Here is a 72089-nt window from a genome sequence, read left to right as displayed (position 1 = left end):
TGTATATTTTCATTGGATTATTAAACTTTCTTGGACAGGAATTGTCCCTTAATATGTATGATTTTAGGGCTTACAGCATTATCTAGAGACTTCTCATAATCCTTTAAAATGTGTTCCTTACACACACACCTAATTGTTAAGTACCTGAATAACACTAATAAAACAGGGATTATAGAAATAAAATGTTTAATAGTTCTGTTAAATTATTTTCTACCAGTAAATTCCAAAGTCAGAATTAAACAGATTTTTTTTATTATGTTTCATGTTGTGATTATGACATTCTGGACATTTAAGAGTTTAATTCTGCTTTTAGTTGCTATAGAATACAGCTTGTCTATTTAAATAAAATCATTAGACCTAGTTTTCAATCAGATTTTAATTAGTTATATCACCGCAGCAGGTCAATAAGTATGTATGTCACATTGACCAACTGGGACATTAAACCAGAACTGCATGGAACTAACACATATGGAATTGAGACAAAATACTAATTAAGATGCAAGTGTTCAGCTCCTGAAGAAACCTATGAAAAGCCTACATGCAGAAAATTTGTATGGATTTGGCATTTTGTGTTTATTAAACAAACAGGGCATAAACAGAAAAACAACCCCACAAAACTAAACCAAAAAAACCCCACAAACTCCAAACCAAAATAAACCCCCAAATCCTGAAATAGCATATAGCCTATGTGATGTGAGTGTGTGTGAGAGAACAAAAAACTTTACTGTATATTATATTATTACCTTTCTTAGAAGGACACAGGATGATTGAGTGAGGCATTACCTACCCATCCTCCTAAGTGCTCATTGATATGACCTAGTTTTTATCATTGTCTTTTGTATCTAGTTTGACTTGCACAAAATGTCTTGCCTGTATATTAATCTGTAGATTTTTCAAAAGCATTTTTATTCTATTCCAGTTAAAGAGGGAGAAGAAATTGCAAGCAATTTGTCCTTTTTTCTTTTGAGTGGAAAATTTACTGAAAGGGAAAGAAAATTACTAAAACTTGAAAATGTGAAGAAGTTGAAAACAATTTGTCACTTTACACTGAAAATTTTCTTAAAAGAAAAAGCGTGTACATTCAAAGTATAAAACTTTAATGAACAGTTTACACCTCTGTGCCACCTGAAATAAAGATGGCTTATGATATAATGAGTGCAACACTTAGATATGATACTATGTATTACTTCAATTCTGTCCATTTTCATATCTGCTCTTTTTAAAGAAATTAAATAAAGAAATTGGTTCTCAATTTTCTTTTTCCTTCTAAACGTGAAAAATGAGCTAATAATGCATTCTATGAAGTTATCTTCAATATAAAGTACAGGGGTTTGGGGTATTTATTTTACAGATATATAAAGTATAGGCGTTTTGTGCTTTGTTTTCTATTTTTTTAAATGCAGATAATATTTTCATAAGATTGGCTCTACTTCTGTGTAGAACTCTTCTCTAAATAAGTTCCACACAGTAGAATCACAGAATCATGGAATAGTTTGGGTTGGAAGGGACCTTTAAATTAAAGATCATCTGGACCAATCCACCTGCCATGGGCAGGGTTGTCTTTCACTAGATCAGGTTGTTCAAAGCCCTATCCAGCCTGACCCTGAACACCTCCAGGTACAGGGCATTCACAACTTCCCTGGGCAACCCGTTCCTGTGTCTCACCACCCTCATCATAAGAAATTTCTTCCTATGTCTAACCTGAACCTACACTCCTTCAGTTTAAAACCAGTGCCCTATGTCCTGTCTTGTTAAAAAGTCTCTTTCCATCTTGCTTATAAGCCTCCTTTGTATATTGAAAGGCTGCAATAAGGTCTCCTCAGAGCCTTCTCTTCTCCAGGCTGAACACGCCCAAGTCTCTCAACCTGTCCTCAGAGGAGAGGTGTGTAATGAACTAATCTCTCAGATGAAAGACTGGTCATGCCTCAAACATTCTTCTCGAGAGCTATGTGACCGCAGAGAGTGCACAGGTGTTGTGACACCAGCTATCCGAGGGATGGAGGTAGCACAGGTCCTGTGTAGGCTGGTTGGTGTGCTTCTCCCAACAACCTCAAAAGCAACTGGTTCATCAAAAGGTCAATCATTGGTTACCTCCTGAATAGGAGCAGCTCAACCACCAGAGACCCTCTACACACACCCCCCCCCCCCCTTAAATGAAGGTTCTAGAAGGTTAGACTGTTCATGAACTAAGGGGCATTACCTGACAGAAACAGACTATATAAAGCCACAGCTTTGCCTCAGGTGGTAGCACGCACACACTCCACCACTCTGGCACTAAGACTACAACTACACTGGATCACGGAGTGGTGATATCTTCTCTCTCTCTCCTCCTCCCCCTTCTCTCCCCTTTTTTCTTGTTAAGTTTAGGAACCTTTGGTCAGTCGCTGCATTGTCTGTTACCTACTAGTTAATAAAACATAAATAATTGCCTCAAAAGAGTAATGATCATCAAAATTACTTACGCCAGGCCCCGCTGAGAGTGACAGGACATTTAATTGATGTCACGTACAGGATCCTCTGAGACAAGTGAATTGAGGTTGGTTTGAAAAAGGAAATAGGGAATATCAACCAGAGTGCTGAAAAGGGAGAATTAAATTTCAGCTGAGTCCAAAATCTCCAGCAAGTTTGACAAAGAGAATAGGGGATATCAGAGTGCTGAAAAGGGAGAATTAATTTTCGGCTGAGTTGAAATCTCCAGCAGTAAGGCCATGGCAACCCGGGAAAGACCTGACCTTGACTGCTCCTCCTTCTTCGATCTTTTAGAGGAATACAAGGCATGCCCGACTCCGAAGGGGCAGAGCGGGGTGGAGGAAAACTGGCAACTCCCGGTTATGGTAGCAGAGAGAATACAGACACTGGACAAAGAGCAGAAAAGAACAACAGGAAAAGCTCTAGTTTGTGGCGTGTTAGGGGCAACTCTGTCAGTGGCACAGAGAGATAAGCACATAGTGAAACAGAAAGAGAAAGAGGCTAATGAATCCTTCAAGAACCGGTGAAAAACTTAGTCAGATTTAGAGTCTAATGGCAGAAACAGCACCAGGCTGAGGAGGCTCTGACAAAAGAAAAACAAGCCGTGGGAGAGGCGAAACAGGCAGTAGAAAAATTGCAACTTAGTTTAAGAGAAGCGTTTGAGCAAGAACAACAGCTAACAATAACTCTTGCCCACCATCATGGAGAGTTAGAAGGTGAACCTGACATGACAAGCTTGACCGACGGCGGTGTCCATTAGAACAAGATGTAGCCCCTTGTTATCCATGGAAGGAATTAACTAACACAGAGGCCAGGTATGATCCACCACAGCAACTTCATCCCCTCATTAAGACAGAGGTCATATATGAAGGAGACGAGAACGCAGAACCTGCAGTCACCACCAAGCAAATACCTCATAGTGCTTCTGAATTGGCCAAGTTACAGCAATAATATAGCAGGGAGAGAGAGAATATGTCTGGAGAGACATTCTGCAGAGAGACCGAGACAGAATACATCTGGAGGGTTTCTTTGACTGGAGGGGATAGAATTAGACTATCCCAAGAAGCAGTTCAGGGATATTTGGAACCAGGAGTATTTTTAACAGGTTGTGATGACAAGGAACTCTGGTCCATAACTCAGAGGGCTGCTTATTGTGCAGGTGGACTAGATCCTTTAGAGCGAGGAGATACCCTTGCCATCCCCATGTCAGGAATCGGCCAACTTACCGAAAATGTACAAAAGACTGCATGCCTCCAATTAATGCATGACCGATGGCTATGTCCCATCAGCCCACACCTACTCTGATGTTTGCCCACCTAGACTGTTTGACCCCCCTGATCCAGGGGTTACCAGATTATTTAAAGCTATATATTATACAACTTCAGGATCACCTCAGTGTGGTAGTAATCGGGGGTCCTCAGGCTGGCCCGGATCTCACATAGGGAGAAATTGCAAAAGAGATAATTAATTACAGTAGGAGCATGGGGTTGATAGGAAAAGAATTTAAATTCCAAGTAGCTTTACAGATGACAGAATACCATGCCCAATATTTTCACCCTCCTAGACCCCCAGATAAAATAGAGAAAATCTTGTGCAACCAAACATGGCATCTTAAGACTCTTAGAACCTAGATTAGAGATATGTGTATATGTTGGAGAAATCCCTGGTTAGGTTGGAACAATATGGGGCAAAGGGAATACAATATTCCCTACAGTATTGTGAGTAGCTGTTCCCGACAGAAACTCGCCCAGTGTGGAGTCACCCGAATGCATTTCCCGGTAAGAAGTGTAAGGTTCAGAACAAATCCACCCTTATAATTTCATGATTATACTAGTGACAAGTGGGACTGTAAAACCATAAAATATCCAGCTCCCCTAGGTCTGGCCTGGGGGTGCTCAGATCTCAAATTTTACTCCCTCTTAACTTTACAAAAACATGCAAAGCTAAAAAGTGGAATAGTATTACCTTCGCTTTGCCCAAATAGGATATTTGACTATTCGACCCTCATCCAACACAGAGGTGCCAAAAGGCCCAAAGGGAATGGCCGGAATGGGCAGTACAAGAGGAGCATGTACCAGACTACTATACAGTAGGGATGACTAATTCATTGATGTTCAAAAACGTCTTTTCTCCTTATGTAACCCTCAAAAGACATCAGTTCATGTTATAAAAGTTGACGTGGCCAGTGCATATATTGAGCAATTGGACACATTATGCCTTTGGGGAAATGAATGTCCAAATCCAGCAAGTGTCAAAAATGACCTTACAGAATAGATTAGCCCTAGATATGTTGTTATTAAAAGGACAAGGTGCATGTGGAATATCGAAACTTACCAACAGAGAATGCTGCATCACTATCCACAATACTACTTCATCCATTGAAGAGGCCCATGCCAAGATGAAGGAAGTAGCAGATCAAGCTTCAGAACTGTTTCAATCTCTTCAGACATGAGATTGGTTTGATGCAAATCCCTAGGACATTGGTTCACCTCCTTTCTAAGATCTCTGGGACTGACAGGGTGGGGAAAATGGTTGGTCCAAATAAGGCTTACGTTATTGACTGGTTTTATATTTTTGATGATTAGTATTGCTGTTGTTCGTTGTATAATTACCTGTCTTCTCTCCTCTGTTTCTTCTTTCTTTTCACCCTCTGTACGTTATGTTAGAATCACCACCCTGGACAAAGAGTTAGAAGCCACATCTGAAAACAATATTTGAGCCACAGGGTGCTGTGACTAACTAATCTCTCAGATGAAGGATTGGTCATATCTCAAACATTGCTCTCAAGAGATGGAGATAGTACAGGTCCTGTGTAGACAGGACAAGGTGTTGCATCCCTCTGATCATTTTTGGGGCCCTCCTCTGGACCTGCTCCAAATGGTTGACTCTTTGGATGTGGCCATCCAGTCAACTCCTTATCCATCTAATAATCCATCCATCAAATCCTTATCTCTCAAATTTAGAGGCAGAAGTCTGACTGTCTGAAAGAGCACAAGATAATGTGTAATATAAAAGGTGTGTTGAGAATTTTTTCTTAGAAATATAGCAACTCAAATAAAACAATTTTATACTTAGACATAATTTTTTGTCTGTTTCTCTTTCTTTCCAGGGTCCTGTTACCCCAGCACTCCAAATTACATTAATCCAGTTTCTGCTTTTTTTAAAATCTAGAATGGAACAAATATAGTGCCCTCTCGACAAAAAAAAAAAAAAAAAAATTGCATCCAGGAATCACTATCTATATTAGGCCCTGAGAAATTCAATCACTCCATCACAACCATCCCTCTGCAGCAGTCACACTATAACATCCAACCTGAACCAGCATTAAGCTCTCATGCCACAAGCTACTGCAAGAAACATGAATACTTTATATCATGTTATAAAAGATTTATGTGCCAAGCAATGTCTAAAAACTATATTAAATACTTGTTAAAGTATCTCACACCAAAATGGGGGCTTTATGGGCCAAAAAGAAATTAATTTTTTTGAGAAAAGTACATTTTGACCTATATCAGATTTGAGAAGTTGGAAAGGTATGGGAACAAGGAGCAGGAATGCAGAGCTGCAAAAGTGTCCTTGGTTCCTTAGCTATGAGGTAGGGAATCCCCCTGCTAAGAGATCTGAGTACAGTTCAAGCAATTTCATTAAAATACAGAAAAGATCTACACTGATGTCCATGCCATCTCTTGCTGTTTCTGTATTCCATTGAAGAAACGGTGGTGGGTGAGCAGACTCCTGTGGCAGATGCACAGACTTCTCCCAGTTCCCTGCAGAATGGGTGCAGCTACTACACTCTTAACCAAGTGTGCCATGGGCAGGGTGGGCACAAGACACTTTGAACAAGACAGTTTTGTTGCCCTTCTTTGGACACGCTCAAGCACCTTAATGTCCTTCTTGTAGTAAGGGACCCAAAACTGAACACAGGATTTGAGGTGCGGCCTCACCAGTGCCGAGTACAGGGGCACAACCACTTCCCTACTCTTGATGGCCACACTATTTCTGATACAGGCCAGGACGCTGTTGACCTTCTTGGCCACCTGGGCACACTGTCGGCTCATGTTCAGCTGGCTGTCAACCAGCACACCCAGGTCGTTTTCCACCAGGCAGCTCTCCAGCCACTCCTCCCCAAGCCTGTAGCATTGTATGGGGTTGTTGTGAACCAAGTGCAGGACCCTGCACTTGGCCTTGTTAAACCTCATACGGTTGATCTCAGCCCATCAATCCAGCCTGTCCAGATCCCTCTGCAGAGCCCTCCTACCCTCCAGCAGATCAACACTCCCACCCAACTTGGTGTCATCTGCAAACTTACTGAGGGAACACTCGATCCCCTCATCCAGATCATCTATAAAGATACTGAACAAGACCGGCCCCAGAACAGAGCCCTGGAGAACACCGCTTGTGACCGGCCACCAGCCGGATTTAACACTATTCACCACAACTCTCTGGGCTCAGTCGTCCAGCCAGTTCTGTACCCGGTGAGGAGTACAGCTGTCTAAACCACGAGCCACCAGTTTCTCCAGGAGAATGCTGTGGAAGACACTGTCAAAGGCTTTACTAAAGCCCAGGTAGACAACAACCACAGCCTTTCCCTCATCCACTAGGCCATAGAAGGTCATAGAAGGGGATCAGGTATGTCAAGCAGGACCTGCCTCTCATGAACCTATGCTGGCTGCGCCTGATCCCTTGGTTGTCCTGCACATGCCCTGTGATCACCCTCAAGATGAACCGCTCCATGATCTTCCCCAGTATGAAGGTCAGGCTGACAGGCCTGTAGTTCCCAGAATCCTTCTTCCGGCCTTTCTTGCAGATGGGCACCACACTGGCAGGCCTCCAGTCGTCTGGTACCTCCCCTGTTAACCAGGACTGCTGATAAATGATGGAGAGTGGCTTGGCAAGCTCCTCCGCCAGCTCTCTCAGTGCTCTTGGGTGAATCCCATCAGGCACCATAGACTTGTGAGTGTCCAGGTGGCTTAACAGGTCCTTAACTGTTTCCTGCTTGATTATGAGGAGGTTATTGTGCTCTCCATCCCTGTCTTCCAGCTCAGGGGGAAATGATGAGAGGCATCTTACAGATTTCATATGAAGTAACACTTGTCTCTGGAAATTACAGAAGTCTTCAGAGTACATTTAGTCCATTTCTTGGAATACGGATGTAGAGTATATCCATCGTATATACAATTGCAAAGATTGCTCACTGAGGTTAAGTTCTGAATCTTCATAGTCCCCATCAGTCACAGAATGAGTGAATGCAGGAACACAGACCAATGAAAGAATCAAAATAATTCTCCTGCAATTGTTGGCAAATGAAATATTAAACATTTAATGCAGGACCAAAAATGTTTTTTTATGTATTTTAGACTACTATGCATCTTTACAGTTGGATTTTTGCCTTTGGCACAATAAGTGTCAAGAAATGAGACCTTGCGAATCTCATATTACAGTGCTAGAAAGAATGTTTTAAGTTAAGCTTCTTAAATATTCCTCTGAAGTCTATCATATCTACAAAAAATAGTGGTTATGCTTTTGAGTGGGACAAATATACTGTTGCCTACCCATTTTACCGGACTACCATATGTCTTTCTTACTGACTAATACAATACTGATGAGTAAATTACTGCAATATACTTCAAACCAACTTTGTACAGAAGAAAAAGCCAAAAACATTTGTTCAGATTTTCTTACTTATATGAGATTTTCTTTTTTTTTTTAATCTAAAACTACTAAGCATGTGTTTTGCTTTACAGACCCCATTAATGGCATACCACTACAGTTTCTGGGACATTTTAAAATGAAAATAGCATTAAAAGTCACATAATGTAAAGTTAGAAGAGACCATAATGATGACATATATAAAAAAAGGCAGTACAAAGCAGAGCTTCACTCAGTCATTAATTTACTGAGTCAACATATGAGAAGATAAATGCCCACCAGGGTAGCAACTCTATTTACATAAAGGTGGACAGGTATTTCATACTGTCTTTGGCAATACTTCTGATGTGTAAAATAAAAATGTACGATGAATGTTATGAAGCCTGTACCCAAGATTGATGTATGCTGAAAGATATCTTTTTTGCAGCTTAATGAATAGACAATCCATCTTTTGTCAGTGGTAGAATACACAGCATCACAAAATATCCTAGGAAGACTAACTTCCGGTATCTCCTAACCTTTCTGTTGCTCTTTACTTAGCTGTATGGCACGTGAGTGCTAAATTTGCCCTTTTTAAACAGCAAAGCCTGCTCCATTCCAATATTCCTCCTCTTTTCCTCCCCCCCGGGTAAGTTTTAACAGGACTTTACTTTAACTGAGCAAGCCGGTAATTAATTAAATAAATTAAAAATTTAACCCTAAGGTTTGACCTGAGAGTGGAAATTGCTCTGACCACTCAGTGACACAGAATGCGCTTACTAAAAGATTAACAATGGGAAAGACAGCTGAAGAAAGCACACAAATAGATAGTCACAAGATGCATTTCCACTCTGTTAGACCAAGAGCCATCCAGCTGGAACTTAACAGATGGTCTCAGTCTCTTGTAAAATATTAAAATACTCCTTAATTGTATCATAGGATTTCTACTGAAGAAAGAGCCTCAATTTATCGTACCTTTACTGTTGACAGCAATAGTCCATTGAAGTGGCAGTGAAAACACAGGGAGACACTGGGGTTACTCTGTCTTTCTGGCTAGGTGCCCACAGAGGCAAGGAAGTCACTGCTATTGTAATTCAGTTGACAAGAAAAGAAAACAAGGCACACACTGCAGCTGAATTAATTGAAAGAAATGAGCTGCGCACCCAAACAGAATTTCAGCTTTAAAAATAAATTTTTGCATAATAATTAACATCTCATGCTTCTGAGAGACAACACCTAACTGAATAATTAAGCTGTGCTGAACAAAAGTGCAGCATTTTAAAACAGTCTGAAAGATCTTTATGCAATAGCCAGAATTTGGAAAATCCTTTTTACTTCCTTTTTCTTAAGGGGGGATGGAGAGGGAGGGGGGATGGTAGAAGGGTTAAATAAGGAAATATTAGTCTCCTTGTATTTTCTCAACTCTAGTTCCAAACAACAGTCTGTGACCTGAGGACTTTTCAAAGTAAATGGACTGTAGTGATTTAGATATGCAGTCCACTTAAAGATATGACCTGAGACTCTTAACTGCATGCCAGCTTTATGACGAATAAGTTTACTGACTTCAGAGGAATTATTCTTTATTTGCATGAGCTTATCATAAAACAGAATTTCCCCCAAGTTATGCTAAAATAAGAAGACTGAGTTTTGAATAATGACCTTTTTTCAGCCTTTTGTTCTTACTACTATACAATCCAAGTCAAACATTCCATTTAATATTAATTTTAAAAAAAGAAAGAATTAATCAACAAGATTTTAGGATTAGACTATTTTCTCGGGATACTCTAACATTTCATTGTAAAAAGTTTATTAAAAAAGAGGAAAAGTAAAATACTTATTGAAAAAGCACAGGCAGCGTATCTCCCTGTTCTATTCCCATACAGCTAGGTTTGTCACCTTCGAAACACTGAAGCCCCTTAGTCTGTGACAGATGACTACTAGACACAGTCAGTTCAATCTGTATGTGTATTTTGGCAACAAATATGATGAAATTCCATTTGTCTTTTTCTGTAAGGCACATAATGCCTCATAGTGGCTTTTTGTCTCTCACTTCCTTATTAGTAAAATCCTCAATGACCACAGAGACACCAGAAGCTCACATAGCTATATTGCTTGCAAAGATTCACTTCAGCTTACATACTGATACAAAAGTGAATATAGTACAGAGATCTGTAGTTCAGAAATACATATATATTAAGAAAACTGTTACACTTAACATAACCATCCCTGAATTGTGAATAGAATTTTGGGAGACTGGATTTTCTGACATACACTATAAAAACATCCTTCATATTTTTCCATCAAATGGTATGTCATGGTATTACAAAGATTTAAAACATTAATTATAATAGAGAAATCTATGCAATTATATGTTTTTAACTGAAAAGAATTAACAAAAAAAAAAAATTTTAGCCTTCCACATTAACTGAAAGGTATAAAACCAGTGCACTGCATGGATTTATGAATACAAACATGAAGTTTGTATTCTTGGAATTTGAACTTCAGTTGTTCATCCACAGTTCGTTAGAACCAAGGGTTTACAAGATGCTGTTGTTATAGTTGGATGTTACCTCCTGAGGGAAGAAATGTTAGCGTACAAACAGAGAATGAGGTTTTCAATCGATTACTTGTGAAACAGGAGTTTGCCACAAATAGAGTTTCAGGAATCACAAGATAGGTTGGGAAGTACCTCTGGAGGTCATCTGGAAAGCAAATGTTTTCTGTGCAGAGCAGGGCCAAATCAGATGGGTGCTCTAGGCTGTGTCAAGATGAGCCCTGATGACCTTCAAGGATAGAGAGTCCACAGGTTTCTGGGCAACATCTTCCTGTGTTTGACCTCGCTCACAGGGAATTAGTTGTTCTAATGTCCAATTCAAACTTCCTGTTTTTCTAACTTGTATCTGTTACTTCTTATCTTTCCCCTATGCCCCTCTAAGGGAACAGCAACATCAAGCAACTCTCAAGGGAAAGGATACAGTTGCTGAAGGTGAGGGCGGGGCAGCGACTCATCAAGGGACACAGTCCCGTGGTACCTGGGCATAGGAGGAGGGAATGATGACTGGGGTCAGCTGGGAGCCCACTAATGGCCAGGCAAGTCCACAATGGCCAGGCAGGCCTGAAGCCAAGCTGGGAAGTCAGGGCTGGCATCAACAAAGCAGATGAGCAGGCCCAGCAGGCTTGGCATGCAGGTCAGGCAGAGACTGGGTGGGAGTACCTAAGCTCAAATGCAGCTTCCAAGCAGAGTGAGAAGGCACTAGTGAGTCTTCTTCCAGCTCTCTCTCACTCTACTCTTCCCCAGGTCACTCATTCTTGTTGTACCAGTGAGGGCCTTGGGGCACCACAGTTGATGGACTGAGTGGGCTGCAGATCCCATCAGTACTCACAGCCTTTGCAGGGACCTTCTGTGGCAACCACTAGCTGCTAATGAGCAATGAGTAGTTTTTATGGGAAAAAAGTTCTTTGCTGAGTGCAATTCCTTTCACTCTGATTAATAAGGCAGGCCTTTTTTTTCGCTTAAGGCATTTGGAGACTACAGAGGGAAACACAGTGCCAAATTAGATATCACATTAATTATACTACTGCATAGGAAGTCTGTTGAATCTATCCAATGTTACCTAATCACATCTCAATATAAAACAAAAATTCACCTTTTAAATACAAATTTTTCTCCTCCTGATGTTTTTGTTTTTGATATACCTGGTTTTTTTTCTTAATTCTTCATTAATTTTTTTTTTCACTTAGCTTGATTCAAATGTGACTGTAAATTCTTCAGGGCAAAACAAAATCATAATATTGCTAATAAAAAATCAAGAGCAAATTTTTCACTGTACAAGTGTTTCTGTAATTAGGAATGTTCTAGATACTATCTCAGACTTAAAAAGTCTCTTATTATAGTTATTATTTTTACATATAGGGGAAAACATACCTCTAAATGTAACTTGATCTTAAGACTTCTTCAGCCTCTGAATACCAAGGTATAAATCCTTGTCCAATGAATGAATGGTCAGTAGCATCATAAGATTTTCAGACGAAGGTCTAGGTCTGAGAAGAAAAAAATAAAAAGGCAAAAAATATTTATTTGCTTGTTTCTTTTCTAAACACCCTCTTTTATGGAATAACTTTTAGATATAAGTCTATTCACTAGTTTCTACTTCAAATCCTTTCCTGACATCCCCATTTTCTTGGTACCGGCATAAGTAGACAGTGGTTTAGCAGCAGTCAATATAAATTATTTTATTCTATAATTATTTTGTGAAAAGATTTTACAAAATTTATAGAAATTACTTGGAACTCTCAGCTGTATAGGAGCTGACTTTATCTAATAAAATGATTTCCACTCCTATTACTTGCCATTTTCACTTACCTTGATTCAAATGTGACTGTAAATTCTTCAGGGCAAAACAAAAGCTGTGTTCCCTTGTTAAGCTGGTAATATACAGGTATTATCATACTTCAGATTTTCATTAGCTGAAGTATATTTGTAGTTCTTCTGAAGGCTTGTAACAATAAGTATAAAATATAATAAAATGTCAGGCCAAACCAAAAATTTTCAGAAATATATTATTATGTATTATGAATGAACCTGGCAAAAAAGGTTTGAGACAAACATGAAAATAATTTATCTCATCAGATTTTAGAAATTAAGAACAGGAAAGACTGAAAGCAATACAAAAGCAACATACTTAATGGCCCAATTATACAAGATAAAGTATTTGAGCCAAAAACCTAGATTTAAATGCCAGTGAAGTAAACCATCAGAAATTCTCATAAGATTAATTGTGTCTGGTTCTGCTTTGAATCCAAGTCTCATTCTACTGGTGAATACTGCATAAGTTTTGTAATTTTCCAAACCTAAAAACAACTATGGCTGATTATATTAAGACTCTCCAAATAATATTATGTATGGAATTAATTACAGTTTCACTTACCTTTCCATGAGGAAAAGCTATTCACCACTGTGAGAATGAAATACATATCACAACCTTATCAAACCTCATTGTTCCCTCAAAATTTTGTCTCTGTTCTTCAATATAAATTCATAAAATATTAAAAATATTTATTAAAAACATTCAAAGGGCTATAATAGTCTATGCAATATTTGCTTAAAAAAATTCCAACAGAAAAAGCAAATGCATATTAAATTCTTAACTGATTTCTCAGGGGTTCATTCTATCTGACCGTTGTAGCCACTTAAGTCTTTTAGTTAAGAATTATTTAGTCATAACAAAGAATATTTCTTGAGGAAAAAAAAGAAGATTAAATCTTTGACATTTTATGTCTAAAAAAGTATTTCTTGCATTTTGCCTGCAGATGGCAGCAATTATTCACTGAACATCAGAACTTCCATTGAGATTCATTAAGCTATATGTACTAAATCATACTTTTGGGAAGATCAAGCTAACTGTCATACATTTTATTAAGGAAATTATAATAACATTAAATAATGTTTCAAATACACATCCAAAAGGATTCTTTTATGTTTTTTAACATGTATTCCTATAATGATTAAAACAGAGTAAAATAAATGGACAAAATATGTAGGAGCAAATATATGTACCTATGTAGCTTTGTGGGAGTAAAGTAAGTAGGGTGTTACTGGAAGAGAAATTGAAAACACAATACTGAAGTTATTAATCAGCTGATTAAATTTCTTGTGCTGCAGGTTCCAGTATTTCTTATCTCTGTCATCTATATTATTCCCATAGTTAGAAATCCCCCTTGGTCATAAATCCATTCTAACAGATACAACGTAAAAATAACAAAAAGATCCTACTATTCAGTCTCATTCATATGTATGAATGAGTTGAGACCCCTCTTATCTTAAAAATGATTTTTCCTTGAGTTGAGATTGGATTTTAGTACATCGTCTAAAAAGTAGGTATAATTTATAAGGCAAATTCTGAAGAGTCTAAGAATACAGATCTCCAATGAGAGTTAGCATTTCTCTGTCAGATAATTAATACAGTTAATTTCTATCACTAATATTTTTTCTGCAGCTGAGCAGCTGAAGTTCACAAATGTGTTTTGGAAAGAAAATATTTAGTCTAGGTATAATATTAGCCTCAGATTTTTGTGGTTGTTACAAAAAAATAAGAAAGATGTTGGATTTTCATACACATAAGAAGAATTTTTATCTTCATAAAGAAGGCATTGTAAGAGATATGATGGTCCTACCTGCCAGCTAACCAGATTGATGCTACATGTTTGTAGCTGACAACATAAATGTTGCTATGAAATGGAATGATATTAATGGGTAAGGTGAATGCTGCTTCTCCAGTAACTATAGACAATTTATAAAATATGACAGCTGAGGTACAACATCAACTGAAAACAATCAGTCACTGGAAGAACCTCCCCAGGAATGTGGTAGAGTCTTCAGGTTTTCAAGACATGACGGGGCAGGGTGCTAGATGATCTCATCTAGGCTCTCTTTCCCATGAAATGTTGTACTACATGGTCTTTCAAGGTCCCTTCCAACCTGTGCCATTCTATGATTCCGTGAACATCAATATGTGGAAGTAGAAACTTTTTTAAAAATTTTTTTAGTTTGTGGGCCTCCTATGTGCTTTAAGTTCTTTCTTGTGTTTTTACAAATCTGTCATATCACAATAATTGAGATCTTTGATCCCATTCTGTCATAAAAATGTCAAATGAGTGTACATTAGAACTGGAGTGGGAAAAATCTTCCCTAGCACACAAATTCTTGACTGGTACTTGATACTTTCAGTGCTTCACATCAATCAGTTTGTTTATTTTAAGAAAGATTATTTTTAAATCTCTCTAGTGGATGAAAAACAGCTAAAACAGTGAATTCTCTTTTACTAAAATTCGACATAATTAATTCTTCTGGTCTGCGTGGCCTAAAATTCACAGTGAAATATTGCCTTTATGTAATTTACTGTTCAAATCTTTATCTCAGTCACATTTTTTCCTTTTCATTTAGAATACTTTTTTATTTTACCAGCATTCTTTTATAAAAGCTTGGATTATCTAATCTGATAAAGTCTTTAAGGAGTATTCAGACAGGTTGCATATCTTTAGATCACAAGCATTCCTTTTAGAACCATTTATTCTTTCTTATTTTTTGATACAAACAATAATTCACCTCAACTTAAGTGTCTTTGTAGCTTTCTCTGATTTTTTTTAACATATCAATTCCAGAGTTTTTTAGTTCTTACTAAAAATTAAAAAAAAAAAAACAAAATACAGAAAAAAATAATCCAAATGATACTAGATTAATCTACATAATCTTTTCTGCTTTCTCAGTCCTTTGAATATTGTGTATGCTGAACCCTAGTTGATATTGCTGGTTCCACTGCAGTAGTAAGCAGTCAAAAGTTCATTCAAGATTAATTACCATGTGGCAGTCATTCTGATTTCAGTTTTAATTTTCTTTTCAAAACTCTTTATGTCTGGTGTGGTATTGTATATCTAAGAAATAAACAGTGATGCTTCCCAATTTTTTTTTTTTTGCAACATTGATTTACAATAAATTCAATGGTAAAAAAAATGGCTGGTAAATATTATCATCTTATAACGATCATAGTGAAACTGAGTTCAGACAATTAGAACATCATTGCCTGAACAGCTGTGCATACTAATACTGCAATTCTAAGCAAACAAAAAAATTCCCTTGGGTAGCTGCCAGCTAATCCTGGAAATACTTAGTTTTCCTACATCTTTCCCTTTTGAATTTAAAGTTCCCTTGTTGAGACAATTCCACCTCTGACTGCGCCTGTGTTTGCCCAAGCTCGAGAATCTTGACACCTGTCTCAGCTAATTCCAGTTTGAACCCAGCAGTAAGTAGTCCTCTGCTTAGATGCCCTGACCCGACTTAAGTTACGGGGAGAGAGTCTGTCTTCAAAGAACTGCTTTCTGGAATATTTACACTTGTCAATAAAACACCTTATGTAGCAACTTATTTAGATCATTATTATGGGGCTCTTCAAGAGGACTACGTGCGTGTGAAGGGAAAACAAGCGTATTAAGACTTCATAAGGGACCCTTTGGAGACTAACCTCTGACTAATGATACTGTTTGTAAGGAGAAACTTCTCTAGGAGTCAGTTGGTCAGGATGATGAATTACCTCATATGAATGATCCAAGGGGGGAGTCTTTGTCACTTACAGAAGGAGCTTAGCTTACTCGGGCTGAAGTTAGTTAGTAGAAGTGCTATCTGCAGTTACATTTTTCCACAACATAACACTTGAGGATGCACAACCAAAACTGAAAGATCCTGTGTCTTTTACTAATCTGGTCATTGGGTGATTAGGAATCTTTGAAAGCCAATAGGTTAGAGCATTCCAGGTGTCAAATCTGAAAACAATTTAGCTACCTAAAAAATAAATATATACATAAAGAAATACAGTAAACAAAAAACATACACAATTTTCAAATTTTTGCTATCTGCATATGTATGAACCTTCACACCATTAAAAGTTGGCTCTTACACACATTGAATCAGTGATATACTGTATCTCAAAAGACAAGAATACTTTAAAGAAAATATTACCTTTGTTGTCAGCAGCCCTTAAAAATCAGCTTTTTAATTCTAACAGGAGTGTATGAAGTGAGTGAATTTACGGCAATTGTTTTTTCTCAATAATATAACAGAAATCGTTAAAGCAAATGCATTTATTAACTTGCCTAGAAGGTTCCTTGAGCTTTTTTTTTTCCACTTAGAGAATTTTCTTTTCAATATGATTAGATTTGCAGCTGTACTGTTTTGTAATTGCTGCACATGTATCCAAAGACTAGGCACAGATATCTAAAAATTAAAAATAATCTATCATAGGAGCTTCCTGTTACCCTGTGATGATCTGTGGAGCCTATATGTCATACAGGCTGTTGTCAATGAAGGATTCAAAGATCATGATTCTGAAATATGGGGAACAAAAATAGAGACATTCAGTCTTCCCGTGTGAATGTAAGAAGTTTTTGTCATGTTTGCGTACTTAACTTTCTCAATCCAGACCAGTCTTTCTAAGATTTACTCATACCATGGAAGTGCTTGTTTCATATTAACATTTCCTATGGATTTTATTAGATAGCATTTTATGTTACAGGGGAGGTTAGGCATTAAATAAACACAATATCTGAACTTCTTAAAATATAGTGATGGATAAATAATCAAACTTGCATCGATACATATGAGGTGATGAAAATTGTCTAGCATAATTAAAAGTTTGTTCTAAAGCAAAATATGAGAATAGCATGCTGGGTGGCAAAAGAAGCAATACCATGAAGGTCCTTAAATATTTTTTCATTAGCTAATCACTATTACAGAACTCTATAACCTATTACCTGCCAAAACCCTGAAGAAGTTAAGGACTGATTGTTCTCTTTGCTTACGGTGAAAAATCATCACAGAGCTTTTTTACAAAAAAAACCCCTATCAGTCCCCTGAGTAAAAGGTTTTATTTGTTTGTTTTCCACTGGAAAGCTGCTTACTTAAGATATCTTACTGTAAAAACCCAGGTAATTTTAATAATTTATAGAATAAAAAGAACAGAGGTAAATAATAGGATTTTGCCCTTTCCATCACTGATTATATACAACAGTAAAATTACCAGTATTTCCTCCACTTTATTTGATAAAGAACTCAAACTTTCTTATATTCTGTGCAAACCTTGTGTGCTGTGGTTTTTTTTCTTTGTTCAATTTCATATATGTTAATGATGCTTCTATAGCTACACTTAAAACCATTTTTGTTATGACATTTATAGATCTGTGGATTTCATAAATAGCTTCATTTTAGTATAATATGTATTTAGTAAGACACATGGTACATTAAAGTAGGTATTAAGGAAGCCTTATACCTGTTCTAAACTCCTTTTCAAATTTTCAGTTTACTGAGATCCTCATTTTAACATTTTATCCAGAAAAAACCCATAGACTATACCAAATAAGCTTACTATGGTTGTCTGCCCTGGCACAGAAAGTCTGTGGGCATAGCACTATGTGTTTCAGGTTTTTTATAGGTTTTCCTGTCATGTCTGTTTACAAATTCCTCAACTATGTGAACTTGCAGTGTAAGAACATAAATCCGTTGTAAAGGTATAACTTTGACCTGGGACCAGGCCAGAACAGGCATGAGATTTTGAATCCTATCAATTTGTCCTTGAGTATCCCTTTGCTACATACAGCAAATAGTAATAAAGTAGTTAATGGTGATGGGGGAGATCAGTTCTTGTCCTGGATCCACAGGATACTTCGTGCCTTCCTGCCATGCTGATAACTGGCATTTGAACAGCCATGTGCATTCCCTGCACATCAGCCCGTTAAACCTGCTTTCTCTCTACCAAGGGGGTAAAAAAGCTGGCTCATGACATTTATTCCTCTACAGTATCTAATGTGGGGATACAGGTCTGGCATAGACCTTCCCTTTACTGTTTGCTTATTTCCTTCTTCCCTGATAAACCACTGCTTTTTCACTATGTAAGAAGTGTAGAGAAAAACTTGGCTAAATGGAAATATATTCATTAGAAATATAAAACCTAACAATAATAGCAATATAAAACATTTCTACCGTATTTTGTATAATCAGATTAATGTTTTGGTTCCTCATTTTCTCTAAGAAATTGAAATGTTAATTTTAAAGATTTAATTAATGTAGCAACTAGAGGACTTTGAATATCCTAGAATTCCCCTGTTTATAAAAAAAAAATCATAATTAATATTTTTAATTACTATTTAAGCTTATATTGATTTACATCTTAAGCAAGGATTTTTTAAAGAAATGTGTATTATGTAATCAGCTTACAGTGATTTAGTCACTGAGGGAATTCTGTAATTCTGTGATTTGAAAACAAGCATTGCAATCAAAGCAGAGTTTGGGTTGGAAAGCACCTTTAAAAGGCATCTAGTCCAATGCCCCTGCAATGAGCAAGGACATCTTCAACTACATCAAGTTGCTCACAGCCCTGTCCAACCTGACCTTGGAAGTTGCCAGGGATGGGGCATCTACCACCTCTCTGGGCAACCTGTGCCAATGCTTCACCACCTTCATTGTGAAAAATTTCTTCCTTAGATCTAGTCTAAATCTACCCTCTTTTACTTTAAAACCATTACCCCTTGTCCTATTGCTACAGGCCCTGCTAAAAAATCCCTCCCCATCTTTCTTAGAAGCCCCCTTCAAGTACTGGAAGCCTGAAACAAGGCCTCCCTAGAGCTTTCTCTTTGCCAGGCTCAACCCCAACTCTCTCAGCCTTTCTTCATAGGGGAGGTGGTCTTCTGATCATTTGTGTGTCCCTCCTCTGGACCTGCTCCAACAGGTCCATGTCTTTCTTGTGCTGAGGGCTCCAGAGCTGGACACAGGACTCCAGGTAGGACCTCACTAGAGCAGAGTAGATGGGCAGAATCACCTCCCTCGACCTGCTGGTCACACTTCTTTGGATGCAGCTTTGGATATGGTTGGAGTCCTGAGCTGCAAGCGCACATTGCTGGCTTATGTCCAGCTTTTCATCCACCAAGTACCCCCAAGTCCTTCTCGGGAGGGCTGGTCTTAATCCTTTCATCCCCCAGTTTATACTGATACAGGGGGTTGCCCCAACCCAGGTGCAGGACCTTGCACTTGGCCTTGTTGAACCTCATGAGGTCCACATGGGTCCATTCCTGGAGCTTGTCCAGGTCCTTCTGGATGGCATCCCATCCCTCAGGCATGTCAACTGCACCATTCAGTCACCACTCAGTTTGGTGTCATGTGCAAACTTGCTGAGGATGCACTTGATTCCAACTTGACACTGATTGATGAAGATATTAAGGAGTACTGGTCCCAGTAAGGACCCCTGATGGCCTGACATCACTCATCACAGATCTGCATCAGGACATTGACCTATTGACCACTACCCTCTGGATGCAACCATCCAACCAGTTCCTCATCCACCCAACAGTCCACCCATCAAATCCATCTCTCTCCAGCTTAGAGGGAAGGATATTGTGGGGGACCTTGTCAAAGGCCTTACAGAAGTCCAAGTAGATGACATCTGTAGCTCTTCCCTTGTCTACTGATGTGGTCACTCCATCGCAGAAGGCCACTGGGTTGGTCAGGCAGGAGTTGTCCTTGGTGAAGCCATGCTGTCTGTCTCAAATCACCTCCCTGGTCTCCATGTGCCTTTAGCATGGCTTCTAGGAGGATCTGTTCCAGGATCTTCCCAGGCACAAAGTTGAGGCTGACGGGTCAGTAGTTCCCAAGGTCCTCCTTGCTACCCTTTTTTAAAAGTGGGTACGTTTCCCTTTTTCCAGTCCCCAGGGCGTTCATCTGACTGCCAGGACTTTTCAAGTATCATGGAAAGTGGCTTGGCAACTAAATCAGCCAGTTCCCTCAGGACTCTGGGATGCATCTCATCAGGTCCCATAGACCTATGCATGTTCAGGTTCCTCAGGTGATCTCAAACCTGATGTTCTCTTCCAGTGGGAGGGACTTTGCTCTTCCAGTCCCCATCTTGCAGTCCATCCCCATGAGAGGTGTGGGAAGGGAGATTGCCAGTGAAGACTGAGGCAAAGAAGTGGAGTACCTCAGCCTTCTCCTTGTCCGTTGTTACCACTTTGCCAGTCTTGCTCATCAAGGCAGGGGAGTGCTTTCTTTGACCTTCCTTTTCTGGCTGACATACTTGTAGCAGCCCTTCTTATTATTCTTTGCATCCCTTGCCAAGTTCAGCTCCAGCCACTCCTTAGCATTCCTAGCCCCTTCCTACACAATTGGGCAGCATCCCTGTACTCTTCCCAGGATACCTGTCCCTGCTTCCACTGCCTGTGCATTTCCTTCTTGCCGTTTCATTTGCTCATCATGTCTCCACTCAGCCAGGCCAGCCTCTTGCCTTCCTTTCCTGATTTCTTATACTTTAAGGATTGAGAGATCTTGAGCTCTATGGAAAGCGTCCTTCAAGATCTGCCAGCTCTGTTCTGCTCCCTTGTCCCTGGTGGCAGTTTCCCGGGGATCCTCTTGACTAACTCCCTGAAGAGCTGCATGGTTGCTTTCTGAAATTTCAGGGTCCTGACTTTACCCTTTGCCTGCCACGTATCCCTCAGGACTGCGAACTCCATCAGTGCATGGTCACTGTCACCCAGGCTGCCTCCAGGCTTGACGTCACCAATTACCTCACATGCATTGGTGACCAACAGGTCCAGTATGGCATCCCCTCAGGTAGGGCTCTCTGTTGCCTGGAGTTGTCCTTCATGCACTCCAGGAATCTCCTGGATTGCCTACAGCTTGCCATGCTACTTTTCCAACACATGTCGGGGTAGTTGAAGTCCCAAGAGCCTGTGAGCATGATACTTCCTGTAGCTGGAGTGAGAAGGCTTCATCAACAGACTACCCTTGGTCAGACACACTAGCTACAATGTTTCCTGTGTTGCCTGAGTTTCTGATTCTTACCCATAAGCTTTTGACGTGCTTGTGGGTTTTCTTCAGAGACAGCTCTTCACACTCTGTCCATTTCTTGATGTAGAGGGCAATGTCTCTGCTCTTCCTTCCTCACCTGTCCCTTCTGAACAACCTGTAGTCATCAGTAGCTGCACTCCATTGTGGGATTTGTCCAACCACATTCCAATAATGGTGACCATTTCATAGTTTTCTAGCAGCATGGTGGCTTCCAATCCCTCTTGATTTTTGCCCATTGTAAAGGCAATTTACACCAATGCACAACAGCTGGGCTGCTGGCCTTGTCACCCTCTTAGAGAAAAACTCTTTAGATCTTTCTCAGGTGCAACAGGCAGAGGGGTCTCACTAGCACCCCATCCCTCTAGCCTTGGTTTGTCAGCCCACAGTCTGTCTTGGGTGAACCCAGTATTTTCCCCCTCTGCTTTGAGTCTTGTTTAAAACCATGTTAATAAGTCCCTCTAGCTTGTGAGCAAAGACCTTCTTCCCCCTTTGAGAAAGCTTAATCACGTATGATGCCAGCAAGCCAGCCGAAACTGTGGCAGTGGCAGCAGTCAGAGAGTCATATATTGATAGACTGGACCCATCTGTTTCTTCCTATGTCACTGCCCGTAACTGGAAGGAGGGAGTGAAAAATAACCTGTGCTCCACATTCCCTTACTAACTGTCCCAATGGTCTGAAGTTTCTTTTGATTGCCCTTGGTCTATGTGTTGCAGCTTCATCACCACTCACATGGAAGAGCAGTAGCAGGTAATAGTCTGGGAGCTGTACCATAGCTAGGAAGTTTCCTAGTGATGTACTTAACCCAGGCCCCAGGGAGACAGCAGGCCTCCCTAAAAGGAGAATCTGTCCAGCATATTGGACCTTCAGTTCCCCTCAGAAAGGAGTCACCTACAGCTGAACTTGTCTTTTATTCCTCATGGGGGTGGTCGTGATGCAGGGGGTAGGCCTTTCTGACCTTGGCAACACCTCTGGTGTATATGGACTGTTGTCCACATCGTCCATGTACCGTCCTTCCACATCCAGAGCTTCATACCTGTTGTACAGAGGCACCTGGGGAGGCAAGGTGGGCAAGGAAGGGGTTTATCTACTGCTCTGAGTATGGGCTTGCCTTCATTTGCTCCTTCCCTTTAAGCTACTGCCTTCAAACTGGCAGGGGAAAAACACAGGACCCCCCTCAACTTGGTTTTTTCTGGTGACTGTTCCTGCTTCTGTCTCAGGGAGGACAGAGCATGGCTCCATGAGTCCATTTCTTTCCCTGACTCCCTGATACTCCTTAACCTTTCTACTTCCTCTCGTAGCTCTGACACCATTCTGAGCAGATCATCCACCTTGTCACGCCTGACACAGCTGCTTTCACTACTGCCATTGGTTACCAGTGAGAAGCTCCGGCACTCTCTGCAGCCTGAGACCTGGATGGCTGCATGTTTCCGTGGGAACTCTGTCTTGGTTGCCACATCCATTCTGGTGAGTGCAGAGAACATTGATCCATGAATATGAAGCAAAGTTTTATGGGTCAGTTTATATACTAATTAGGGATAATTTCCCCTACAACAGGTCAGCGAGATCGATACTACTTGGTATTTGTCCTTCCTTTTCTTCTGAAGTCCACATAGTGCCTTTCTGGCACTAAGGTGCAGTTTGTTAGGTTTTCCCCATTCAAAATATCCAAAATAGTAGAAGGCAGTGTTTCAATCTATCACAGAAATATATTTATAGCAGGAAACTGAGGATATGTGGCATGGCCTGGAGTGCAGTGAGGGGGCCATATGAACAAATGGCCACTCAGGAATTTCTAAGGGAGTACTGAACCAGAATAAATGCCACTATTGTGGGAAAGTTTGGGTGTTTGAGGTTTTCTTTTGTTTGTTTGTTTGTTTTCTGGTGGTCTGTTATCCCTTGTAAAAGTGATGACGTATTCAGATGGTCAAATGCCTTTTTGTAACTGTATAAGTATTTATGACTTTATATGTGTCCTGAAATGCCACAAAGCAGTGTTTACAGATGCACTGAAATTTTTTGGAAAAGACTAATTATGAGATTCCTCCTCGCCCATCCTTCAGAAGATGACACATAATACTAGAAAGAGATCTAGACTCTTAGTCATTTGTTCTCATGTCAGAAGCTTTAAAAGATCAGTGTATTCAGCAGATCCCAGCAGCAAAGTGCTGAGGGAACAACAGAAAACATTTCACCAGATCCCAGCACACATTGTTCAAATAAATGTAATTCCAATTTTAAGACCTCTTGCACTGTTGCCATCTAGATACATCTACTCCCAACTAGACTTTGTAATCATGCGAAGGAGAGGAAAAGTGAACTATAATTTAAGCATACAGGAAAGATGAAATTTCTGTCTGTCTTTTTCTCAGAAAGATGCTTCTTAAAATTCCATACAGAAGAATATTGAAACAATACATAGTCTCTGAGTAGGGATGATATGTAATATCTTTACCTACTTAGAAAATTTGATCTGCTCTGATTTTCTAATTCACTCAAAGGAAAGGATATGTACATTTTATAAATCTCTTCTTTAACCCACGTTCATCATGAAGGACTGAACCCAGATCATCAATATAAGCCTCTATATTTGCACCAGAAAGAGAAGTAAAGTTAATCTAATGCTTTGTCCATACAATGCAAGAGAAAAAGAAAGAACTATATATGTAACTCAAATCCTCTTAAGGAAAGTTTACCCCATACATCTCAAAACTAAATGTATCAAAATTTCCATTAAAATTATCTTTTAAGATACTATCCATTACAAATGACTAGTCACAATTAAATTTTTGAGATCAGAGGTACAGACCTGTAGTACTGAAGAAAAGCTTTGTCCTTATTTCTGTGGCTGATTACTAATCACTGCATGGGGACATTTTGAGGTTAATGTAACACTAGAGATGGATAAAGTCTCAGAATAAAGGGGAAGGAGAAAGAATCTCTACAGTCAAATATCTGCAGTCACACCAATGTAGCAGCTGTTCCCAACAGAAGACTTTCATATTCCTATAACTAGATAGTCTCAATTGCACAAACATAGGTGCCTCTTCCCATGTAGAACACATGGTATGTTTATACTGATAAATAAAGAAGTGTAAGGGAATGAGCTCAGGCAGTGCTCCCTGATGATCCACACTTACTCTATCACTAACTCTATTGGCTCACTCTATCACTCATTTTTTAATTGCTTCCACACTAGTCTCTCCAAAACAAATCTGTTATAAAAGGAGCTACCCATAAAAAAAGAGGAAAAAAACCCTAAAACTCATAGTGGTGCCTGTCAAGCCTGGGGCAAGGGAGTACTAGCAATGCCTCTTTGGTATAGCAGCATAGACATAACCCGTGAAGATGATGCTTAAAGGACACATTAGACCTTCTCCAGACAAAATATTTACATAGTTGAAAATATGCAGCAAATCAGTGTGTTCTGGATGCCTTGGACCTCCTATTCAGTAAGTGTTACTAAGCACAAAGACCATGCTTTGCAGAACTGTCGTGGCTTAGCTCCAGTCGGCAACTAAGCACCACACAGCTGTTCTCACTCCCCCACGGTGGGACAGGGGAGAGAATCGGAAGAGTAAAAGTGAGGAAACTCATGGTTTGAGATAAAGACAGTTTAATAGGTAAAGCAAAAGCCACGCACGCAAGCAAAGCAAACCAAGGAATTCATTCATTACTCCCCATGGGCAGGCAGGTGTTCAGCCATCCCCAGGGAAGCAGGGCTCCATCACACGTAATGTTTTCTTGGGCAGACAGACACTACCACTCTGAACGTCCCTCCACACCCTTCTTTGTCCCAGCTTTATATACTGAGCATGACATCATATGGCATGGAATATCTCTTTGGCCAGGCTGGGTCAGCTGTCCCAGGTGTGTCCTCTCCCAGCTTCCCATGCACCCCCAGCCTTCTTGCTGCCAGGCCAGCATGAGAGGCTGGACTGTCCTTGATTACTTAGCAACAACTCAAAACATCAGCACGTTATCAACATTTTCTCATCCCAAATCCAAAACATAACCTCACACTAGCTTCCATGAAGAAAATTAACTCTACCTACAAGAACATATGGATCTCAACAAGACAAATTAAAGTAACCTCAACAGATCAAATTGCTACCAGCATTCAAAAAGCCTTCACAAATATTCTGACTGAATACTATTTAAAGTGGCACTAGCTCTTCCATCCTTGCCTAAAAATCTGTATCTGTTTCTCTTGCAGCTATGTCTCTGAACCAGATGAGAACAGCTTTTCAGTTCCATCTTCTAACTGATCCTTCCAACCCAATTTAACTTATATTAACTACTGTTTACTCTTTAAAAAAAGAAAGACTTCTCAAAAGCATTGGTGAGATAGCATAAATAATATATGCCTGAAGTTTTGAAAATGCTGCATTCGAAAAACATGTCAAAGTTAATTGAAAACAAACACAAAAAATTAAGATGCTGACAGAAAATAATCAAACAAACAAACAAAATAACTTCATGTTGAAAAGGAGAGTATAAACAAAAGGGATAATGCACAGACTGAATCTATTTGAAATGGAACAAAGAAGTCCACAAAGCTATTGAAGAATACAAAAGCTTATTCAAGGTAGTTAAAAATAGAAATTTAATACCATTATGACAAGTTTATCAGTTGAAAGGCACAGAATAAATAAGTTATAATAAATAATACATAACTAATATTAATTATGTCTTACTCTGCAGTTATAGTGAGAGGCTTTTTGCTAGAATTTCAACATTATAATTTTTCTGAAAAATGTGTGCTATCAACATAAGGTCCCATGTACATGTTTTAAGTCCTTCAATACATATATATCAAACATTTCAACATTTCAGCTTACCTGATAAATAAGTGAACACCAACTAAGGGAGAACCCCAAAAAATTTTTACTTGACTTTCATAATCTGTAGGTTAAATAATTGAAATGAAAACTTTATTAGGCCAGGGGTCCTTCCTATAAAAAATTCACAGTTACTTCCGAAAGGCACCAAAAATCAGTATTAATGCATATTCCTGTGTTTACTCTAAGCTAAGATGTAATGGATTTTCAGCAGTGGAAATTGAAATCAGTTGAAATTTGCTGTGTTACTGTAATTTGTTTCAGAATGGAACTATGTGATTTGTTGTCACTACTTTACACTCTGAAAATTTCAAAATCCTGATTCTCTTCAACAAATAAACCAACGTTTATTTTGCTGTGATAATTGTCAACAGTCAGCTAAAACCAATTATAATTTTGAAAAAGCATGAAGTGTTTAAGTCATGTATTTTTAAGGCCTGCTTTCTGGTTAATGAAGAATTCATTTTCATAAGGCTAAACTGATTTTTTAAGGTATATAATTTTGCTCCAGACCTTAAGGAGTGTGGAATGTATACCAGGTATCAAAGCATGGATTTCAAATATACATACATCAGAGATGTATCTCAGGAAGTGGTGCAGAGGAGCACAGGGATGGGGTGGTGATAAGAGACGGGGCAGAGGCTTGGCACTGTGTAAACTGTGGCGTAACTGTAAACAATGCACTCATAGTCAGTTAAAGAAGTACAGACATAAAGCTGGTCAAAACTGGTTTCAAGACTAAAAAAGAGAAAAAAGTCATAGTATCTGACATATGTAAAAGACACTACAAATTGTTAATTTGGATTAACAAGGAAATGCAGACCAATGAAGAAAATAAAGTGCAGAAGCATATTAAAGAACAGAAAAATGACCCCAAATGAATCACAGACTGAGAAAGAAGAAGCCATTGACATGACAAGCATAATTCCCCTGGTAGAGGACTGCAGGTGCTCAATGTCACCCTCTCCCTTCCCTCCCCACATATAGGAGAATGAAGCCACCAGGCTTACAATCCAGAGGAGCGGAGAAGAGTGGGCATAACACCAGGAGCAGGGGAATTAACAAAGTGTATTTACAACAATTTTAACTGCATTATTATTTTTCCTGTTACCGTAACGGCTAGCTCTGGACTAACAATAATTAGTGTTTGTATTCCTGAATTGAAAAAAGGTCTCTTAAAGTGAGTATATTTTAAATTAAAAAAAAAAAAAAAAGACTAATCCTTTGTATCTTTCTATTTAATTACTTTGCCCTACAAATCACCTAGTTTAAAAAACTGCAGAAACCTGTAGGGAAACATAATTGTTGAAAGCTCTTAAGTATTCATTGTAAACTCAGACAAATAGAGAGAGGGTTTACCTGCCTCTCATCTCATTTTTATGGTATGAATTACAGTGTTCACAGAGTTAAGTAATATTACTAACAATAATTATGATAAAAGTACAGAAGTATAGATGTAATAGTTATAGATTTAATAAATTTCTGCCTCACAATTCTACTAAACCCCTCAGTAATAACCAGTCATTGTGGGTTTTTTAAGATATATTGATTATAAGAAGCACAAGTATTCTATATTACTTTCATTTACTTTTTTTTTTTAGCTCTGGAGTTACTTGGCAATACAAACAACTGCTCATAACTAATAAAATACATTTTTCTGTTATCCAGATGATGATAAGGAAGACATTTTTCATAATGAGGATGGTGAAACACTGGCACAGGTTGTCCAGAGCAGTGGTAGATGCCTCATCCCTGGAAACATTCAAGGTCAGGTTGGACGGGGCTCTGAGGAACCTTATGTAGTTGAAGATATTCCTGCTTATTGCAGGGGGGTTGGAGTAGATTACGTTTAAAGGTCCCTGCCAACCCAAACTATTCTGTGATTCGATTCTATGATTCTATGAGAAGTACTTGCTATAGGAACAGAATTCTTGGGACTCTTAGATACTTTGAAATTCATGTTTCTGTTATTTTCACCTGTTATCTTGTATCAGTAATTGAACTCCCCCTCTTTGTTCTTTTTCTCTCCCTCTCTGAGAGTCTGTACACTGCAGACCTACAGCAAATCTCCATAATTTCCCTCTGAGATGATTTCTGCAAAGATGATTTCCTGGAACTCGAGACCTTTCTGAAAAACAGCAACACTTGAAAGCAGCTGTGACATCTCAGTGGACTAAATATAGAGGGCAGAGACCTATTAACAGTGTGTTCATTAAACTGTGCTGAGCTAACAACCAAGACTTTTTTTCTTTACTATTGTTATTATTGTTGTTACTGTTATCACTGTCATTGCCATTACTATTTGTGCATTTTCACTGTGAAAACAATGTTGCAAACTTTGAAACAGAGGCTCAGCAAAATTTAAACACTGTTACTATTTTTGACAAATGAGAGTTGGTTTTATGTGTGTTGTTTTGTGTTTTGGGTTTTTTTTAACTCTGTGGGGAAACATTCGATTTGCCACTGAAAAAGCCGGCAGTGTGCCCAGGTGGCCAAGAAGGCCAACAGCGTCCTGGCCTGTATCAGAAACAGTGTGGCCAGCAGGAGTAGGGAAGTGATCGTGCCCCTGTACTCGGCACTGGTGAGGCCGCACCTCGAATCCTATGTGCAGTTTTGGGCCCCTCACTACAAGAAGGATGCTGAGGTGCTGGAGCGTGTCCAGAGAAGGGCAACAAAGCTGGTGAGGGGTCTGGAGCACAAGTCTTATGAGGAGCGGCTGAGGGAACTGGGGTTGTTTAGTCTGGAGAAGAGGAGGCTGAGGGGAGACCTTATCGCTCTCTACAACTACCTGAAAGGGGGTTGTGGCGACGAGGGTGTTGGTCTCTTCTCCCAAGTAATGAGTGATAGGACGAGAGGAAATGGCCTCAAGCTGCACCAGGGGAGGTTTAGACTAGATATTAGGAAAAATTTCTTTACTGAGAGAATGGTCAAACATTGGAAGAGGCTGCCCAGGGAGGTGGTGGAGTCACCATCACTGGAAATGTTCAAAAAACTTGTGGACATGGCATATAGGGTCGTGGTGTTGGGTTGATGATTGGACTTGATGATCTTAAAGGTCTGCTGCAACATATTTGCTCATATTTGCTCTTAATTCCTATGCAGTTACTGTGAAGCAAATTCAGTGCTTTACTGTTTTCTTCAGTGGACTGGACCAATACTTACATTAGTGAAAAATATATTAAACATATCAAAATATGACAAATATTTTATTAATTACTGCAGAAAGAACACATTTCTGGAATGAACTAATATTTTTTCCATCCTGTCTGGCATCCACTTTTCCTTGTTTCTCAAGTGTCCTTATTGAACATTGCATGAATTTGTTTCTCTTTAAAATTTGTATGAATGATTGATTCTTATCCTTTTACACATCTCAGTATGGAAACTACTAGTCTTTTGGCTCTCTTGAACTTCTTCTTTTTTTTTTTTTTTACCAAATCATCATTTAGCATTTTAAAAAATTAAGCATTTTATGTTAACAAAAGCCTTAGATCAATTTTAGCTAAAATATTCTGGTGGTTTATATTTTAATGTACTATACATTTATGTCTAAATGTTAGGAAGAGTAAATAGAAACTGCAAAAATCACATTACACCATGTCATAGATTATAAGAAATTATTTCATTCTGTTATAGACTTCATTCAAAAACAAAGCAAAACATTAGATCAGCCTTTTCCCTTCCATAACAAAATATGTTCCAACTTAAGTTTCACTCCTTGAGGTTTATTACTGGGGGAAAAAAAAAAAAAAAATTGTCAGTCTGGAAAATGACCAAAGGAGTGCATAACTTTTAGAGTTATTTTTTTTAAGAAAAGGACAAGAATATCATAACTAATGCCTTCTGACATCATTCTTGAAATACAGAATATTTCTTATGAAAATACCCCACAAACTTATACATAAGTGTATTTAGCTGAGTTAGTATTAAAGAAGACTTAGATACTGATAATAGTGTAGCTGAGCATCTTTCATGCCTTTCTTGAACATTGCAGTCTCAAAAATGTCAGGAGTTTTACTACCTTTAAAGTTATTATTGAGATATGTGCTCATTTTGGCTGGGATACAGTTAGTTTCCTTCATGCTATGAAGTATGGGGCTATGTTTTGGATTTGGGATGAAAACAGTGTTGATAATTCAGGGATATTTCAGTTACTGCTGAGCTGTGCTTACGCACAGTCAAGGTCTTTTCTGCTTCACACACCAACAAATAGGCTGGGGATGCAGAAGTAACTGGGAGAGGACACAGCCAGGACAGCTGACCCAACTGACCAAAGGGATATTCCATACTATATGATGTCATGCTTGTCATAAAAAGCTGGTGTAAGAAAAATGAAGTGGGGATGCTTTGAGTGATGGTGTTTGTCTTCCCAAGTAACCATTACGTGTAATGGAGCCCTGCTTTCCTGGAGATAGCTAAACATCTGCCTGCCCATTGCAAACAGTGAATGAATTCCGTGTTGTACTTTGCTTGCATATGTACCTTTTGTTTTATCTATTAAACTGTCTTTACCTCAACCATGAGTTTTCTCATTTTTACCCTTCCAATTCTCACCCCCATCCCACTGTGGGGGAGTGAGCCAGTGGCTCTGTTGTGCTGAGTTGCCAGCTGGGGTTGAACCATGACAATATCCCAATTATTTTCTTTAGTAGAAATTAAATATATAATTTCTTGGTTAGTCATTGGGGGCAAGGTATAATACCTCATTTGTTCATTTTTGTCTTTACAACAATCTTTTAAAAACTTAAGCATTTATCAGGCCTCCTTGTCTGTTGCCTTTTCTCCAAATATCTTTACTATTGGATGAATCATCATTAGAGACAATATTACTTAATAATTTGATCCTCAAATATTATTCTACTGCTCATATATTTAAAACCATGAACACAGGAGATTTTGAAGAAAGGGATTTTATTTACTCTAGAAAAACTGTAATATTTGTAATAATAATCTACATGAATGAACAAGCTTTCTTGGACTAGATGACCTTTTTGGGAGAAGGGAATTTTTTCAACATGTGCTCTAGTCTCTAGAAAAATTTTAAAGTCTTTATATTCTCCCTGTGGTGGGGCTTTCGGGACTCCACCACAAAAATCTTTTGTGATCCTTTATTTCAAATATTTAATTATACATGGTAGTTCATCCACTTCCTAAAGCCCCAGAACTTCATATTTGTAACTTTGCTGCAGTTCAAAAATATCCTCACAGAATGTAGCTTCTCTCAGGCACTAGAGGAGCTTAAAATTAATATTTAGGCAAAAATCATAACTTCAGTCATGAAGCTAGAACAACATATTTTAACAAATCATTATGCTTTGGTTTATGGTCATGGTTTAACTGGCAACTAAACACCATACAGCTGCTCACCCACTCCCCCATGGCGGAACGTGGGAGAGAATCTGAAGAGTAAAAGTGTGAAAACTCATGGTTTGAGATAAAGACAGTTTAATAGGTAAAGCAAAAGCCACGCACGCAAGCAAAGCAAAACAAGAAACTCATTCACTACTCCTCATGGGTAGGCAGGTGTTCACCCACCTCCAGGAAAACAGACTCCATTACATGTAATGGTTTCTTGGGAAGACAGACACCATAATTCTGAACGTTCCCTCTCCCCCTCCTTCTTCTTTGCCCCAGCTTTATATATTGATCATGATATCATATGGTATGGAATATCCCTTTAGAAAGTTTGGGTCAGCTGTCCTGTCTGTGTCCCTTTCCAGCTTCCCATGCAACCCCCTCCTTCTTGCTGGCAGGCCAGCTTGAGATGTTGCACAGTCCTTGACGGTTTAGCAACAACTGAAAACATCAATACCTTATCAACACTTTTTCATCTGAAATCCAAAACACAGCCTCACACTAGCTTCTATGAAGAAAATTAACTTTACCCGAGCTGAAACCAGAATTCTATGGTATTCCTGTAACTAGTAATTTTCTCAGATGTTCTTTGCAGACAACACAGAAAAACCTACTTTGGGAAACAGTGATGGTAGTGGTAGTGGAAGGACTTTTTTTTATTATTTATTTCTGGTCTTAGATTGCTTAGGGTTGTTTGGTTGTTTTTTTGTGTATTTTATGGGAAACTATTATAATATGAGTAAAGACACAACGTAAGTTAGACAAGACAAAATAAGAATGTTTTCTGTCCCCCAGTATTGTTGCTCTGACCTTAAACAATGTGGTCTAAAATAACTTGAAAAGTTCACTGTAACCTTTCAACAAACACTAAAAACAGCAGCCCAGTACTTTCCCTCAGGCATGTCAACTGCACCACTAAGCTTGGTGTCATTTGCAAACTTGCTGAGGGTGCACTTCAGCCCACTGTCTATGGCATTCATTGATGAAGATATTAAAGAGTACTGGTCCCAGTAAGGACCCCTGATGGCCTGACATCACTCATCACAGATCTGCATCAGGACATTGACCTATTGACCACTACCCTCTGGATGCAACCATCCAACCAGTTCCTCATCCACTCAACAGTCCACCCATCAAATCCATCTCTCTCCAGCTTAGAGGGAAGGATATTGTGGGGGACCTTGTCAAAGGCCTTACAGAAGTCCAGGTAGATGACATCTGTAGCTCTTCTCTTGTCTACTGATGTGGACACTCCATCGCAGAAAGCCACTAGGATGGTCAGGCAGGAGTGTCCTTGGTGAAGCCATGCTGTCTGTCGCAAATCACCTCCCTGGCCTCCATGTGCCTTTAGCATGGCTTCTAAGAAGATCTGTTCCAGGATCTTCCCAGGCACAAAGTTGAGGCTGATGGGTCAGTAGTTCCCAAGGTCCTCCTTGCTACTCTTTTTTAAAAGTGGGTACAATGTTTCCCTTTTTCCAGTCCCCAGGGCGTTCACCTGACTACCAGGACTTTTCAAGTATCATGGAGAGTGGCTTGGCAACTACATCAGCCAGTTCCCTCAGGACTCTGGGATGCATCTCATCAGGTCCCATAGACCTATGCATGTTCAGGTTCCTCAGGTGATCTCAAACCTGATGTTCTCTTCCAGTGGGAGGGACTTTGCTCTTCCAGTCCCCATCTTGCAGTCCATCCCCATGAGAGGTGTGGGAAGGGAGATTGTCAGTGAACACTGAGGCAAAGAAGTAGTTGACTACCTCAGCCTTCTCCCTGTCTGTTGTTACTAGTCTGTTAGTCTTGCTCATTATCAAGGGTACACTGTCTTTGACCTTCCTTTTCTGGCTGACACACCTGCAGAAACCCTCCTTATTATTCTCTGCATCCTTTGTCAAATTCATTCCAGCCACTCCAGCTCCCTTCCTACAAAACTGGGCAGCATCCCTGTACTCTTCCCAGGATACCTGTCCCTGCTTCCACGGCCTGTGCATTTCCTTCTTGCCGTTTCATTTGCTCATCATGTCTCCACTCAGCCAGGCCAGCCTCTTGCTTTCCTTTCCTGATTTCTTACCCTTTAAGGATCGAGAGATCTTGAGCTCTATGGAAAGCGTCCTTCAAGATCTGCCAGCTCTGTTCTGCTCCCTTGTCCCTTAGGGCAGTTTCCCAGGAAGTCCTCTTGATTAACTCCCTGAAGAGTTTGATGGTTGCTTCAGGGTCCTGACTTTACCCTTTGCCTGCCACATATCCCTCAGGACTGTGAAGTCCACCAGTGCATGATCACTGCAGCCCAGTCTGACTCCAATATTGATGTCAGGACAAGAGCCTGCAAGCGCAGTGCTGGAGTAAGAATGCTTTGTCTACATGCTGCCTTTGGTCGGATGGCCTGTAGTAGACACCAGTGACAAGTTTCCATTTTCCTAAAATTCAGGGTTCTGACTTTACTTTTTTCCTGCCCCATGTCCATTAGGACTGTAAACTCCACCAGTGCATGATCCCTGCATCTTAGTCTCTTCTTTGTCATTTGCTTTCCCAATGTGTTATGCTGTTACTGAAACTCACTGCAACTACTGGCATGTTCACCATCATGATATCATTTATTTAATATGGGGTCAGCTCTAAATTCATGTCTTCCTCATGCCCAGAACCCAGCAAACATGACATTAGGATTCAAACTAGTGTCTGATACTGATACTAGCATAGACTTTTATGTGGTTGGAAGTGAAATCTATCATCTAAAATATCACTGAATAATGTTAAAAATGAGCATAAGATAAAGAAGTAAAGACATTCTTTTTCTGTTTATTCAACATTTTTGAAAAAAAAAACACCTATAAAATTCTAAACATGGCTATTCATCTTCCTAAATCATCAAGGGAAGAAAGTGAAGGAATGTTCTATGCTAATTAAAATAAAGATATTCTAAAACGCAAATAAAATGTCACTTTATAGCAGCTTGAGCTCCTAAGTGCGATTACCTGTAGCCAACAGCAACCCGATAAAATTTTAACTTTAAAGACTGCAATTTAAACAAGTGAACCCGTGTGTTTGTTATTTCTTCATTAAAGTTTCACTAGGTGGAGCTCTAGGTCAAACATCCTTGCGGTTATCTTGACTACTTCGTCACGATAAGTTTGGAAATTTTTTGTAATATCCTCAGTTCACCATATCTGTTGCTATAAAATGAGGTGTAGAAACTGCATTGGTTTTGGTTTTTTTGTCACTTCATATGTTTATGTAAAAGCATAATTGTCGTGAATGATGAGAGGATTAAATAGAAAATCACAGAAGCTGTCAACCTAACAGGACTGTTGCTGCAATTTAATGGCATATACAGACGTATCAGATTTGTCACGATTCACATTTTTTTAGCTGTGCTATAATGCTTCTACACTGATGGCTTATTAAGTAATAATTCACAAAGTTCAAAAAAATTCAGTTCTTCAAGACATATTCAAATTGTTGATGTCTTAATTGTGCATAATAGATGACCCCACCGACTACAAAAAAATACAGATGCCAAATGTCAAATGAAATTTTTTAGCTAACATATGCATACAAAAACAAGCCATACAGTGCTTTTTCAAGAAAGACTGAGAACAACATCTTTTTAAATGTTCTTCCCCCTGTAAAAGTCATAAATCAAGCAACAGAAACAAGAGATACATCTTCAAGGTGTTCATGTGTTTTTGTTTGTTTGTTTGTTTGTTAGTTTGTTTTCTCCCCCAAAAGAAATGCTTGGTTTAATAGCAACTTTCTATTAAAGTTTAGAAAGTTCCCTGTTCTAGGAATGTTGCTGAGTTTTTTGGGGTTTGTTTTGTTTCATGGAGGAATCCTATAGCCTAAAAACAAAAAATAAAAATAAAAAAAGTTATGTTAGCATTCTGTATCTTTTTTATAGTGGTTAACACAACTATGATCTTGTTCTTCATTCAGAATTCCATTAAACATTGCATTATTGGAAAGTTTCTGTAGCGACAGCGCCGGGAAAATAATGTTATCAGGGATATCCAGTTACCATTGCAACAAAAATCTTCCAAGCAAATGCTCCACTCCACAGGAGAGAAGGGGGGGGAAAAAGTAACAGGCAATATTGTACTATCAATAGTGCATGAGCATCAGCAAGCATCCACAACTATCAGCTCACATTTTCTACTGCAAGTGCTGTCCTTTCATTAGTTGGTTCTTGAAATTTGGCGTCTTAAAAGAATCTCCTTCCCTAACTTTTTAGGTCAAGATATTAGGTAAATACACTTGCTGGATCTTTTGTCTTTGCTTCCTTTGTTGTCTCTGAAAGATGAGGGAAGTCAAGAGAGGATGAAAGACACTTTGCTTTATAAAATAATAATTTCACTACTATGTAAAATCGAGTCCTTGCTGAGTCCTTAGACTAACTTTTACATAGTGTGTTCCTGCCACATGAAGCCTTAGGAAAAAAAGTAACTTATTACTATATTCCTGGAACACGACCTCTTTGCAAAGTAATAAGAATCATTCTACCATACAGAAATTAGTTCTTTTTAATGTCTCTTCCAAACTTTGCTCTCCTATGCAAGAAAGCATTGTACTCAAGGACATGCTGTGCTGGCTTTGGCTGAGATTGAGTTAAATTTCTACAAAGTAGCTAGTATGGGGCTATGTTTTGGATTTGGGATGGAAACAATTTTGATAACACAGGGATGTTTTCACTATTTCTGAGCAGTGCTTACACAGAGTCAAGACCTTTTCTGCTTCACACCCCACCCCACCAGTGAGTAGGCTGGGGGTGCACAAGAAGCTGGGAGGGTGCATAGCTGGGACAGCTGACCCCAACTGACCAAAGGGGTATTCCATACAATGACATCATGCTCAGTATATAAAACTGGAGTGAAGAAGAAGGAAGAGGGGGATGCTTTGAGCGATGGTGCCTGTCTTCCCAAGTAACCGTTATGCATGATGGAGCCCTGCTTTCCTGGCGATGGCTGAACACTTGCCTGCCCATGGGAAGTGGTGAATGAATCCCTTGTTTTGTTTTGCTTGCATGTGCAGCTTTTGCTTTACCCATTAAACTGTCTTTATCTCAACCCATGAGTTTTCTCACTTCTACTTTCAATTCTCTCCCCTGTCCCCCTGTGGGGGAGTGGGTGAGCAGCTGTGTGGTGCTTAGTTGCTGACTGGGTTTAAACTACGACACATGTATTTCCCTATATAGGTGGACATAGGAGGAAAAAAGTGAAAGAATCAAGTCTCCATTGTTTCTATTATCTGCCTCTTCAGTCAAATGACTTTTTTGGTGCACAATTTTAATAGTTGTGAGAAAGGGAAAAACAATTTTAAAAAAATCAGTTACACCAACAGAGATTTGAAGACATGTGAATTTGTTTTGCTTAGTCTTATCTAGATGGACATAAGCCATGTAACCTGTTAGCACAACCAGAGAACTACACTTGTGTTCTTTAATGAGTGGTCAGCTAGATTAGATCAAGCTCAGCCATGCCTTAACGTAGTTATGTGGCTTCTGGTCAGCTCACAACAAAAGTGAAATACGTTTCCTTTTTTCTGCAAATAGCCCCATTCTTCATTACTGTCCTGCGGGGCCTTGTTTATAGAAAACTATGAACATCCCTGAACAAGTACTTTATGCACAGTGATGATGCCTCTTGGCTTTTACCATATAGTCTCAGAGGAAAAAAACAGGAAAAAAAAAAATATCAGTTGACCTTTATCCTTTTCCTGTTCATGTAGGTACTCAAATCTATACCAAAGATTAATATGTGGAGATATTTTTAAGGAAGTAAAACTTTGCTACTTCTGGTAGAATAAGAGAAAATTCTAATAAAGTAATTTACCAAAACAAAGCTGGTTATCACTTCACTGGATGAAGTGAAACAATAAACAAGTAAATTTCATTTGATAGTTAGACATGGCAGCATGCATGCTTAGACATTAAACTATGTAAACAGGAAATTGCTGAATGCTATTGGAGAAAACAACAGATTTGTCAGCACAGTATTTCTGCACTGTTATATAGCATTGAAGGACAAATGTCAGGAACAAGATGATGAGAAACATGATCAAGATCTGAATAAACCGTGAGTGTTGAAGTCTGTAAGTACTTCATACCTTTGTACTTCTTTTTTTTTTTAATCATATGGGGGGAAAAAAAAAAACAACCCAGAAAAAACAACCCAACAAAAAACAGGGGAAGTGAGGTTCATTAGTTTGTTCAGTTTTGTTTTAAGTGGGTCAAGAATAGTGTAGTGCAATGCTTTCACCCTCAGAGCTGAGCACTCCATAGCTTAGAATGGACCCTCAGGTCCTTGCAGTTCCTGGACAAATTGGTACAATGAGGAGTTATGCAGAAACTCCTAGTCCAGTATGTACAATAGTAACAAGATCACTCCAAGTCCCAGAAGGTTTACACAGGATGGAAAAATGCCCAAAATCGTAAACCTTACTAAAAGGCTTAAATACTTACCTATCATGTGGTCCACTCTTGATGAGAAGCTCGTCCTCCATATCTCCTACTGACTCTTCCCGAAGATTAAGAGTGTAAGAGCAAATATAAACCAATAAAAAATAAACCTATACATGGCAAATACAGAAAGCATAGTGGTGGCAGACTTATGAACACAGGATTCCTTATTCTCAGGTGAATGTCTTAGTCACTAAGGTATGAAGACATGCTTGTCCTCTGCTTTTATGAATTTTGACTTCTTCCATGCAGTATCACAACTTCACTAGGACCAGTGGATAGTAGCCTTCTCAAGCATAAGTGCTATGAGCTGGCAGTTCAGCACTAAGTTAAAAGATGAGGATTTGAATGCCTTCAGGCACCAAAAAGCATTGATCTTCTTTCACTACTTTTTGTTTGAGACTTAGGTTGGAAAGGATATACAAAGAGTGAAGGTTTAAAAATGTACTGAAATTTTTAGTTTAAGCTTCATTTTTTGGTTGTACACTACATGTGATCAGAGAATTGACAACACATAGAAACTTTTCAATTTCCTTCTATTAATCAGATCAAGAAAAAAGACGATTTTCTAAAACAAATTATATTGTTTCAGAAGTGAAATCAAGTGTTGTTTGGCATTGTAAACCAAACAAGGCCCTGAGTAATTAAGTCACCAGAGGAAGTGAGAATAGGTGAAGGAAATGAAAGAATAGCTTGAAAAAACACAGTTGTGATAGATTAAAAACTTCTAAAACAAGAGCAGCTAAGATTTTTTTACCTCGTCTCCTGTAAATTAATGAGTACTCAACACACAATTCTTTTTCCTTTAAGAACACCTCTCTAATAAAAATCACAAAGACACATTAACTAAGTACACAGTAGAGTCCCAGCCAGCTGGGACACCACCTACAAAATTCAGTAAGTGGCTGCCATGTAAAGATAGAGACACTTCAGAGGAGCAACAACGACAAACATGTGCACACTTTAAACCATCAGTAAGCAGTAGATACACATTGTCCTATTCACAAATGAGGCTTTATTGTGCTGATTGTAATGGGTTGAAGAGTAAATGTGCGTATTTGAAATGTACTTTTGCAGCCAAATCAGAATTCTTTTCTGTGTTTTCCTTTTTACCACCATTACAGAAGTTTACATGGGTAGTGATTTGTAGCTAGAAGTCCAATAGCACTGTACTTCTCAAGCAAAATAACACAAAGATGAAACACCAGATGTGTGTTCTAAGGTGAAATTCTCTCTAATGTGCACCCTCTAACCACTGGCTAGACAGATAGACTGAATGATATCAGGATTAATGAAAATGTGTATGATATACAGAGAGGCAGACAATTTTCTGACATATTCTGAAGATTTGAACCTTCATATAATGACTAATAGCACATAGGTATATTCGGTACAGAGGAACAAAAATATGATCAGAACTTTTCAGATGGACCACTGGTCAGTTGCCTAACCATAAAATCAGAAGTCTAGGCTAAGATATGTCCCCAAGGCTTGTTCTGCTAAATATGGACTAGCATTTTGATAGCATGTCTGACCCAAAGAACAATGACAGCAATTAATTGGATACAGGAGGGAATTGCTATTTGCTCATGACTGAGATACTGATTTTTGGATGGACTATGAAATTGACAACTTCAAAATTAATCAGACTGAAAGAAAACTCAGTTTCAAATGTAAGGATATATGTTTTCCAATTAGTTAACGTAAACTGAAGGGCAACTGTTGTAGTAAGAGGCTTTGAGGGCATCTGTTTTAAGCTTATAATTCTGTAATCCTTTCTACTACATATGAGAGGTCAGGAACTATGTACATCACAAGGTAACAGGGTTATTCACATTTCTGTAAATACAAGCTTATGTTAAACTATCCTGTTTATTCAGATGCTCTTTCAAATCTCTATATTAGGTTTCCAACATAGAAACTACCACGAAGAAATAACAATCTAAGGATTGTTTATAATTTCTCAGTCTTGAAATAGAATAGTTGAATGCATAAGTAAATATGTATTCATATTAAGACAAGATAGGTTTTATAATATTGCTTACATAATGGATTTTTTTTTCCTCCCCCACCCCTGGCTTTTATAAAACATCTGTGTTTCACAAGAGGAGCATTCGTACTGGTACTTAATTAGCTATACTTAACCAACATAATATTTCCTCAATTGTCTGACATATATTTGAACCAAGCAAAATCACACAACCAAAAAAAGAGGTTGCAAAACCTCAAAACAAAACACAAAGCAACTGTAAGTGGTAATTTAGTTAACATTCTGATTCATAGCAGTTAAAGATATTTACCCTTCCTAAAGGACAGTTCAAAATCAACATGAGGTTTATCAAACTACATATTTCATTTCTGCTAAAATAGAGTACTATTTTCAAACACAGAACAGTTGAGGTCCAAAGGGACCTCTGGAGGTCAACTAGTCCAATCCCCCTGCTCAAAGCAAGGTCACCTAGAGCAGGTTTCTCCAGGCCATTTCCAGTTGGGTTTTGAATATTTCTAAGAATGGAAACTCCATAACATCTCTGTGCAACCTATTCCAGTTTTCAATCACTTTCACATTAAAGAATTTTTTTTTAATGTTTAGTTGGAATTTCCTTTCTTTATATATGTACCCATTGCCTCTCATCCTGTCACTGGATACTACCAAGAAAAGTCTGGCTTCATCTTTATTCCACCCATCAGGTATTTATATACATTGATAAGATCTCCCCTGAGCCTTTTCTTCTCCAGCCTTTAACAGTCCCAGCTTGCTCAGCCTCTCTGCATATGACAGATGCACCATTGCCTTTTTCTGGTCTTACTCTAGTATCTCCATGTCTGCCTTGTACCAGGGAGCCCAGAATGGGATGTGTCTCATCAGTGCTGAGTAGAGAAGGGTTACCTCCCTTGACTGGCTGGCAGTGTTCTTCCTAATGCAGGCCAGGAGGCTGTTAGTCTTCTTTCCTGCAAGTTGTCTTTTGTTCAACCTGTTATCCACTAGCACACCCAGGTCCTTTTCTTCAAAACTGTTTTCCAGCCAGTCTACCCCCAGTCTGTACTAAATCATGGGATTATTCGTCTCCAGATGCAGGGATTTACATCTACCTTTGTTGAACTTCATGAGATACCTGTCAACACATTTCACCATCCTGTTGATGTCCCTCTGAATAAGAACATAACTTCTCCTCAAGTCCAGGGCTAGGATCATGCTATTTTCCTTGTTCTCACTCTTCAGAATCCTGAACTCCACCATATCATGGTCATTACTGCTAAGGCTGTCCCTGACTTTCAACTCCCCACCAGTTCTTCCTTGCAGATAAGAATTTAATCAGCTCCAGCAGAGCCCCTCCCTTTGCTGTTTTCTCCATCACATGTGTCAGGAAGTTATTACCAAGTTATTATCCTGCGTTCCAGAAACCTATTGGATTGCTTGTGATCTTCTGTGCCGGTCCAGCAGGTATCAGGTTGATTAAAGTCCCAGTTGTCTGAAAAAGGCCTCCTCCCCTTCTTCCAGATGTAGTAGTCTGTAACAGGCACTCATTGCAACATCACCCACATTGGCCTGCCTGTTAACTCTGACCCATAAAGTCTCAAATGTCTCATCATCTGTCTCCAGACAGAGCTCCATGCATTTCCACTGCTGTTCCACAAAAAGTGAAATCACTCTCCTTGCCCTCCTAACCTGTTTCCACCCATCACAACACTGCAGTCATGTGAGCTATCCCACAACACCTCTGTGATCCCAGTGAGATTATATGCTTGCAACCGCACACAGACAAATTTTATTTCCTCTGTTTATTTCCCATGGTATGTGCATTACTATATGGTCATTTCAGAGAGACACCCAGACATGCTGTTTTCCCAGAAAAGGTGTTAGAAATCACCCCAAAATGTTGTCCTGCAGGCACTTCCTTATTTGTGTGCATTGAGATGGGGCCCCCTTAGCCTTGTTTTGCTGTTTTCAAGGGCTCTCTCATCCTTGCAGCTTGTACCCTCCAATTTCCAAGATGCCTCAACTGGTCAATTGGTGCAACTGATTATGGGTCAACATCTCTCTCTCCTAGTTTAAAGTTCTCCTCGCTGTGTCAATGCTTTTTCCCCACTTGGTGAGGTGGATATGATCTCTTCCTTGCAGTCCTCAGCCCTCAAAGAGTGTCCCGTGGTCCTAAAAGCCAAATCCCTGTTTTTCACACCATCTGCACATCCAGTTGTTGACCCTCAGGACCCAGCAAGCCTTTCCCTCTCATTGGCAAAGAGCCCATGTCTTCAGTCTTCACCTTCAGAGCCATGTAGTTACTCTTAATATGCTCCAAATCTCCCCTTGATATACCATTGGTGCCCACGTGGAAGAGTAACAGAGAGTAAAAGTCCAAGGGCCAGACAAGCCTCTGCAGCCTCTCCACAATGTTCTGGATCCAAAACCCAGAAAGCAACATTCTCCTGAGATGAAAGGTCAGGATGGAAGATGTCTGTCCCTGGGCACAGGGAATCACCCACTGCTAACATTATCCTTTTCCACCTGCTGCTGCAAGGATTAGAATCAGTGGGCTGAGATGCTTTTCTAAACACAGTTCCCAGCCACCCATCTGCTACCAGGATGCTGAACCTCTTCTGTAGATGCAAATCTGGAAGTGGAGCACCTTCCAGTGCCAGAAGTCACATGCTTCCAGCCTTCACCATCACAGAAGTCTCCATTTCCCAACCTGATTCTGCCCACACCTCCTTCAACAGAAGTGGGGTGTTGAGACTCCCCTTGTAGATGCAGGGTTTCAAGAGAACATCCAGTCAATCTTTTTTCTGGCGATCTCCAATGCTGTACAGGCTGCTGATCTCCTGTAGTAGCTCTTTCACTTGGTGACATAGGTCCTCTACCAGCACCCAACTCCTGCAGGCAAGGAACTGACCTCCCACTGCTCCAGTTTCAGTGCAAATTGCTACATCTGTAGGTTGCTTCTGTCAGCCAAGTTATCTTGTTAATGTATTAGTGCTTTGGAAGGAAATCAAGGTAAAGAATGTAAAGTGGCATGTATTTCCTTCAGTGGACCAAGACAATAAAAAAAAAACAAAGGACAAAAAAAAGAGATGTATTCCAGGTGCAGATTGGGACAGATTAAGACAAGTAAATTTAAGTGTCTTGCTTAGATGATCTATATGTTAAAGCTCCCATCATCATTAATGGAAATCTAGGATTTGATTTACTGTCCAGATATTAGCTCCTATAAATTACAGAATCACAGGATCACTAAGGTTGGAAAGGACCTTCAAGATTAAGTCCAACCATTAACACAACTCCACCATGCCCCTTAAATCATGTCCCGAAGCACCACATCCACATGTTCTTTGAATACTTCCAGAGATGGAGACTCCACCACCTCCCTGGGCAGCCTGTTCCAATGCTTGACCATTCTCTCAGTGAAGAAATTTTTCCTAATATCTAGTCTAAACCTCCCCTGGTGCAACTTGAGGCCATTTCCTCTCGTCCTATCACTAGTTAGTTGGGAGAAGAGACCAACACCCATGTCGCCACAACCCCCTTTCAGGTAGTTGTAGAGAGTGATAAGATCTCTCCTCAACCTCCTCTTCTCCAGACTAAACAACCTCAGTTCCCTCAGCCGCTCCTCATAAGACTTGTGCTCCAGACCCCTCACCAACTTCATTGCCCTTCTCTGGACATGCTCCAGCACCTCAGCATCCTTCTTGCAGTGAGGGGCCCAAAACTGCACATAGGATTCAAGGTGCGGCCTCAACAGTGCGGAGTACAGGGGCACGATCACTTCCCAATTCCTGCTGACCACATTATTTCTGATACAGGCTAGGATGCTGTTGGCCTTCTTGGCCACCTGGGCACACTGCCAGCTCATGTTCATCCAGCTGTCAACCAGCACACACACACACACCCCCTGCCCCCCTGTCCCTTTCTGCCAGGCTGCTCTCCAGCCACTCCTCTCCAAGCCTATAGCATTGCATGGAGTTGTTGTGACCGAAGTGCAGGACCTGACACTTGGCCTTATTAAACCTCATTCGGTTGACCTCGGCCCATCGGTTTAGCCTGTCCAGACCCCTCTGCAGAGCCCTCCTACCCTCCAGAGGATCAACAGTCCCACCCAAAATTATCTGTCATATGTAAGCCTACCTGTACAACTCAAATACCTGAACATAGGATACATTCTACAAGGATATAGTAGGATAAACATAGGCACTGAATGGCCTGAAGGCAGCTGAAACATGCTTATTATAGTTAAGGCAGCGAGGAGAACAATTCAATTCACTTTAAGGCAAGTATCAGGAAGGATTCTGTTGTCTAGACTGTGTGTATCTCTGAAAAGTGGATTCTTAACTATTAGCAAGTTTATTGTGTTAACTATTCCAATTTGAATGAAAGGCAATCTAATTTTTTTTTATTATAATCTGAATCTTTGCATATGTTCTAGAATCCCAGTTTAATAGAGTTAGAAGACATCAGTTGACTAAACTAGAGTGGCCAAAATGTCATTATAAATCAAAACATAACTTGCAGGGGAAATTCAGATATTCATTAATTCAACACATAGGTTGGTTTGTGGTTTGTTTTTTTTGGTGTGGTTTTTTTTCAGCTGCACTTCATGGCATAAATTTGTTTTCCACCTATCAATCAAAATAGAAGTTTGTCATTGATAAGTTTCTTGTAGCACATAAGCATACAGCATATAATGACATTACAAAACAGACACAGGTGATCAGTCTTCTTGGAAATATACAATATTTTGTTAAAAGTTAGGTTTGCATAGGTTCAGTACATCTGACTTGTTCAACACAAAACTTGTTCTTCCATGATGGTAAGTAGTTGTATGAAATGCTGAGTTACCTAACTTTCAGTAAATTCACCCAAGAGTAGTACCTCTTGACATTTATTATTTCTTCTTCAATGTCAAGTAAAACAACTAAGTCCAGAGTTAATGTTAGTCATTTTATCACAGTCATAAAGAACTTATTTTAAATGACCAGAACATCTTTCTGTGTTATATTCAATATATTAGACACAATAATTACATTTAACAATTTTTTAAGAAGTGCTTGCTCTCCTTTTTATTGCTAAGTTCACTTGAGAAATTGTCTTAAAATTAATAAGTTTTCATAACTTTATTCCTCATGTTGGCTTAGAATATCATTACAGAAAATTTTCATTAGTCTAAGAAATTAGGATTGCTTATAAATTTTACCTGTTCATATTGCTGAAAAATACAATGTAGTAAAATTTACAGGTTTGTAAACAACTTTATATCTGCCTCTTTCTAAGTACACTATATTTACACTTTCAGCACTTTCTGACACTTCATCTGCTTTTTTAATCTCAGAATGGCAACATTTATTTTTTTCTTAGTTTTACTTTTTGCTTCAATACATAAATTGCATGATATAATGAATACTTTTTTTTTTCCATATTAAGCAAATGTTTTGTTAGTTAGAAATGCAGTGTTTTATATGGTTCGCTCTGAGCATTTTACGTATTAAGACTCTTAACTCAAGACTTTCACCTAATATAGGCTTGGATTTACAAATCAAGGTAGGTTAAAGAAAGACAAAAGAGGTTAGCTAATGGGCAGTACTGTCAGGCTATACAAAATGTAACAAAGGTTTTAGAAATGAGCTTGACTCACTTCACAGATATTTTATCCTCAAGTACTTATTACGCAGATGACTGAAATTTCAGAAGAATCTATTTAAAAAAACAACCAAACTGAAAGTCAGCAACATCCTGTTTATGAAATTTGTAAGCTTTTTAAAGCTTGTAGGGCTCTGAAAATTCCTGTCTCACGTTCTACTAAGAGCTTCCTCTTTGAACAGTTTCCCACTGAACAAATAAGAAAAGATCAGTCTATGAGGCAATAATATCTAATCAATTATTGACTATGGAAGTTAGTTTTGCTTCCTGATTTTATTTCTAATGAGTTATAATGAATTTAATTAATTTTCATTTTAATATATGGATTCCAAAAATGCATAGTTATTTTAATAATAATTTAAAAATTGCTTTCATTTTCACGTGCTAGTACACTGTCATCTTTGTACCTCATTCCTATTGGACATATACAAAGACGCTTATCAGTATTTAACTAGATACAGACAATCCCATAGTAACTGTTTTCAGATATGTACATTGTTATCCTTAGCAAGTGCTGAACTGAGGTTCAATGAAAGATTCAGTGATTTCCTTATGTTTTTGAAGCAGTATATGACATACGCAGCAAAGGACTATGCTTTTCTTATTTCTAGTTTGGTGTTTTGGCTGTGAGCAGACTTAATCATGTGGTCTAACTATGCCTGGAGTTCAGACTAGAGAGTATTTTAGCTATACCGCAATTAGCTTTGCATGAACTAGTCTTAGGAAACAAGCAGACTAGTTTGGGTAGTTTCCCAGGTTATCACAGCCTGACCTACCATTGTAACTGGACAGTCATCACTATCTTACCTTATTTACAAAAAGCTTAGGTAACTTTACTCTGTTACTGTACTATACAGTGCAGACATCCCTGAAGGAATCAGCTGAAAAAGTTAGGAGAGCATAGGTAGAAATCTAGTCTACAAACTAAACCCTAACTTTATGGACACTGTTTTATTGTCTTTGTTTCCTTTCCTTCATAGTTACAGTAGCAAAAGAGTGCATAACATGTTTTCCTCAGGTCTTCCCCATGCCATGCCTTCTTCATACTGTTCTCTTGCCTGCTGCAGCCTGAACTGCCTGTATCTCTTCTGGAGATTTCTCCACAGAGGTTTGCTGCAGACAGACAAACAGATCTATGGACTAATCACTGAAGCCTTATATTCTAAGCATTTTTGGACACAAAACACTTGTTCTCAGCAATGTACAAACATGACACAATGGATGATAACTACAACTATGTAATTAATCATAATAATAAGCACTGCGAGTGACAAAGGATAAAGGATATATAAATGATGATAAATTATATAAATGATGATAAAAATTTCTCTCAACAAGGAATTGAATTTTCTGCCTTTAATAGTAAAATTCACAACTTCTTCTCCAGTCCTATGTTTTCAAACTGTGAGTTATGATACCCAAGAGGGTCATAGGAAGATTCAAAGAAGATTACAAAGTGTCTATATTATCTATGTAGCATTAATTAGCCAGCTGTTTCCAGCAATTAAAGGCATTTAGCTGTTCCCAGGCTAATGGTACACTTGTAGATAATAATTAGAGCAGCTATTTGGAGCACCTAAGAAGCAACCTCGTGTTTTGAAAGGGAAAGGAGGAAGAGATTTCATCTGAAGGATTTATCCTCAAAAATAGAAGAACATTAAAGGGACTTGTTTTAACAAAAACATTTAGGACGTGCTGATCTGTTGTGAAAGGTAATAATAGTGGAGTTACCTTTTTTAAAAATATGTACTTGAATGTGAAATTCTGGTTTAGGTTAGGTCACACAACTGATTTAAAACAGTTTGTAATAACAATTTTCTTTGTGCAAGCACATTCACTATCAGGTCACAAAAGTCTTTTCTCTTTGTCTTTTTAGAAAATGTTTAATGTTAAGTTTGTCCTAAAGTGTATTACAACTTTTGGAACATAAAATCCAGACAGCAAGTCTTAACACAAAATGAAGCCTGTTGCAGCTGTTTATAAAGTATCATTAAATGAGAAAAACTTTTAGATACAATTTAATTTTCTACTTAATTTAGGTAATGCAGTCTCTTGTGTCACTTAAATGGTATTTACTACTTATAGGACTTTCTATTATGTAAAAATCTGATATGCTATTTCATGTTGGATCTTAAAGTGGTATTCAGTTTCAGTAAATAGCAATTTTCCTTTCAGTTCTAGCTACTGCAACAATCAATAAATACACAGTACAGTGGCTTATGCTGAGATGTAGCAAAAGTTTTAAGTGGCATTTGTGTTACTCAGTTATCCTGAAAGTTCATATTCTCAAAACCTGCTAGGTATTTAGGCATCTAAAAACTGAAGGGGAGACGTTAGGATTCCAGTTCTCAGCATGCACAAGATCACAGTATTGAATTCAACATATCACAGGTCTAAATAGATGCTCTTTCACTCTTTTTCACACAGTAATTAAAAGAATGTTTAATACCAGCCAATAACAAGAAATTCCACTTGAAATGGTGCTAATACTGCACAGATTTTACATAATAAGATACCAAACTGTGGTACCTAGTTTCAGTTTTCCCTTCAGTCTGTACTGCATCAATCATGTGCATGTCCTAACTACCTGACTGGAGGCATTCTCTATTCTCTTGCAGCTATTTTGACTTTTGAAGATTTGTTAATTTATGGAACTACTAACATAATCAACAATTTCTAGTCCACTGAGTCGGCCATTTACTTTAGAAGCAAGAGTCCCAAATTATACTATCTGTCCTGTTTTTTCCAGTTTCTGAATTAGTATCTCAACTCAAGCAATAGAAAACCTATCATTATGTACAAAGTGAAAAGTACCACCATTTCTGGCAAAACAAACCAAAAATCGAACAGAAAAAAACCAAAACAAGAAACTTTTAAAATAAATGAAAGAATCTGCCATTTGTAAAATAGTGATACAGTTCATACACTTCAGTGCAGCTATCAGTGGCTACAGGCTCTTCAGAAGGGACAGGAGAGGAAGGAAAGGAGGAGGACTTGACCTGAATGTCAAGAAATGGATAAGGTGTGAAGAGCTGTCTCTGAAGAATAGCTATGAGCAGCTTGAAAGCTTATGGGTAAGAATCAGGAATAGAGGATACAAAGGAAACCTTATGGTTGGTGTCTACTATAGGTTGCCCAATCGAGGGGAGCCTGTTGATGAAGCTATACTCTAGCTATAAGAGGCATCATGCTTGCAGGATCTTGTCCTACTTGAAGACTTCAACCATCCCGACATCTGCTGGGAAAGTAACACAGCAAGTTGTAGGCAATCCAGGAGACTCCTGAAGCACATGGAGAATAGCTTCCTATGCCAGGTAATAGACAGCCCTACCAGAGGAGATGCAATACTGGACCAATACTTGGTCACCAACACAAGTGCACTAACTGGTGACATCAAGACTGGAGACAGCCTGGGCAACAGTGATCATGCACTAGTGGAATTTGAAGTCCTGAGGGACATGGGGCAGGCAAAGAATGAAGTCAGGACCCTGAAATTTAGAAAAGCAAACTTCCAGCTCTTCAGAGAGTTTGACAATAGGACCCCCTGAGAAACTACCCTCAGGGACAAAGGAGCAGATCAGAGCAGATCTGGCTGATCTTGATGGACTTTTCCTATAGAGTACCAGAGCTCTTGATCCCCAGATGTAAGAAATCAGGAAAGGAAGACAAGAGGCTGGCATGGCTGAGTGGAGACCTACTGAGCAAACCAAAGGGCAAGAAGGAAATGCACAGGCAGTTGAAGCAGGGACAGGTATCCTGGGACAAGTAGAGGGAAGCTGTCTGGTTGTGTAGGATGGGGTTAGGAAGGCCAAGGCACAGCTGGAGCTGAACTTGGCAAGGGGTGCAAAAAATAATAGTAAGTATTTCTCACAGCAAGAAAAGGAAGGCCAAAGACAGCGTACCCCCCTTGGTGAGCAAGACTGGCAAACTAGTAACAATGGACAAGAAGGCTGTGGTACTGAATGACTTCCTTGCCTCCTCTCACACCTCTCAGGAAGACAGGGACTGGCGGAGCAAAGTCCCTCCCACCTGAAAAGAAGATCAGGTTCAAAACCACCTGAGGAAACTGAACATACACAAGTCCATGGGACCTGAAGAGATGCACCCCAGAGTCCTGGGGAAACTGGCTGATGTAGTTGCCAATCCATTCTCCATGATACTTGAAAAGTCATGGCAGTCAGGTGGAGATGGGGAAAAGTGAAGAATTGCACCTATATTTCAAAAGGGTCGCAAGGAGGACCTTGGAAACTACCAACCTGTCAGTCTCCCCTCTGTGCCTGGGAAGATCATGGAAGAGATCCTCCTAGAAGCTCTGCTAAGGCACATGGAGGACAGGGACATGATTTGAGACAGCCAGCATGGCTTCACCAAGGGCAAGTCCTGCTTGACTAGCCTTCTGCGATAGAGTGACCACATCAGTATACAAGGGAAGAGTTACAGATGTCATCTACCTGGACTTCTGTAAGGCCTTTTGACAAGGTCCCCCACAATATCCTTCCCTCTAAACTGGAGAGAGATGGATTTGTGGGTGGACAGTTCACTGGATGAGGAATTGGTTGTATGGTCACATCCAGAAGATAGTGGTCAGTGGCTCAATGTCCAGATGGAGATCTGTGATGAGTGGTGTCCCTCAGGGGTCCATGTTGGGACCAGTACTTTTTAATATCTTCATCAATGCCATAGACAGTGGGATTGAGTGCGCCCTCAGCAAGTTTGCAGATGACACCAAGCTCAGTGGTGCAGCTGACATGCCTGAGGGACAGGATGCCATCCAGAGGAACCTGGACAAGCTCCAAGAATGGGCCCGTGTGAACCTCATGAAGTTCAACAAGGCCAAGGGCAGGGTCCTGCACCTGGGCTGGGGCAGTCCCCGGTATCAATCCAGGGTGAGGGATGAAGGGATTGAGAGCAGCCCTGCCGAGAAGGACTTGGGGGTACTGGTGAATGAAAAGCTACACATGATCCGGCAATGTGTGCTCGCAGCCCAGAAGGCCAACCACATCCTGGGCTGCATCCAAAACAGCATGACCAGCAGGTCGAGTGATGTGATTCTACCCCTCTACTCCACCCTCGTGAGACCCCACCTGGAGTACTGCATCCAGCTCTGGAGCCCTCAGTAGCGGAAAGACATGAACCTGTTGGAGAAGGTCCAGAGGAGGGACACACAAATGATCAGAGGGATGGAACACCTCTCCTCTGAGGACAGGCTGAGAGAGTTGGGGTTGTTGAGCTTAGAGAAGAGAAGTCTCTGGGGAGGCTGCAACAAGGCTTGAAGGGGGCTTATAAGAAAGATGGGGACAGACTTTCTATCGGGGCTTGTTGCAATAGGATGAGGGGTAATGGTTTTAAAGTAAGAGGGTAAATTTAGACTAGATAGAAGGAAGCAGTTTTTCACAATGAGAGTGGTGAAACACTGGAACAGGTTCCCCAGAAAGGTAGTAGGTGCACCATCCTTGGAAGCATTCCAGGTCAGGTTGGACAGGGTTCCGGGCAACCTGATGTACTTGCAGATATCCCTGCTCATTGCAGGGGGCTTGGACTAGATGACCTTTAAATGTCCCTTCAGACCCAAACTATCCTTTGATTCTATAATACAAATTCAGGAAAAGATTTGGGCTTTTAATCTAAGTCTCTAACTGTGATCTGTCTCATGTTTGCAGTTATTAAATCCCCAAGGAATTATAGATACCATCTGTGACATACTGGCTAGCTGAAGCATCCTTTTCCTCAGGAAGCCTACCATTAAAAAGGTAGTAAAATGTTTTGGTGGAAACATCAAATGTCTCAGAAGACTGATTGATTGCTAATTTCTATAGAGTTTCAGAATAGACTTGGACTGTTCCCTGATGAAGTGTTTCCACTCTAGTCAGTAGACTTGTCACCTGTGTCAATTCTGAAGGTCTTTTGCAAGCACTATGCATATTACAGTTATACCTCCTTTGGCAGCTGTAAGGAGAATCCTGGGAAAACCTTCTTGCATGTTTACAAAAGTCCTTTTAGCATTGTCTCCTATACCACATGCAGCTGCTGCATATTTTCCTGAGCCCCTGTGCTGGGAACTGTGTTAGAACAAAACCAGAACAGACCAAACATATGTTTAATGTCCTGTGCCTATGCCAAGATTCTGCATGATAGGTACTAAGGTGAATATCAAGTCTGGGTGCATACCACAAGGTGGCCAAGCCAAAACTGATGTAACATATAATTTGAATATGAGCTTTCCATTCTACAGAGGAGGTTTTCGCTAGGGCCTTCAGGTCTCCACTTTCCACATAAGGGACCCTACTGTCCCATTCCTCCCTCCAAACTAAACTTAACACTAAATTCCCTCACACCTCTGAGATTAGCAGGGGATCCTCTGAGTAACCCCACAGTGCACATTGAGTGCATTACCTATGAAGGTGTTACTACCTTCATTTGGGACACCACAAAGTGGATGGCCCTTACAATAGATCAACATTCTTTCTGCATGAGAAGAAAATCTAACCCTCCAGACAAAGAAGACGTAAAGAAGACCCAGATGTTAAATAGACTAGTCTGAAAGGATTAGATGAGGCTTGGTAGACTGGAGCTGAGTATAGGAGACCTGGCTTCTCTGTTGTCAGTGTGTTGCTGGCAGGGATGGGTACATCAGTGCCAGAAGGAGAAGGAAGATTTTCTTTCAAATAGCTTACCTTGGGCTGATACATGAACAGACCTACTGGATGATTTTAACTCTGTGTAGTGTGATGACCTTCACAATAATGGGCTGATACTTGATTTGTGTATGAAATATTTGCTGTTGGCATTGACTGATAGTGGTCTGACTAACATGGCACTGATCAGTGGGTTGTTGTTGGAATCGTTATACAGATCCTGCAAACTTTTTATCACATAAATGTGAATTAGATGAAAATGAATTCAAATCCTGAGAAAAATAAGAATTCTGGTACCATGAAAATATTTTTTTCTCCCCATGTGGGTTAAAGAACAAGTTCTGTATGGCTCTGTTTTAACACAAAGTGACAATAGGTCTAAAGGCATACACATATATGGATCTGAAAAAGATGACAGTTTTATTAAAACCACAAAAGATTGACATACTATACTGAACTACTAAGGTCTCCAGTTTCTGAGCCTTAGAATTCAATTTTCCCTAAAAATATAGAGTAATTAAATGGCTGTTCCTGAAAAATAAAGCCTAGGTGTAATACTGCTTCCAAAGAGGTGGAAGAATTTATATGGTTAGATTATATTCAAGATTTGGAAGTGTTTTTTCCGTCAAGACTGGTGGAGTCACAAGGTGATTTTACTGGAGACTGGTGGAGGTTTGAACAACATAGCTGTATTAATTACAGACAAAGCAAATACAGTCTTCCAGATGAGTTTCATGGGAATTCAATGAAGAAAATGAATAGCAGGTAGGAGACAAATTCTGAAGGAAAATACTTTTTTTACTGAGGAAAATGCGTGTCGTTTATTCATTTATTTTTACTGCAGTTCTCAGATCTACCCAGAGAAAGGCCTTTCCAGTGTTTCATCATTCCTAATGCCAGCAAGCCTAATACTGCCTCTATCCATTCCCAATGTCTTGTAATGCTCATATCTGTCAATTTTATTCAAGAAAAAGCATTTCAGCAACATGATACCTACACCACACCTATTCCTTAGGGAGTAGGAGTCTCTATGGATTTCATAGCATGTTAGTATTGGTCTGTTGGACAGATTCTCTTCTCTTTCTCTCTTTATAAGCAGCAGTAAGATTTCAGTTTACCCTGGGGCTACTAAATGAAATGAAAATAAACTTGCATCAGATGTTTAAAATCAGGAAGTAGAAGTAGTGTCAAGTCAGAAAATATTAATGCAAATTTGCTATGTGAGGCATCATTAAAAAAAAAAAAAAGAGTCTAGATCCAGATTTTCTGTTATCCTCCAAACACATTTCCATTATGGATAGCTTTATGTCCTCTTGAGTACCTTGTCCTTGGAATAATAATAATAATAATAATAATAATAATAATAATAATAATAATAATAATCCCCATCACACACTGTTTGCTAATACACAAAACTAGTCTCAAATCCAGTTTTCCAGCTCTTTAAAACTGTAACTTAAATAAATGGACTAGCACGTCATGGTTTTGAGTGAAATGTGTTACAATCAGATGCATACTTTTTATCAAGGATACCTTATTATTGATGAGATAAAAAATATATCTTCAGGAGTGTAAAAATCTGTGTTTGTACTTTCTGAATATAACAGATACAATCAGTCAAGCTCTGAAAATATGAATACAAAGAGTGGCTTTAAGCCACCTTGTCACCGTTGTTGAGACCAACCATCAGCAGAATCACTTTTCAAGTAATATTTCTGAGATTTTATTATTTTAAAAATAGTTATTTATTTTATAGTTTTGATAGCTATATTTATCTACTTCTACCATGGTAATCATGGATGAAGGAATTTTGTAGCAATGTTATTTTTTTGCTTCACATGCCTTCTGTTCATGATACAGGAAAGAAGAAGTAAAGCATAAGGTCCATGCTAGGCCTATGAGATCTTTGAGGTTTTACAATCGAAGGGAACATCCCACAGACTTAACTACAGTCAGGGTTATTAGATCACAATGACATATCATCATGTTATTCATAATCATGTTATTAAATTAAATGTCTTTATTAGGTCACAAAAGCAAATTTAAAAGTAGACTCTTCAGCGACAGAATACACTGAGTGAAATTTTCAAAATAACTAAATAATTTAGGAACATAATTTTTATTAACAAATAATAGAAAAATTGTATAGGAGTATCCAGAGTGATTAAGCTACAACCAGTTCTCCTGTTCATTCTTATAAACAGGATGGGTCTGTCCTAGCACAATGGAACATTTTACGATTATTTCAAATACTGCAACAGAAACTGACCAGTAGTTTATATCCTTCAAACTTTTGTATTTCACTTTTGTACAGCATGTCTAACATTAATGCAGTGTAAATTCACATATAAACTGTATACTGTGTTACAAACTAGTCTGAGGTAGTGTTTACACTATGAAGTCATATATGCATATACTGGATGAGGAAATACTGGTTTACATATAATGATTTCAAAACTCAGGACAACTGCTTTTTAGTCACTCACTGACTGTCTGAGAAACAGTTTGGAGAAGGTAGATCCTTACAGAAGATAAATCTAATAAAGAGAGCTGTCATCCCCCAAATAGCTAATTGGTATTTATGTCAGCTAAAATTGTGGAATAACCCTAATGAAACATGATTAAAAGAAGATTTTTTTTCCCCTTGTTTTGATCAGCAAATTATTCTAACACAAATATGACCATCAAGATCTCTTTACGCTTTCTACTAATCGGGGACAGAATCAAACTGTTTATCTGTGTGAAACAATGATATAAATTACCCAACAAAACAATTTGTCTCATGGAAAATAAAATAGGTACAATCAGGTTTTTTTATACTTACCTTGAACTTTATCAACTCCAAAGATTTCAGCTGTATCATAATGTGTAGATACATAGATAACAGTTTCTTGAAGTACTAGAAGGCTCTGCTATTACAAATATACCAAAAATAGAGAAAAGTAAATATTATGTTTCATCTGAAAAAGGGATATTCATTGTGTAAAAATAATTTCTGAAAATCAAACTTTAACATTTAATTGCTTAAAATCAAAGCTTTAACATTTATTCTGCTATTGGAAAATAGAATTTAAAATGTTCAGAAAGACAAAGCACATTTCTTATATGCGGTAACATTTTAATTTAATTTTCTCGTACATCATTTTCCAGGATAGAACATAATTGCTTATAGTTGCAAGGCTACAGAGACTTGATTATTATATAATTCATAACTCTATTTCGACTGGAATAGAAAAACATGGCAAAGGGAAAAAAAAAACAAACCCCAAACTTACTTCAGAATGTTCTATGCTGCCAGGATCCTGTTCCTATTGTAGAGAAATGCAAAAAAATTATGTAAATTCTAAGGGTGACAGGGTAGACTAATTTTTACCAATATTTACCATTTACAAACCTACTGTCTTATTTTTTTTTTAAATCAGTGTCTTACCTCAAAATCTCTTTCATTCGGATAGGATTGTATTTAACTTCCTCAGCAGTGTCATAAGGTTGCAAAACCAGGTTTTTTTTAAGAGATCACAAACTTATATGAAGCAGGTAAGGTGAACTATGCTATATATGCTACACTAAGTTTCCATGTGGATAATGCAAATTAAGTGTGAGCCAAACACCACATGTAAATCCAGGCTTATCTACTATTCATGTACTTTAAATTTAAATTGGAATTGCTCCAGAATACTATCACAGTGAGAAAACTCAGTTACCATTTGTGGTGGGTTGACCTTTGTTGGCTGCCAAGTGCCCACCAAGCCACTCTGTCACTCTCCCTCCTCAACAGAACAGGTGGGGAGAATATACAATGAAAGGCTCATGGGTTGAGATATGGACAGAGAGATCACTCAACAATTACTGTCATGGGCAAAACAGACTTGGCTTGGGGAAATTAATTTAATTTATTGCCAATCAAATCAGAGTAAGGTAATGAGAAATAAGAACAAATTTTTAAACACCTTCCCTCCCCCCACCTTCTTCCTGGGCTCAACTTCACTCTCAAATTGTCTACCTCTTTCCCGAGTGGCGTAGGCAGATGGGGAATTGGGGTCTTGGCCAGTTCATCACAGGTTGTCTCTGCCACTGCTTCCTCCTCATGCTCCTCCCCTGTTCCAGTGTCACGTCCCACCTACAGGAGACAGTCTTTCATGAACTTCTCCAATGTGGGTCCTTCTCGTAGGGTGAGGTCCTTCAGGAACTCTAGTGTGAGTCCCTCACAGGGTCACAAGTCCTGCCAGAAAACCTGCTCCAGTGTGAGTTCCTCTCCACAGGTCCTGCCAGGGGCCTGCTCTAGTGTGGGCTTCCCATGGGGTCACAACCTCCTTCAGGCACATCCATCTGCTCCAGCATGGGGTCCTCCATGTGCTGCAGATGGATATCTGCTCCACTGTAGAGCTCCATGGGCTGCAGGAGGACAGCCTGCTTCACTATGGTTTCCACCACAGGCTGAAGAGGAATCTCTGCTCTGGTGCCTGGAGTGCCTCCTCCCCCTCCTCCTTCACTGACCTGGGTGTCTGCAGAGTTGTTTCTTTCACATATTTTTACTCCTCTCTCCCAGCTATTGTTTTGCAGCATTTTTTACCCTCAAATATGAGCTGATGGGTTCAGCCTTGGCCAGTGACAGGTCCGTCTTTGAGCCAGTTGGAACTAGGTCTGTGGGACATAGGGGCATGCTTTCGTCTCACAGAAGCCACCCCTGTAGCCCCTTGGCTACAAAAACCTTGCCACGTAAAGCCAATATGTTGTTATTTCTTTGGTGTACAGCCTAACTATATTTTTTTTTGTCTTTTGGAACTATTAGCACAAAAAAGTGCACCACCTTTATACACCAGCTGAAGTCATAAACTGAGAACAGTGTAGCTGTCTTGAACCAGAGCTGCTGAAGTGCAAACAGCCTGAAACATAATACTAAGGTTATGAATCATAAATCTCATCACTCTTAAGGCCATTTTTAACTTCACTATGTGTATAAAGTTGAGGTGGTCATTGAGAACCTTTCATGATCATATTAATACAGTAGTAGTCCTATGCCTGAGCTTTACTTTTTCTGTAACTCCCATAAGTGACTGTACTGCACTCCACCAGTTAGGCGCAGAATGCATATACAACAGAAGAGTAAGAATACTAGAAATATGATGAAAAATTATTTCATATGCTGTTCTACATGGAAAATTTTGTCCATTATTTACTCTTTACTGCCTGATTTCTAGACAGTATCTGTAATTTGGAAGTTTAGCAAATGTAATATATTTTTCAATGTTTTGTCAGTTTGAATTACCTTTCTTCGTGATGATGTTACAAGCATTCATTGTGTTAAACTATCCTGAAATACCATCATGTTGATACTTTCCAAGATGATGATATTTCTAATTTGACAAAAGAACATAAAGATGATAGCAAAAAAGCTGCCAAAACCAGACTGAAATGCACTATATCTCTTTAAATCTGGTAATATTTTTTTTTGTGTTGCACTACTTTATACTGTAGGCTATAGAACTGCTGCACTTCCTTTGACTGCCACATGATTTATGATCCAGATCTTTTATGACTATAAAAAGAAGCTGTCTCAAAGGTGATTTTAGTTTTAACAAAAACTGAGTGGGAACAAGGTTTGGGTCAACCACTGCACAGACTATCAGAAGAATCTATAAAAATTGACACAGACAGCTCTATACGTGATGGTCTGCAAGGTAGTTATAAAATTACTTTGAAGAGTTGACAGAAGATCAGAAAAATTTTCTTCTTTTTTTTTCCTTTGCCTTAATACAGTTCTGTTATCATACCATATACAGCTACAGTTACCTGTCTAAAAAGGCCTAGAAAAATGTCCCTCAAAATGCCAACCCAGTAGTCTGAAATATACTTGATTCCAAGACTAAAATATTGTATCAACCTTCAAAGTATGAAGTTACGAAACATTATGCCAAACCAATCCAAAACACTTGTGAAATTTATATGTAAGCTGAAAATGGAAAGCTTGTTTTATCACACAAAGGAAATCTATGAATATGTAGAAAGCATTTCTACTGCTGTTGTATTCAGTAGTGGTAGCGACATTGAAAGGTTTTTTTAAAGTAGCAGATTCTAATTTTTTTTCAATTTTTTTTTTCAAAGTATGCCATGGAGGGAAAGAGGAAAGGGAGGAAGGTCAGTAAAATTAAATATTAAATCATACTCAACATGAAGAATTTATGCTGGAAAGAAGCCTTATTGAAAGTTGTGAGCATGTGAAAATGCTGCATTTTAAAGAAAGACCCGGTATAATCACATTTAAAAATTATTGTCTGGCTATGTCTGACTCCTGAAAGGATTATATTTCCTAGAGTGTATTGAGGTCTCTGTTCCTTGGCTTACTTAGCAATAAGAGTTGAACATTAAGACTTTGCTCAGTTTTGACTTCGCACTCAAAACACAAGGACATCCATTGGAGAACTACTTCCAGAAATCTGGAAATGCCCTCTCAGTTATGCTCAGAAAATGTGAGGCCCATTCATTTGCATCCTTATTTGTAAAGGAGTTTGGAGTAACTATGCAACCCCCTCTGAATTTGCAATTATCTCAGTTATCCATTAAAAGAATATTTTGGCAGTATTGTTCTGGATATAATTAATTCTTTATCTCTTTTTAAGAACAATGGCATGATACAACACATGAAAAAATAATATAAAATGGTAGAGCAATTAAATCTTGCTTGTTCAAAAGTAATGACATACTGGAGTTTGGCATTATATAAGCTTAAATGATGTGACAGCAATAGCTTACTTAATGGGACAATGGCATTTCCCATATCTGTGGAGTTCCTTAGTGTCAGTCATCTACAAAATAATGATGCCAGCTGTTCCATGACATTTTGGTGTAACTTAGATGAGCTGTTACTTGAAACACCTTTAAAAGAAAGGTCTAAAAAGCTGTCATAAGAGCAATAAAAAAAACGCAAAATTACTAAGGATCTTTAAAGTCTATACCTTAATGAAATTAAACTGAGTGTGTTTAATCCAAAAAATACTTCATAATTAGAAAACAGTGGAAAAATCAAATTGTATAATAGATATCCTGCAAAGAAAGAAAGAAATATTCTTGTTATATAGTTCAGCTCAGCAGCTTTCTTCTCACAGAATTAACTGTGGTACAAACCTCACAGTTTTCTTATTAAACCTGACTGTGCTGTTGTAAGCGAGCACAGCTTCTTCAGATAAGGTAAGTTGCATTTACCAGCTTGTTAGGGAGTTCAGAGACACTGTACCCACCTGTGGGAGTGATCCTTGGATGAAACCTTAGTGTCACTGGGTCATGAAATTCTCTTTGGCTCCGGTAGGACAAGGATTTGCACATCTATGGGAATCTCTTTCATTTTATGCAGCCTGGGTCCTTAGCCTACTGTCCTGAGTTTTTTGGGTTTGTTTGTTTTAGTTTGTTTGGTTTTTGTTTGTTTTCCACAGGGGAGGCTAAGAGAATTATAGAATCATAGAATCATAGAACAGTTTGGGTGGGAAGGGACCTTTAAAGGTCATCTAGCCCAACCCCCCTGTAATGAACAGGGACACCTTCAACTAAATCAGCTTGCTTAAAACAAAGTTTTTAGGCTTCCAGATCTTTGCAAGAGTATGAGTGGGGCTCAGATGCAAATTCATAAGGAAGAGGAGGGTGAGTATAAATGTCAACCCGAACTGGCTCTCTTGTTCCAGCCTACCACCTCCCAGTGCATGTACAAGTCATCTGGCTGTGTTAAAGCTATACTCCATACTGCTTCTGTTTCCAAAGTTGGCTTTCATGGAGCCAGTTTGAGCTCCTTTATTTGCACAATGTACATAAAGTATGTGACATTGTCCTTTTACTTTGCTTGTGGAAAAATCTGAGTACAGTTCTGTGTACTGCTGGTTTGCAAATTGTTGGGGCTGTCCATTCAGATATCTCAGTGCTTGCTGTGAAGCCATGTCATAAGTATTTGAGAGAGAAGGAGCTTCAAACATATTTTGTTTGAAAATAGTTCCTGTTCAATCTAACAATTTTGTGGATTTATTTTTGTAAATGCCAATTTAGCTGTTTAATTCCCTCCTCTACAATTAAGAGTGAGAAGATCTAACTCAGGGACATGTTTTGCCTAAGCCAGAAAAATGTTTGAACTAAAATCCAAGTCCTTTAGTGAGACCTTGCTAAGGATTCAGCACATATGAATCTGTTGCTTAAAAAGTACAGCGAAATACAAAGGGCCAAAATGCCATAATACTATTTGATACTTAATTTTTAATATCTCTGTAAAACGATCAGGTGTTTTTGGCCTATCCAGTTCTTTGGAGAGGAGAAAAAAAATAGAGCTCTTGTTGCCTTTCTTAATTTTAGATTTTTATACTAACTGTACGTTTTTCTAGTATTTGCACAAATATTGTAGTTTGTACCTAATTTTAAGCCATAATATTTTCCTGTTTTTCTGGAGGAACAAAGCATATTATATCACTACTGCAACTTCAAAAAATAACAGCAGTATGTAACAATTAATACTATACAATGTGTGTTCTATAAATTCACAGCTTCCATTACCTAATTAAAACTTTCTCAATGCATTTAGAGTCACACAAATGAGACATGATAAATTGCAGAAATTAAATACAATTTTTTAAAGAAATATTTTCTCAGGTTTTCCTTACTTCTTGAGTTAATGTCATGACTCTTATACTAAAATCAGAACATCTTTTTAAGTTTATGACAATAAAACAGATGGAACTATTTTGACCCATCTGCTTCTTTTGAGTGTCTATCTATCTACAGCAGCAAAGGAAGAGGAGACAGTAGCTTTTCCTTCAGGATAAGCAGCAGCCTGTATATCTAAAATAGTGACAGCAGACTGTAGTTGCTTCTTATACAACTCTCTTGTTCTCTTCTTGCTCCGCAGTCACATAAAGTGAAGATTTGATCAGAATCAAGGTGATCTTCTGCAACAATCTTACCCAATGATAAAGAGTTCAGTGTCCTTATTAGATCCTTCCAGCACTTGAGTAAGGTGTTGAAAGCCTAACAAATGGCCACAAAGAGGCTTTGGTAAATATTAAAATAAGCTGTTAATGAGTAGTTTTTATACTCCCAAACAGTTCAAGTGAAAGTCAAAAAGATAACATAAGAGGTTTTTTATTACAATTGTTTTGGTTGTGGGGTTTTTTAATGTTCATAGCCAGCGTATCTTGCTTTTTTGTTTCTGGATATCATGCCTCATCCTTGCTAGCATGCCACAGCTTCACATAGCTTTTTTGGTCTTAGTTCATAGAAGGGCTGATGTTCAGGTGTCTTGATTTTGATCTGTTCAATTATCCATCACATACTACAGGTACAAATGGAGCTACATTGGTGTCATGGCTTAACCCCAGCCAGCAATTCAGCACCATGCAGCCACTTGCTCACTCCCCCCTGGTGGGAGGGGGAAGAGAACCAGAAGAGTAAAAATGAGGCAACTCATGGGTTGAGATAAAGACAATTTAAGAGGTAAAGCAAAAGCCGTGCACACAAGAAGAGCAAAACAAGGAATTCATTCACTACTCCCCATCAGCAGACAGGTGTTCAGCCACCTCCAGGAAAGCAGGGCCCCATCATGTGTAACGGTTAATTGGGAAGACAAACACCGTAATTCCGAACGTGTCCCCCCCACTTCCTGTTTCTTACCCCAGCTTTATATACTGAGCATGACATCATATGGCATGGAATATCCCTTTGTTCAGTTCAGGTCAGCTGTCCTGGATGTGTCCCCTTTCAGCTTCCCATGCACCTCCCTCCTTCTCGCTGGCAGGCCAGCATGAAAAGCCCTTGACTGCTTAGCAACAACTGAAAAATTCAGTATGTTACCAATATTTTTTTTATCCCAAATCCAGAACACAACCTCCCACTAGCTTCTATGAAGAAAATTAACTCTATCCCATCTGAAACCAGGACAATAGGGCTAAATGCATCTCCAGAAAAAAATGCATCAGAGGGAGCCAGATATGCAGAAGAAAATAGAATATCTTATTCTTCCTCAGATCCTTGCATGATAAGAGGTGGCAGACAACTAAATAAAGCTGTGTCAGCTGTTAGATATTGTGAGGAGATACCATTACCATAATGTGAGCTGGCTGAAGCTCTGCTTCATCCTTTACCAGCTTACATTCAAATATCAGAACAGAGACAGACAACATACAACATGTTTCACCATACAGCAACAAACTTCCCAGTGTACATCTAAATTATTTCAGAAAGCCTTCATCTCTTTCCTTTGAACTTTATTGTTGTTGATTTGGCTTTCCATTTTACTGCTTTCTTTTCCTTTTTCCCTTCTTTTTCTTCTGTAGCATGTTTTATTTTCCTTCCACATCTTTCTGGGGAAGTCTATCGTGTTAAATAGTAGTGAGGCTGAACAGTTCAGACTTAATTGCCCATGCTACTTAAGTGGCTTCATTTTGAACCTGTCCAAAAATTCTTCTCTGAGGAAAATCTGATATAAAGTGGACTAGCCCTAAGCAGTGTGCATATGAGCCAGTTGGTGGCATCTGACCTCAAACAAGGAGTCAGTGCTTGGACGTCTTATTTAGTCTTTCAGACCACATTTACTGAGTTGAATTCTTTAGTTTCAGGAAATCTTAATTTAAATACCATTTCAAGATATTAGTTTCTCCCTATTAAACCTTCCTTTACCTCTTGCCTATTTTGCATCACTGCCAGCAGAATTCTGCCTTTCTCATTACATACATCAAGTCTATCAGCCTTTCTTTCATCTTCTTTTTGTAAGTTTACTTCTCTAACTTTCTATTGGGTTCTTCTAATCACCTCTTTCCCCCTGCTTATCTCCTTATCTACAATCTCTCCTACACTATTCTGTATTCTTTCCTCACAAATTATCCCCTCTATTTTTAGGCTTGATCCTGCATATTGACAATCAGAAACAAAATAATCTCAGTCACTTCAATGATGAAAGATGAAATAATGTTCTGTCCTTGCACTACAGTCCACTGGTACATTAAAAGATGCTGATGAATAATGTCTTTGCTGGCCTGCCTCCAATCCAGAAAGATTACTGGGTAAGAACAGCAATGGCTGAATAGAGAGAAGATGGCAGAGGCAGGCCTAAAGGAAATGTTTAACAAACTGACTCTAATATTCTTCCTGACAGTCGCAAACGAGGGAATAAAGCTTTGAATTTGAATGCCTACAAGAGTTAATGTAATTAACGCTCTAGTCACTGACGCTTGTAAAAGTTCATTATGTAGCAACAGGAGAACTTATTTATTTATGAGAGAGACAAGATCAGAAAATGTCCTTCCTGAGTGCTTGGGAATTTAACCCTTATTATTGTTTAAAGGCCTTACAAGTGTTTGACCTTACTTCGAAACATAATTGCTCTAAGTTCCCGATTCAAGTTCACTATGAAAAATAAGCTTTTAACAAAAAGTAATTTTACTCATTTTGGTGCAGTTTAATGTTGACACCAATGAAATCAATTCTTGATGAATTTTGAATGGACAGTATGTAGAACTAATTATTAAAAAAACCAACCAAACAAACAGAAAAACATCATTACCAAAGAGATATATGAAATATTTGTATATATGTGATTTTCTGTTTGTATAAATAAATTCATATACCCATGTATATATACCAGACAGTATAAGTAAATATATAATATAAGATGGAAGTTTAGTGCAATTCTTATCATAGATGGAAGACAGGCATTCAAAATTTTATTGCCTTTATTTGTCATGGGTTTAACACCAATAGCCATGCCTTCTAGAATTTCATTTGTTACTTTTAAATAAATTTCTTTTGTCACTGAAGCATGAACAAACATTTAAATAGCTTTGAAAAGAGGGGTTTCCCCCACAGCATTATTTTGCTGATACATTAAACAACATAACATCTGAAGGACAAGTTCAAATTTCCCTGAGTATTTATATGTTGACATCTAAGTTGATAGTATATTAATTCCATTTGTTGCCTTTTTAGGATGGCATACCAAACAAAACACTAAGATTTTTAAAACATACCATGTACAAGAAATCTGAACTATAAAGATTTTTATGTGGTATTTAGGGTTTTTTTAATATCCATTGACAATGCAATTTCCTTTTTTAAGCCTTCAGTTAGAGCAACAATATAGATTTTTCATGATTACTAAACAGAAAGGACAGAAATTGCAATATGCTTTACTAGACCATTGTGGCAGAAGCACCCCTCCCACCCCCTCACAGGTCTTCCTTGTATCTAGATTCCTAAAAATTTCAAAGCAAAAGAACAGATACTGGACATGGCATACTCCCTTATTTTCTTTTTCTGCTCCAGCAGCACGTATGTTCTTCACTGGGAAGCAATCTGTATTGATAAAATGCACTGCAAAAGGCCTGCTCATACACACATGCACATTGAACTTGATGTGTGTGCATGGATAAGTGTTTGAGTAGATCCACAAGCTCTAAATCAATCCCATCAAATAGTATGTGTGTGCTGCACTCCTCTAATTATTTGTTTTGTGATTATGCAGCTGTTCAATACCCCATCTAAAGGACATTGACATTGATGTCATAGTCTGTTCCAAGCCTGTTTCGTTCCCACAACAGCTTGTTAGATTATTTTGCCACCAAATTAAATTCTGCAGTTTGCTACAAGCAAAGGACAACAAAATGGAATTTAAATACTTGGCACAGCTCTGTTAAGAACTATATTGACAAATATTTGAGATTTTCAGAAATTTGTATCTTTAAGAACAGGGATCAATTCAGAAGTTGTGTAAGAACAAGACAAATAACACAGGATTTCACTTCTAAATTTAGGAGGTGGGATCCACTCCAGCTAATTTAAACACTGAATTTCTGTCTGTGTACTTACTTGTACGGAGAAAAGGCTGTAAGAAGTGCATACTATTAGCTGTACTCTTGAAGAAAGAGGTCCAGGAAGAGAAATTAGTCTCTGAACACCTGATCTTAGCTGTTAGGTCAAGTCTGACTCTGCTTTGAACACTCCAATCAGTTTTCTCTAGGACAATATTCAGGAAAAGTTCTAGGACTATTTCACTTCCAGAACCTCATGGCATAAGGTCAATATAGTAATAAATTGCACTAATATTCTAAATTGTTTCAGATGCTCCAAGCTGAATCCTCCCACACACAAACTGGAGGCAAAAGAGTACTACCTGACCAAAGAAGTTGTCAAATGACATAGCACTGGTAAAGATAACTTCCTCTGGGAGGAAATAGGTAAAAGCAATGATAGCTTGTTTCTTTTGGCCTCTTGGACAGGAATTAATCCTTGTCCTATTTTACTTAGTAATACATAGTTTATGGTTCCTGTTCAGTGTGTGAAGTGTAACAGATATTGTCAAGCCCTATACTCAGCTTAGTTTGAGAGAATTTCCCTATGCCAGCATGTCTTTACTGGCTATGAAGAGAATAAAATATTGCTGCAGACATCTAATCTATTAGACACAAGAAGGATGCCTAAAGTTAGGGACACTGGCTCACAGACACTGTTTGTGTTTTAATTTACCTTCCAAATTATTATGAAAAGCATCCAAAATGATTAAAATAATCTTGTAGCTATTACTGTTGAAGCCAAGTGAAGTTTCTCCACAGATATTTTTCTTTATGTTTTGTAGTTTTCTGTCAATAAGAGTAATGGTAAAAATATGTTATTCCCAGTAGAACGAATGAGATTGTTCTCAAAATCTCTTCCACATGAGTCACCTAAGTGTGTTAGTGAATCACATGTTGTCTGGAAGGGGAGCACTCTAAAAACATGCAATGATCTTAAATAGATTACCACTGAACCATCCATTTCTAAAATCCTTTTGTTTACTGATGAAAAGTAGTAAGATGAACAGGTGCTCTAAAAATGAAATAACAGCAATTTTCCAATCTGCTGCCCCTTTTCTTATGAAAACATTTCATAAAACTTCCCACATTACTCCTTAAGCCCACTACCTCTCAATTTTTTTTTTTTTTTTTTTTTTGGTATGCAACTGCATATTGCGGATTTTTCCAGCATAGTTACAAACAAGATGGCTAGTTAGCAGTGCCTTGGTCAGTCACTGGGACAATGATTAATGCATCATTCCCCTCAGTTCACAACCACTTATCCCCGCCAAGGTCTTAGGACTGGTGGATAAGGACAGCCAAATCAAACACACTGTCTACAGTCACTGCAGCATGCTAGTGTGGCGTGTCCTTTAAAGTCATTTCCTTTTCTCAAAGTCCTCTCCAGAGTCTGGTAATTTCTATTATGTCATCAGAAAATTTGTGTTATTGTGTTAATTAGAAAAATGAAAATAATTGGGCATCACCTGTAAATAAACTTAAAATTATGTTACAGTCTATTGTAACCACTTAGCAGCTTAGATTTCAGGCTGTATGATTTGTTTGTCCTTTTATGTTTTCTACAAGACTTTAGATCTCTTTTATTTGTTTGGAAACACATACCGCATCTAATATTAGAATTTATTTTATATTTCTAGCTATATATAAATTTCATGTGTATTCAGAGTTTTCCTTTGAAAGAGAAGTGAACCTGTGTGAGACCTCAAATCTGAGTTTCTGGCCACATTACTATCTTATGGAAACTGATTAGCATGCCAAAGAAGGAGGAAGAGAGAACGTGTACTTAGTGCTCTGTGAATGCAGATGATGAACTTGTATTGTCATTGAAAGCTAAATGTGGTAGGCATGAAATACTATATTTTCTGATCTTGCAATCATCAACCGATTTTAAGTGCATTTTTTTTTCAACATTTATTTACAAAAATAAGTCAAAGTGTATGAAATTATTTCCAATACCTTGATATTTGATCCTTCTACTTAGTTATCCAGGCATTTTACAGAGTCATTTATTATTCACATGAGAGCTTTATCTTAAGCATTTCCTGTAAATCTGTGAAGGGAATGACATGTAAATGTTAAACTATCAGTTCCTGAATATTTGTCAGTGCTTTTCCTATTAATTTTGCAATAAGAAAACATAAAAATATTAATTCGTATATAACAATATCATCATCTTTAAATATCAAAGAGATAATTCAGCATTCATAAGCTGTTCCTGCATATGAATAACAAAAGATAAAAGACATAAAACTGTGTCTGCAAACATACATATAAATTCATCCAAATAGTTATTCACAATGTGTGTCTGTAAAAACAGATACACATAAAACAGATACATATGAGTATATATGTCTATACATATGTCTATATATGTGTATGTTATATAAATACAAGTATATATAAATATGTTATATAAATACATGTATATGTAACATATATGTGCATATATGTATATATTATGTAGAACATATCTATAACATATGTTATATAAATATATGTTGTATAAATAGAAGTATGCACACACACGCACATATACACACTTACACACCAGAAGGATGAAGTGCACTACATATATATTTCAATTATTGTCATCGCTATCTTTAAGATAAATAATTTCTCATTTTATTTGTTGATATGTGATTTTACTCCATTTTATCTTACATGTTTTGAAATACAAGCCTAAATAATGCTCTGAATTCAACATTAAGCTTGGAAAGAAGTATCATAAGTGAAACAAAGCAACAGTTCGCATTTCATACATTCTAGGAACATCAGCCTCTATTACAATGAACCATAGAATAGTTTGGGTTGGAAGGGACCTTCAAAGGTCATCTAGTCCAACCCCCGCCCTGCAATAAGCAGGGCCATCTTCAACTAGATAAGGTTGCTCAGAGCCCTGTCCAACCTGACCTGGAATGCTTCCAGGGATGGGGCATCTACCACCTCTCTGGGAAACGTGTTCCAGCATTTCACCACATCACATTGTAAAAAACATCTTCCTTGTATCTTGTCAAAATCTACCCTCTTTTACTTTAAAACCATTAATCCTTGTCCTATCACAACAGGCCCTGTTAAAAAGTCTGTCCCCATCTTTCTTATAAACCTCCTCAAAGCACTGGAAGGCTGCAACAAGACCTCTCCAGAGCCTTCTCTTCTCCAGGTTGAACAACCCCAACTCTCTCAGCCTGTCCTCAGAGGAGAGGTGTTCCATCCCTCTGACCATTTTGGTGGCCCTCCTCTGGACCCGCTCCAACAGGTCCATGTCCTTCTTATGTTGGGGACTCCAGAGCTGGACACAATATTCCGGGTGGGACCTCGCCAGAGTGGAGTAGAGGGGCCGAATTACCTCCCTCAACCTGCTGGCCATGCTTCTTTTGATGCAGCCCTGAATACAGTTGGATACACCCTGAAAAATGTTTCATAAGCTTCATAAAGTGCTACCTGATCTCAACTACAGATCTGTACTCTTCTACATATCACCTAGACCCAAACCTCTGGACTGGTCATTTCCATTGTTGAATATGCTCCACGGAAGACATGGCACAGTCTCCTTCACCACCTCTATTATATTTGTGGGTGGGGGGTAAAGTTGAGTTTTCAAATTAGTCATCAGGACTTGGAAGTGTGGACACCCCCTGGGAACATCCTCATTGTGCTCAACAGCCTCTTGCTCTGCAGAGGGTTGCAGTAACAGGGAAATCCCTTCCGATGTGTCATCTGCATCACCTCTCCTATGAAGACAGGCTGAGAGAGTTTTGGTTATTCATCCTGGAGAAGAAAAGGCTCTGGGGAGACCTTATAGAAGCTTTTCAGTACTTAAAGGGGACATACAAGAGAGTTGGAGAGGGACTTTTTACAAGGGCATGTAGTGATAGGACAAAGGGAAATGGTTTTAAACTGAAGGAGGGCAAATTTAAATTAGATATAAGGAGGAAATTCTTCCCTATGAGAGTGGTAAGTAGAAGTTTCCCAGAGAAGTTGTGGATGCCCCATCCCTGGAAGTGTTCAAGGCCAGGTTGGATGGGACTTTGAGCAACCTGGTCTAATGAAAGGTGTCCCTGCTCATGGCAGGGGGGGGTAGAACTAGATGGTCTTTAAGGTCCCTTCCAACCCAAACCATTTTATGATTCTATGATTCTATGACTCTATGATCTTCTACCCTAATGGGAGACACATTCCCTGGTTCACCAGGTTCAGAAAAGCAGTCTGTATTTAAGGGCCCTTGTGCTTCCCACAACCCTCTGCCAACAAGACACTTGCAGCAATGCAACATTAGTTTAGCTTTCTTAATTAGCAGTCTTTGTTGTATGTTTTTCTGTTTTGCCAGCCTGTAAGCCCAGGCCCCAGAACTAACAGCTCCACCAACGTTTTTATCATCACCATCCTGCTGCTGCTTCTCTGTGCCTGAAAATAAAGATGGTCTTTTAGCTTTGCAACACCCCCACTGCCCTTACTGATCCACTTGCTCTTTCTGCTTAGAAGCTGTTATGGGACTGCAGTCTGTGTTCCAAAGCCTGGGTCTTGCTGGTTTTGCAGTAATTGTTGTCTAACACAACAGGCTTGATTGCATGCTCAGTCTTCTGCCTTTTCTTTACACATGTAGCACCAGCCTGGACGCCTTAATGGTCTTCCAGGTCCTGAAAGATCTCCCAAAACCATGGGCAAAGTGAACTCCCTCCACATCACCTGCCCTCTCTGTACAACACTTACCTCAAATCCAGTTTGCAACTGATGGGACCATTCTTCTGTTTTCATGTGGTGTGATCACAGGTCTGTGATCTTCTTTGCGTCTGACAGGATTTGCACCAGGGGCCCCTTGGTGGGCATCTCAAGAGGGGTCCATAGTCCTTGGGCATGTTTCAACTTGTTTGTGTCCTGTCTTCCCCTTTTGGTACCCCTTTGCCCTCCTGAAGTAATCCACCAATGTGTTGGAACATGTCCTACAAACTTGTAGAGTGGGGAATGCCAAACCAGATTTTAACTTCTGTTGAATTATTATCTATTATAATTTAAAATTTAATTATTCATTCTATTATCTCTTATTAAAAATGTTTTATTCATTTTATACTTATGCATTTATGGATACATAGGTATATGGATGCCTCTGTGGGAAGTTGGATGTTGGATACCTGTCAGTTGTCTTGGTAGAAGGTGTCCTGGTGCTACTGATGTGGGGCAGCTGGAGAACTCGAATATAAGAATAAAAAGCATGACTATGCTTTTATCCAGGAACAGATTTAGAATAATTCATTGTGAGACTGAGGCTGCTGAAAGATGAGAGCAAGTCCAAACAGTTGTCTTGCACAGTTAAATAAAGAGGTAGAATGAAACATTTCTCCTTTTTTCTTAATTTTTAGAAAACACTAAGTATGTATCTGATGGAGGGTGGTAGGTTCTGGAGAATCTCCTAACCTGTTTTCAACTAAACGGCCATGACAAGAGTTTAGAAAGTATGTCTTCTATGTATACATGAGGAAAAAAAATTAGCTGTTCCCAGAAGAGCAATTTCAGTTGAACCTTTTCTAGAGCAGTAACTATAGAATAAATTACCAGGTTTATCTGACTGTCAATGTCCTCTGAGTTTATTACAGCTTATATAATTCTGTAGTTAGACTGATATGTAAATCATGGTCCAAACTATTCAATCCTCTAATTAAAGACTTCACCAGAATAAAAGGTTTGTCTGTCTAAAAAGGGCATAGACAGTCATATAGAGATTTTAAATGCCGGTTATAACACTTAAGATAGGAACACACCTGCATCGGGAAAGACCTCTCATACTCATCCAACCAGAAGTTTAAATAGTACAAGCATGCACATGTCTGCTTCTGTCTGTGTAGATTACATAAAGTATGGGTTATCAGTGTTCTTTCCTGACTTTGGTATGAAAAGAGGTGAGAAATTAATGTTATCTTGGAATTCTGACATAATTACTTCTTAGAAACTGGCTATTTTCCTTGCACTTTTTATAACAATACTTCTCATCAGTGCATCTGCATGTCTTTGACATGAAAGTGAAAATGTATAGTTTAGTGACATATGGTTGATAATCGCACAGACAACATAGCAGGAGAGGCCCAGGCTAATCTGGTGTACAATCTGAAAAATTATTGTCTAAAAGCTACACACCATCAAGACATGAAAACTAGTAGAGAAGAGATACACCAGAAATTCTACCCAAATAGGACTTACACTAACTATGATGTGGTGAGGTTGTAAGGGATGTCCAACTGTAAGGGATCACCTGGCTAGACCTGTTTCAGAGCGCAAAGGCGAGATGCAGGGAATTGTGAATCGACTCAGCTTCGTCTCATCTTAACGATCCTTATCTATGCAGAAGATGACTTGGGGGGAGCTGCACAAACGGCTCAGCCCGGGATTGCCTGAAGACTGCATCATGGTAAGAACTGAGGCCTAAGTGGCACCTTGAGTAATCCCTTAACGAATGCCCTGAGCACCATTCCACCACTATTCAGTAACTTTGTGTCAATGTAGATTAATGGGCCATCACACCACCAGAATAAACAAAATTATCCACTCAGACGAGTCCTGCCCCCACCCATCCAATCAGGAGACAAAACCCGTAAGGTTTGGGCAGAAATGGGGCCGTCTTTCCAGCGGTACAGCTGGCCTGTAGGAGATTCTCTCCCGCCTTGTGCAGGACGCTGTACCAGGTAACTTCCCAAAGATTGAGAGGCCTTACCCGGGAAAGGGTAAGTGATTAAGAAACATACGTATGGTATTTGGCATGCTTTAAGATTGTGATTGCACTCTTTTCAAGGTATTAATATCTAGCGCACCTGTGGTTTAGAATTGCAATAGTGCATTCCTCTGTTGTGTCCATAAAAACCTGCACTAGTGGTGTATTGGACCTGTGAGTGAAGTTCAAATA

Source organism: Phaethon aethereus (assembly GCF_964289735.1).
Source record: "Phaethon aethereus genome assembly, chromosome: 1".
In the NCBI taxonomy this organism is placed as follows: Eukaryota; Metazoa; Chordata; class Aves; order Phaethontiformes; family Phaethontidae; genus Phaethon; species Phaethon aethereus.
This window is presented reverse-complemented; position numbering follows the sequence as displayed.